The sequence below is a fragment of the Peromyscus maniculatus genome, chromosome 3 (assembly GCF_049852395.1).
Source record: "Peromyscus maniculatus bairdii isolate BWxNUB_F1_BW_parent chromosome 3, HU_Pman_BW_mat_3.1, whole genome shotgun sequence".
Classification (NCBI taxonomy): Eukaryota; Metazoa; Chordata; class Mammalia; order Rodentia; family Cricetidae; genus Peromyscus; species Peromyscus maniculatus.
This window is the reverse complement of record NC_134854.1, coordinates 69,317,182-69,388,540: the sequence shown is the minus strand read 5'-3', so window position 1 is coordinate 69,388,540 and position 71,359 is coordinate 69,317,182. Positions and strand designations below refer to the sequence as shown.

The 71,359-nt window shown below is 47.0% G+C and overlaps 1 protein-coding gene, 1 long non-coding RNA gene and 1 pseudogene across 4 annotated transcripts; 1 reads left to right on the top strand and 2 right to left on the bottom strand.

The window, feature by feature from the left end:
• Positions 1–32,149: 32,149 nt before the first annotated feature.
• On the bottom strand, positions 32,150–33,076 carry LOC107400360 (non-histone chromosomal protein HMG-14 pseudogene; annotated as a pseudogene). The gene has a single exon (XR_013049813.1). The product of XR_013049813.1 is annotated as a non-histone chromosomal protein HMG-14 pseudogene (transcript).
• Positions 33,077–40,586: 7,510 nt separating this feature from the next.
• Htr5a (5-hydroxytryptamine receptor 5A) lies at positions 40,587–60,041 on the bottom strand. 2 transcript variants are annotated; one of them, XM_006994540.4, is made up of 2 exons: positions 58,508–60,039; positions 40,587–43,784 (listed from the first exon to the last, which is right to left on the bottom strand). In XM_006994540.4, exons 1-2 carry the CDS (start codon positions 59,246–59,248, stop codon positions 43,452–43,454), a joined length of 1,074 nt encoding a protein of 357 aa, XP_006994602.1. In that variant the 5' UTR covers positions 59,249–60,039; the 3' UTR covers positions 40,587–43,451. The 2 variants fall into 2 exon arrangements, with proteins under 2 accessions (XP_006994602.1, XP_042129215.1); XM_042273281.2 differs by lacking the exon at positions 40,587–43,784 and adding an exon at positions 56,576–56,847 and having other exon boundaries at positions 58,508–60,041.
• On the top strand, positions 58,619–62,258 carry LOC143272336 (uncharacterized). The gene is made up of 2 exons (XR_013049812.1): positions 58,619–58,754; positions 62,075–62,258. It is a non-coding gene; the product is annotated as an uncharacterized LOC143272336 (long non-coding RNA).
• Positions 62,259–71,359: the final 9,101 nt, after the last annotated feature.

Below are 71,359 nucleotides of genomic sequence, written 5' to 3'. Positions count from 1 at the left end.
GTAATTGGAGCTCTTCTTCCCGGGTGACTCTAGGTTGTGTCGATTTGACAATAAAAGATCAGTGGTTAAGAGCACTTCCTGAGCTTGCAGAGGACCTGAGTTTAGTTCCAATCACCCTGGCTGGATGACCCACTACTACCTACTATTCTATCTCCAAGGGGTATCCAACATCCCTGCCCTCCATGAGACTGAAACACAAATGCACATACGTACAGACAAACATGCACACACACAATTTTAAAAAACACATCGTAATAAGTCAATATTTTTTTAAAGGAGAAAGTGAGCTGAGCTCCAGCATTCACCTCCCTGTGCTTTCTGACTGCGGATGCAGTGTGACCAGCTGCCACGAGCCCATGCTACCGTGCTCTGCCCCCAAGGACTGCACCCTTGAACAGTAAGCCAAAAGAAAGCCTTAGTGAAGTTGCCTTTGCCGGGTATTTTGTTGTAGCAACAAGAAAAGTAACTCACATAGCAGGACCGTTCCTATCAGGCAGTGTGACATCACTTTGAGAGGCTGCCTCTTGGCTGCAGTCTACAGGGCCCTCACTCAAGGGTGCACCTGCCTGGCATGTGTGGCACGAATCCTAATTGGTCTTCATAAAAACCTGGAGCCAGATATTGGGATAAATGCTGAAAGATCAGAGAGACAAAGGAACAAGCTATAGCCACCTCTCACCTCACCGGTTCCTCAGCCGAAAAGGATTGAGCTCCTGTCTCCTCCTGACTTATGTTCCTTTCTCCACTCAGCCATATCACCTCCTGTTTCCTCCTCCCTAGTACTGGGATTAAAGGTGTGTGTGCCTCCCAAGTACTGGGAGCAAAAGCATGAGGTCCCAAGTGCTGGGATTAAAGGGGTGTGCCACCACTGCCTGGCCTCTGTGGCTAACTAGTGGCTGGCTTTGCCCTCTGCTCTTCAGGCAAGCTTTATTTGTTAGAGCATACACAGAGTATCACCACAGGCATGTTTTAAATTGTGTGACTTCAGTTCCCAGCCTCCTGTGTGGCCCTGAATTTGGTCCTCTCCAGTCCCTTTTCCAGCCATCAGCTTGTTGACTTTCTTTCAAGCTACTGACTGTTCAGCTATTGTTGTTGCTGTTATTGTGGTCTCCGTCCTATTCTCATTTGTTTTTAGGAGCCCTGGGCTGTGAGTTTGGAGCTGTTCATAATATCTTCTGCTCTGTTCCTGCTCACCTTGCCCATGACTTCCTTCAACCAACAGAATGCCTTGTTTTGACTTATCAAGCACACTGTGTATGTCCATATGTGAGTGCATCTGTGTGTGTGTGTGTGTGCGCGCGCGCGTACATATGTCTCAGGGTTTTGTTGAAGTGCCTCCTCACTTGCGAGGTCACAGAGATATTCTGAAATTTCTTCTATAATCTCTGTGGTGTTAACTTCAGGTTTCAACTTTTCCTGCATCGGAGGAATCCATCCAGCTTTATTGTTCTCTAGGAGGGAAATCATATTATCTGTACTTCAATTTCTCAATTTATTTCTAGTGAGGCTTTCTTTTCCTGATTGATGTGGTTGTTTTCCTCTGTAAAAGTCTGGTATAGTTTGTGCAGAAATGAGGCAGAGCAGGCCAAGCTGGCGGCTGCACTTTCAAGGAATACACTGAGTATTTGCTGGTGACCTGGCTGTGGCAAAATAAACGAGTTAAAAATTGATTTCTAGTTCAGTGCTGGGAGGGATCATTAAACTTGACATTTTATTCTGTTTGAGGTTGGAACCTTCATGAGAACTAAAAATGATTCCAATTTACTTCCCACCCTCTTTCCTGGAAGGGAGATTTCATGGTCCAAATACGGCACATAATGAGAAGGGGGCATTGCCAGCTGTAATTGCAGAGCCGTAATTGACAACTGGGGTGCAGACTCGCCCTTTCCTTCCCAGTCTTACCTGTCTCACCCCGTCCAGTCATCCTACAGACTTCTGTTTCTCCTGTCTCCCTCTCTCCCGAGCCTCAGCGCCGGCTCCCCGTTCTCCCTGCTAATTTGCTCTCCTTTAGAACAAGCCAGTAGTATCTCTGCCAGTGGACCTTCTTTTTTTCTTTTTTATTTAGCTGAACTTAATTGAAGTCTAGCACAAACAGAAAAACATGCCAACCATAGCTTCACAACTCAGGGGATCTCCCAGGCTGAGCCAGCCCAGCCAGCCCAGGAGACAGCAGTCCTCTCAGAAGCCGTCTGTGTGCGCCCTGTCCCGTCTCTCTGAAGCGCAGATGAGTGTTACCTCCATTTGGTTTTCTCCACAACGGTTAGAGGAGATGCCTCTTTTTGTATTTGGTTCCTTTTTCAAGTAGTTTTGTGGAAATCACCAATGTGTGTATACGTGTGCGAGTATGTGCTGATAATGGCAGGTGCATGTGCACACGTGGGGGTGTGTATGCAGAAGCCGGAGGTCCACCTTGAGGGTCGTTCCTCAGGACAGCTGTCCACCTTGTTTTGTGAGACAGCATCTCTCACTGGCCTCGATCTCACTGATTCAGCCAGGCTGGCTGGCCAGTGAGCCCCGGAGATGTCCCATCTCATCTCCCCAGTGCTGAGATTGCAGATGTGTGCCTCCGCGCCAGGACAGCCAGGGCGGTTACACAGAAACCCTGCCTAAAAAAAAAAAAAAAAAAAAGAAAATTGGGAGGTTTGGTGTATTTATAACACTGAGTCTTTCCATCTCTGAACATTACAACAACTCTCTAACTTTTAGGCCTTATTTAATTACAGTAATGTTTCACAGTTTTGGGGGGAAAGTTTTTTTTTTATATTTTAGTTATAGTTATTTATAGGGGTTTGAAGTGTTTTATTCCTTCTTGTATATTTTCTTGCTACTACATAAAAATGTAATTGATTTATATGTTGTTGGTGTTCTGTGACCTTGAATCTTAGTTCAGTCTATGTTACTATAATAGAATACCCAGAAGCTGGATAACTTACATAGAAAACATATTTATTTCTCACAGTTCTGGAGATTAGGAAGTCCAAGGCTGATGACCAGCATCTGACAAGGGACTTCGAGTCATGAGAGGAAGTTAGAGAGATGGCAAGAGAGAGACAAGAAGGGACCAGCTCGGTATGGTGGGGCACACCTGTAGTCTCGGGTCTTGGACAGAGGGGGAGGATTGATTTGTCAATAGTCAGGAACAAACAAGCAAACAAAGCCATAAAAGATGTGACTGGCAAAATGGTTCAGCAAGTAAAGGTGTGTGTGTGTGTGTGTGTGTGTGTGTGTGTGTGTGTGTATGTGTGTGTGTGTGTATGTGTGTGTGTGTATGTGTGTGTGTGTATGTGTGTGTATGTGTGTGTATGTGTGTGTGTGTATGTGTGTGTGTGTTTGTGTGTGTGTGTGTGTGTGTGTGTGGTGTGTGTGTGTGTGTATGTGTGTGTGTGTGGTGTATGGTGTGTGTGTGTGTGTGTGTGTGTGTGTGTTCGACAACACAAGCCTCACCTGCGTTTTCCTCTCAGTCATCTTATGGAAAGCTCTGTTATTATTGCTGGCATTATACGGATGAAGAGCTGAGTTTCAGAGAGAGGAAATATCTTGGTCAGGGTCACCTAGAGGGCAAGCAGCAGATACAGGACCATGGGGTAGCTCTGTGCACAGCCACTGACTCAGTCCAGAGGCTCTGGCCCTCAAGGATCAGCTCTCCTAGACTCCTGGAGGTTCCGCACCTCCACCTGCTGACTCCAGTGCCTTCGGCCGGATGGTGACATCAACTTCTGTGCAGGCTCATTTTCTTCTTGGGAAGGGGCACAAAGATGCCCATTATTGAGAGCCAAAGAAGTGTGTGGTCTGGAGACACCAGAGCTACCAGCAAGGGCAGAAGTTCAGAGAGAGGGCAGATTCCGTGAGATATGTGATGTGACTTGGTAATCACACGGCTTCAAGCAGGAAAATGAAGCCCATTCACTTTTGGGGTTCTGAGGAGCCTGTGGCTTCCTAGAACTGTGATAGGCAGAATTAGGACTTTGGAAAGCCAGGTAGTCCAGCTGTGAGCCCAGGACTCCTGTCACCATATACAATGCCACTAAGTCAGAGTGGTACTCTGTGGGTCACTGTGGGTCACTGTGGCACAGAAAACCTGAGTCTGGTCTCAGCAGCCCTGGGGAGGTAGTCTTCACCTGCAGGCAGCGGGACAGCCAGCAGGCTCCCAACAGGGACAGCCAGCCAGATCTATCTAGCAGCCCAGGGCTGGGAGCCACTAGGTGATCTTAACGTTGTCCCTGTTCACTCTTCCCTCCAAAACTCCACTGGGCAGGGCAGCCTACCTGTAGTTCCAGCCTCTGTAGGCAGAGCAAGCTGGCTTACAAAACGAAACATCGGCAAGCTCTGGGTTCAACTGAGAGAGTCTACCTCAGTGACTAAGGTGGATGAGCCACAGAGGATGATTCCCGACCTCATCCTTGGGCCTCCACATACGTGAACACACACACACACACACACACACACACACACACACACACACACACACCTGGGTGTGGAAGGGGGTTGCAGAGGCTCTGCCTGAGGGGTGTGCAGAGGCTGCCATTCCAGGCTGAGGTCAGCTCCGGTCTCTCTGTCCTGTGTGCACACTCTCTCAGTATGTGATGGCTTCCACTGGGTTATGACACAGCATGCAGCTCCTCGTCAGATGCCAGCGCCAAACTCTTGGACTTTCCAGCCTACGGACCTATTAATAAACTTCTTATGACTATAAATTGCCCTGTCTCTGGTATTCTGTTACAGCAATGCAAAACAGACCAAGGCAAGCACCATCACCCTGTCTGCTTATTTCTTAACTATTAAAATTCACCTGCCTGGAGACTTCTGCTCAGGATCCAAGAGTCTGGGATTCACTTAACCTAGAAAATTACCATATTTTTAATATTGGCTTAAGCCTTATGGCACTGGTTGGATAGTGAAAATTAATTTGGTGCAAAATTAGTAAGACTATCGATTCTTCCTGCAGGACAGTCTGAAGACATGAGATGATTGACAGGAAGCTGAAAAGGTAGTGGGGTGGGGTCACCGAGCCAAAGGCATGTGGGATGTGTTCTGCAATGACTTTGGAAAATCAGCTTGGCCCTCCTTCCTCACCCTTTCCCCCACATCTTTTGGGCTAGAGTATTCCCAGTCTGACAGACTACAGGCACAGTACTGTTGACTCTTGGCTGTCTCCACACCTGGCCATGCTGAGGTCTTTCCCAGGATCCATGCCTCTTCTGTCCTGGCATATGCCTAGTCCTTACCTATACTCTCTCCTTCAGGACATGATGTAGTGGGTACCTGTTCCACCTATGACCTTGACATACCAGCCGCTAGGGTGAGGGGCACATACGCCTCACTCTCTTCTCTCCCTTGTGGGCTTAGACAGTGTGGACTGACTCAGGCGGCAGAAGCAGCATGGGACCGACCATCAGCCTTCCAGAACTCTGCAATGATTTTGCCTTATCCTGTTTAGTGAGTTGTTCCCCTCACCTTATAGTCTAGCAAACTCCCTAATACTCATTAAGCAGACTCCCTTGGATATCTCGCTATAACATGCCTCTGGGTATGTCGGCTGGCAGCCTAGGTTGTGTTCTTCTGCCTTCATTACTGGGGGCCTGGACATAGGTCAGCAGCCAGGGCCTGTGTATGGACTTTTGGGTAGGAAGGCAAGTTCCAGCAAGGCTCAAAGTGTCCACCACCTACTCTGGGTTTTGCAGGGTTGCCTAGAAATTGGCGCATTTATTGTACACTTGATTATAACCTGCAGGGGTTTAAGAGCAGCTCATGGAGATGCACCCCAGATAGCACCCAGTCCAATCCAGGCTTTTAGCTTATATTATTTCACATTGGGCTCTGGTTTGATATGACCCAAGGGCAGGACTCACCCTTCTCGGCCCCTTCACCAAAGCATGGCCCAAACTCAACAGATAATTGCTTGTATTTTATCCATTATTCCCAGTACAATGCTGTGGGAGAGCCTGAGGCTCTCCAGCCTAGACACAGTTGAGGATGTCAGGAGCACCTGAGAGCTGATGGCTTCCTTTCCTCAGAAACTGCAGCTTCATCTGTCAATGCTCAAGGAAATGAGAAGTGCAGCTCTCTGCCCACTAAGGAAGCCACTGCTAATTTGGGGAAGATGGGCCTGCCATGAACATGGATGTGGATGTGACTGGGTCAGTCCGGATCAGTGTGAGGAAAGGAGGAGACAGATCAAACAAAGAGTAAGACTGATGCTGGCTGATTCACATCCCAGTTAAGATTCTCATCAGAGCGCGGTGGGACACCAGCGCTGGCCACCTCAGTGAGAAAGAGCCCTCCTGGACCACTTGATGCTTGAAAGAGAAAATATCCATTTGCTCGCTAGTACATGCACCTCTGTGGAGCAGGGGGTGTGGGGTTTGTGGCAACAGAGGAGCAAGGAAGCATCCTCAGAAAGCGTGGTGAGAGGGATCGGAAGGGAGCTCTCTCCAGCAAGTGAGCAGAATCCTCTTCAGAGTGTCTCCTGCCTCTGAATGAAAAAAAAAGTGAGGGTGTGTCCATGACTATAGCAGAGTTTAGGGGAGCTTTCTGGTCTACCTCAAGGGGCTATGAGGAGCCAAGAGACAAGAATGCCTGATACAGGCACTGATAGCCTTCACTGAGAGAAGGATGCTGATGGAAGACATCCCAGTCTGAGACAAGCGAGCCAGAGAGCAGAATTGAGGATGTTCCTGTGAACCTAAGAGGAAGCAGGGACAGTTGGCTATTGTGGGGGAGGGGAGAGGGGCATCATCTCGTCTGTACAAAGGATGTGTAGATGCAGCCGTCTCTCACAAGAAAGTGTTTCCTGTTGAAGTGTCAGCCTTCCCACAACATCAGACATCCAGGTTGCAACTGGCAGAAAATGAACTAAAAACGTGTGGGGACTGGAGAGACGGCTCAGTGGTTAAGAGCACTGGCTGCTTTTGCAGAAGACCTGGGTTCATTTCCCAGCACCTACATGACTTCTTACAACCACCCGTAACTCCAGTTCCAGAGGATCTGAACCCCTCCTTTGGCCTCTGTGGGCATTGCATGGATATGGTGCACAGGCACATGCAGGCAAAACATCCATGCACATTAAAATGAATAGATTATTTTTGATAAGGCTAGGAATCTTTTAAAAAAAAATAGAATAATGTTTCTCCTTGGCCTGAGGGTCCAAGGATGGATCTGTCTTCACTGGCTCAGAGTCTTCGGCTTTAGTAAGGCCACAGACATCTCTCTTCCTGTGACTCTGGTGTCCTGTGTTAGCATCATCCCTGAGCAGACTGATCCCATGGGGAAGCTGAACCCTATAATGTACCTGTAATGTAAGTCAATGTGTGGGGGTGGGGAGAAGGGTAGATAGTTTGTTTACAGCTACCAGGAACACATGTTGTAAACATAAATCGCATTTAGTCTCATGCTTTATTAAGTAGCTTTATTTGAATTAATGACTATAAACTAGATTACGGAAATACCTACAGCTCACCAAATAAGGTGGAGGAGACAACTGGAGCTTAAAGCGTTAGCACTAACCAAGTTCACTGTGCCACAGGAAGCCTGTCTATCAAAGACTGGAGGTTGGGCCCTTGAGGATGGGTCTCAGGGCAGCAAGAGTGGAGAAGACCTTTCCAACCCAAAGACCACAAAGCACTTTATTCTGTTTGAAAGTCAAGTGATGTGGCTGGGATGGGGCTTACCTGCTGGTCTGTACTCACCCGAGACAGACATCCAGGTGTATCAGCTGGGATGTGAGGTCCCACCTCAAGCTTGTGCTGATGGATGACAGAGCAACAGCCGAGTCCACCCTGGAGTGTGCAACCTGCAGTCAGCCTGGGAGTTGCCAGAAGGAATAGGTGCTGGGCAGTGGCCTTGGCCCTGTAGGCAGCCTCTCATGGTGCTTTATTGGTTGCTCCCACACTGCTAAGCAACATGAGCCTGAGGGAGAGCCAGGACAAGCAAAGCTGTTTGTTCTTCACTCCATAAAAAAAAAATACACACTGTCTAGAAAGGTCAGGGCATTTGGAAAAGGTCAGGGTTCACAACTATGTACACGGAGGCAGGCAGCATTCTGCTCAGGATGGCTTCTGCACACACAGCAGGAGGCAAGAGCTCTAAGCACCCTATGCCAGGCTTTGTTCCCCTGCTTTCTCCTTGGGTCCCATTTTTCAGGTCTCCCCCTGACCCCCCAAAAAAAGCCTGTCTAAGTAGCACCCCTAAGCAGTTTTATTACAGTGATGCTGAGGTACATCAAGGCAAAGCTACATGGGATACTGATGATCTGTGCTCGCCTGGGTCAAGGCATCCATGCGTGTCTGCTGGAATGTGAGATTTCCCAGGGCCTTGTGGAGGGACTTAGCTTTCATTGCTTGGTGGCTGGTTTTCACAGGCTAACAAGGGAGCACTTTGATGTAGGTGTGCAGAAATGTCAGATAACACTGTGGTTGCCAGAGTAAAAAGAATGGGCTAGAATCTGCACACAACCCCTGGAGCATGAACACATCACCAAAAGAGGCTCAGGGCAGCAGGCAGAACTTAATGCTATCAGAACTCTGTCGAATCCATTTCTTTATAGGGGCTCCTGCACTCACTGTGGAACCACATCTCAATAAACCCACTGTAAACCTCAAACACTCATGTTCAATGCCTGTGTCTGCTGAACACAGCAGCACAGCACAGCCTACTTCCCAGGGCTCAGCCAGGCAGTGCCATCAAACACAAAGCATGTCACATGATGAAATCCATTGTTTGTTCTTAGGTGCCTTCCAAAGTCTGTGGCATTCTGGTTGTCTCCCCTGGGGGAGAATGGAGCTCAAGACTTGAAGTACAGTTTCTACAGAATGCGTAGCATTTTTACACCATTAGACAATTGGGGGGAAAATGAAAATGCAGCCATTATGCGTTGGGGATGGTTTGCAAGGTGAATGTGGTGTTTCCCACTTATAATCCCAGAGCTGGGGAGGCAGAAGCAGGCAGATCCCTGGGCCTTGCTGGCCATCCAGCTTCAACTACTACTTAGTTCCAGGGCAAAAAAAAAAAAAAAAAAAAAAAAAAAAAAAAAAAAAAAAAAGTGGATAGCATATACCTGACAATCATCTGATGTTGCTCACTGACCTCTGACCTCCATATGCAGGCACACACATGTGGACACACATATATACTTCATAAAAAGACTCAGAGGCTCATGCCCCACCATCCCTGCAGAGAAAAACCGGCCAGCCCACTCCCTCCATACAAGCACTTGTTGGGCAGAATCTGTTTCCTTCCAGAGACACCAGCAGCAGTCTGAGCACCTAGTAACCACAGGCTTCCTCAGATGGGTGCAACTGATGCTTCAAAGTGCTCACAGTTGTCTAGTCTTCAAGTCCAGGAGTTGAAAAGGTTTGACTTCAGCCATTTACACGTCACAGAATCAACGTGATGTTAGAATGGAGCCAAAGCTGGTCTATGTTCTCAGAGCTCATTTCTCTCTTTAAAACTCTAAAGGTAAAGTTCAACCCCAAAGGGCTGCGTACTCAAAGCCCTCTTTATCTCAAATTCAGTTTCTTTTGAAAAAAAAAAAAAAGCCAATATCTCAGAAGGAGAGGAAGTCAATAGCTTGGCATATGAGATGTTTGGTCTGGGCTGCAGGGAGGATGCCTCCCAAGAACAACAGAAATGTCTTCATCAGGGGGGGTCACATGCTGCAGGTTAAGGCTGCCCCCAATGACACTGCACCCTGGAATTCACAGCTTAAATCATTCTGTGTCCTTGAAGATGGCCAGGCATACAGACCTACTTGAGTCTAACAAAGAGAATAAGGCATAAATGATAGGCTGTCAGTGGTAAGAATGCAGCTCAGTTGGGAGAGTGCCTTCTGTCCTGCTGTGGGACACTGGGTCACAGACGTGCTACAGTGCCTACATTTTATGCGGATTCTGAGGACTCAAATTCAGTTCCTCACACCTGCGTGGCAAGGTCTTTGCCTACTGAGCCATCTCCCAAGTCCCAACATATCTTTTATTTAATTATTTTTCCCTTCCCCAAATTAAAAAATAATTTTAAAAATGGCTATTTTTTTATCTAGTAATTTTCTCTTCTAATCACATATCCAAGAGAAATGAATATTGCTAGACCTTTTTGTCATGAAATCTTCATTTCGGGGTTGTTTGCAGAAGAAAGCATTTCAATGTCTCCAAACAAAAGGGCTAAGAGGTGTGATTCTATCTAAATGGTACCCCAGTGTGCAAATACTTAAGACCTTTATTTCTAAAGGACATTACGAGAAAACGCTCATGCCGTGTGATGTCAGCAGAGGAGGAGGACATGGAGTGGACCTCCCTGGGTTGGGTGGATTCTTCTAGAGAGAAAATTAACAGGTGACACCTACTGATCTTTCTGAAAAGTCTTCCAAATATCTGATGGTGAAATCTGTTGCTTTTATGTTCATGAGGGAACTAACAAATCAGAATGTAAAACACTCCCTCCCCTAGCTCAAGAATTTTTGGAAGGTCTTAGTGTCTCCACGTGAAGTGCCTGGAGCCTATAGAAGCCCTTTGTGAAGGTGGGGGAGCCCTGGTATGCCACCAGGCCCCGTCACTCCATCCACATGTGTACTGAGGTGAGGACAAAGTGTTCCCAAATGGAAGCACAATCAGATAGAAGACCCAGGAGGTGAAAGCACTTCCCACTGATGACCCAAGTTCAATCCCTGAAACTCACATGGGAGGAGAGAACTCACTCCCGCACACTCTTGGACTCCCAAAAGTGTGCTGTGGTACACACATACACACAATCTAAAAAATAAATTTCAAAATAGGGACTAGAGTATGGTAGAAAATACCAGAATTCTTATAAGTTCCAGGAAAATTTGTTAATTGCCTATTATTTTCCACCCTCCCCCAAAATGTAAAAGTTACATCTCATTGTACGTAACTTCAAAAGTATGTGAAAGCCACTAGTTCCCTTACCCAGAGTGTATGTATGTAAGTAAGTAGCATGGTGACTGTCCCTTGCAAGGAAACAATGGTTTCCCTGGGCAAGCTAGATGCTGGGTCTTTCCCCTAACCTTGATTCTTCCTGGGTACTCTCAACTCCGGATGCTCAGAGGATACTACAGCCAGCATCTGCAGGGCGGGCAGAGGCTGGGAGGGGCTGTACAGCACATGGTGCCTCTGTCACGGCTGTAGCAAGGTGGTCCCTGCCCAGTGCCCTGGGATATGGCTCTTTATTATTTAGTCAAAGACTGGGCTGCTCTCCTTTGCATATGGGGTGAGCCCAGCTCTGTGCTTCTGATAGCTGGCAAAATGCTAATCCTGGGAGATTGCACTCCACTCAACTGTGGCTCCTAAGAGTAGGGTCACCCTAGCCAGACAGCCATTGATGGGAACAGCTGCCTGTGAGTGAGTGCTTTTCAGTCCTGGAATCACTCTTCTCTCTGGCACCGAAGACAGTGAGACAAAGCCCATCCAGTATCTTTTCAGCCTTTGAATTAGACTGCAGTTGGAGGGTGTTGCCAAGCTTCCGGGGAGCAGTTGGACAAACAGTGGGCTCACAATAAACACTTTACCTCTGTGCATTGCACTCAGTTGGATGCTGTTAGGGGCCTGGGGTGATGCTTGCAGGCAAGTACAGGTCTGCAGGGCTATTTCCACTTGGCTGGTTCTGTACTCTGGGCATGAGGGGTGACTTCAGCTGCTTTCAAAGCCTTGTGGATAAATTTATGTTTTATCCATTGAAAGTGTCTCACAAAGAGAGAATACAGAAATTATCAGTTCAGATTCCCAGCCTTGGTGAACCTTTCTCACACTTCAGGCTGCCTAGAATCCACACCCGTTCCGCCCCAGGGATTGGTTTATCTCCTTACAGGGCCTGAGTTGCCTTCCTTCTACTACAGGTACCAAATAGCCCTCCAGTCCCTTTCTAGTCTTCTTGCAGTCAGCACAGACATGTGGCTGACTCCCAATGGATACACAAGCCCCAAGCTTGAATCTGAATCCAGGAGGAGAAGCCACCAGGATGCTGGGGCTCAGGAATCTGAGACTCGGGGATACTGGAGCTTGGGAAGACTGGGGTTCAGTGAGATTTATACAGAGGGATAGTGGGGCTGAGAGATGCTGGAGACTGACTGCCTCTCACAGTGTTTAAAATAATGGGAGCTAACCACTCTCCCATACCCCACTCCTCTGTGATGAGAGCGTCGAGGCTCACACCCAATTCTTCTCTATCCAACAAACATTAGTAAGTTAAATAGACTAGGGGTGAGAATCCAGCTCTGTCTTTTCCAAATCCCCACACACACACTGAGATTACGGGGTACCTGGGTATCAGAAAGAATATAGGACATGATGGGGCCTACATCAAAATCCAGAGACCGTCCCTGCTGAGTGGCCACAGTCCTCTCCTCCCTTTCTCCAACCCTGTCCTTTCATGTCCATGGACCAACATGGTGACGTCATGGCCCCATAATATTAAAACAAAACACAAATCACCCTCCAGGGCTCCCTCCCGTTAGTGCTCCTTTCTCTCGTGTTCTTTCACCCAAATTATAAGTATATATCACTTTTATGTGCTTGCAGAAGTCATTAAATAAGTCATCAGAGTGGCAGTGCCCACTGGGACAACTGGCATAAATAGTTTAGGAGTGTCAAGGAGTAGTTATTACTTCTGTGTATCATATGAGCACCAGGCAGGCGTCTGGTGAGCCATACTTTCTCCTTCATAAGATAAAAACCTGTAAGCCACAGGAAGGTGAGGGACCCACCTGGGGTTAGGCCATCGGATGCGGCGCCTAGCAACCACTCAGACTCCCTGTCACTGTGTGGGTTGTCTCAAGGTCATCACTGGTGATATTACTGCAGTCCATCACAAGTCCTGAGTTCTGTGTGCTTTTAAAATTTTATGGCTGTCATTGAGATGCTGGCTCAAGGCTGAGGAAGCAGCAAAACACAACTCAGATTCATCTTGTTGCTTAGCCATCAAGGTTATCAGCATTTTGCTGTCAATTTTACTTTTTAGATTTATTTATTTTATTTTATGAGTGTTTTGTCTGCATGTATGTCTGTGCACCACACACATACCCAGTGCCCTCAGAGGTCAGATCCCCTGGAACTGGAGTTACAGACTGCTAGGAGCCACCAGGTCGGTGCTGGTTACTGGACCTGAGTCCTCTGCAAGAGCAGCAGGTATTCTTAACTGCTGAGTCATCTCTGAGCCCTCATAGGAGGTCTGTTTGTTTGTTTGTTTGTTTGTTTTTGTGGTTGTTGTTGTGGAAGTCAAACCTAGAACCTAGTGCATGCTGGGTAAGTGCTCTATCACTGAGCCATAATTCCATCACAGATATTATTTTGAATTAGCAGACTATGGGGTTGGAAAGATGACTCAGTGTTAAAGATCTTGTACTGCTTTTGCAGAGGACTCGAGTTCAGTTCCGAACATCCTCATCAGGTGACTCACAGCCACCTGTAACTCCAGCTCCGAGGGATCCAGCACCTCTGGCCTCCACGAGCACCTGCAATCATATGCACATACCTCCACAGTGAAATATACATGTAAGAAAAAAATAAAGTACAAAAGAGGTGCTTTAAAAATTAGTTAACAGATGTGCGGGCTAGTTTCATGTCAACGTGACATAAGCTAAAGTTATCTAAGAGGAGGGAACCTCAACTAGGAAAATGCTTCCATAACACCACGCTGTAGGCAAGCCTGTAGGACATTTTCTTGTTTGTTTTTCTTTTTTGTTTTTCAAGACAGGGTTTCTCTGTGTAGTCCTGGCTGTCCTGGATCTTGCTCTGAAGACCAGGCTGGCCTCTGCCTTCTGAGTGTTAGGATTAAAGGTTTGTACCACCATGCCCAGATAGTAGAACATTTTCTTAACTAGTGATTAATGTGGAAGGGCCCAGCCCATTGTAGGTAGTTGTACCCTGAGCTGGTGGTCCTAGGTTCTATAAGAAAACAGGCTGAGCAAGCTATGATGAGCAAGCTAGTAAGCAGCACCCCTCCATGGCCTCTGCGTCAGTTCCTGCCTCCAGGTTCCTGCCCTGCTTGAGTTCCTGTCCTCACTGTTTTTGATGATGAACTGTTATATGGAACTGTGAGCAAAATCAACCCTCTCCTCCCCAAGTTGCTTTTGGGCTTTTGGTGATGGTGTTTCATCACAGCACTAGTAACCCTAACTAAGACAGCAGACTATTTTTAACTCAACTCCACTGTAGCATCATGCTTAACAATACAAACTGGGTTGTTCCCACTGCAGGGCAGACAAGGAAGCCAGCTGCTGCTGCATTTGTACATGACCATCCTGGCAGTGTGAGTTGTCTTAGGCTGTGTCATGCCGCTGTAAAAAAAAAAAAAATGAGGTGACTAGTGATGAGCAGACATGTGTTGTCACAATTGTGAAAGCTGAGGAGTTGAAGACCAAGGGGACTCATGTGGCAAGGCCTTTTGGGATTGTAACGTGCCAGAAAAGCTAAGAGTTGAGAAGGTGACAGAGAAACAGAGCCTGAAGACATGCCATCGTGTGGATGCTGATGAGCCCCTCTGCGGGACATGGCTCGAGTTTCTCGGAGCTTCTGGGAGTGTTGCTCAGTGCTTCTCTCCTCAGAGCTGCCCTTAGCACGAAAGTGCTGTTTCCCCAAGATGACTTTCCAGCCATCACTCTAACCCTAAAGACAACCCCTCATCCATGTCTGGTCAACAGAAGATGCAAAGGTACTGTCTGCTTAGGTCAGTTGGGCATGCTAGTGAAGGCCTGGCCTCTCCACACTGCAGTGAGGTTTGCTTCCTGGTCCTGCTGCCCTCACAGATGTTGGTCCCAAGGGTATTCCTAATAAATTCCCACATGCAAATCTTCATCTCAGAGTCTATTTCCTGGGAAACCTGGTCATCATTCCTCGGGTTTAGTTTATAAAGTTAAAAAAATACCAATACACACAATGATGTAAGTTTTGAGACTGCATTATACAGGGAAGTAAGCATTAAAAACTTACAGCAAGGCTCCATATTTCACTCAGGCCAGTGGGAGATAAACACTTAGCAAATAGGAAGGGTGGTGTCTCAAGCCAGCAGGAAGTCAATTGCTCAGTGCATAGTTTATCTAATGCATTGACTGTCGCCACATACCAAACATCCAGTCAGGGTCTTGAGGCCTCAGGGAACACCTTAGCTCACCCTGCTTCTTGGGGTCAGGTGACATACACAGATGGCTGTGTCTCTTTTGAGGTCCAGCCGGGTCCTTGACAATGCCTTGGCTGTTGACTAGGCTGAGGGGTTTGCCTCTTCCATACTTTCCAAAACATATGCCAAATTCATCTGTGTCTGTTGGTGTCCTTACCAAGTGACCACAGGACTGCAAGGGCCCTCCCATCCTGGAGTCCATATTTCCCCTAGCGGTGACCTGAGGGAGGATGGGGCAGATGTTCCAAACACTGTGTGACCATTGCCTTAGTAGCATTTTGTTACTAAAAGGGAGTTGTGGAGAATTAGCTGACACCTTATGAAGGCAGAAATGTCGAAGATTCATGGGCCTCTGTATGTCTTTTTAATGAGACATTTTGTTAACTGGTACAGTATCACCATTTAATGTACAATCAGTACGTAGGTGTTGATGTTCTCTTTCCCATCTTCTGTTCCCAAGACTTCATTTTAGAACAGCTTGGATATAGCTAAAATGAAAGGGATGTGTAGGTTCTTATTAAAACAACAACAACAAAAAACCCTCCCCAGTATTGGTGTCCTGTCCCTGACGTGGGCACAATGGCATAGTCCCCTGAAAGCCACAGTTCACGTTGGATTCCCCCATAGTTTTGTACACTGTGTGCCCATCCCCAAGCAGAAACACATAACATGCAGCATACTTGGACATGGACCTCAACTTCATTATAGTTTCACATGATTATGATAATTCCTTATTTTTGAATGTGAATGTGTGTTGGTCCTTGGGTTATCTGCAATTATTTCTAATCCTGTGAAGTTACAGCTAGTATAATAAACACTTGACAAGTCTGGGTGATTGCGGCCCCTTTGTGGACCATGGATGGCTGTCTTGTGATTTCCATCATTATTGTTATGGATTGTTTCTTATTAGCTATTTTGATCTAGGGGCCAGGAATTCGGTGAGGTGCCCTTATGTCTGCAAGAATTCCTTGCCCTCCCCAAGCCTCACATCTTTGGATGGGCCACTGCTTCAGGACTGCTCCTCTCCTGAGATGCAGGATTCTCTGGTGAGTCCTGCCTCCCTGGGCCCCTACAGCATAGCACCCAGATGGTCCCTGGGAAGGCCATAGGTACCCACAAACTCCTCTCTTGTCTGGGTGTGATGGTTTGAATGATAAATGCCACCCCCAGTCTTGGGCATGTAAATACTTGTTTTGCAGTTGGTGGTGCCATTTGGGTAGTTTTAGGACGTGTAGTCTTGTTAGAAGAAGGATGCCACTGGGACAGGGCATTGAGCGCTTAAGGCCTTGCCTTCCCTGGACTCTCTTGGTCTCTCTCTGCTGTGTGTTTGTGGTTCAAGATGTGAACTCTCAGCGGCTGCTCCTGACATCCCACCTGCCTCCCTACTTGGACGGTGGTGGGCTTTTAGCCCCTTGGAATCATAAATCCAAGTAAACTCTTTCATAAGTTGCATTGGTCATGGGCTTTATCATAGTAATAGAAGTGTAACTAAGACACGGAAGGAGAGCCAGTCCTCTTCACTGGGCTCCCTGGTGTCTGTCACCTAGAAGATCAGCTTGTGCGCACGCTAAAGGAGAAATACAGCCAGCAGTATGCTCCTGCAGACATTCTGTCTGTGGTTTATGGCCCTTGTAGATGATATCCAGATAGTCTTGCTGAGCAGTCCAGATAATCCTGCTCAGCAAGTTGTGGTTCCCTGCCAAAAGTCCAACCCAATAGTTTCAAATATGGTTTCATGCCAAAAGTTTAGACCAATAGTTTCAAAAAATCACCTTGTCCCATATCCCTTCTACCCAATCCCAAAGCATGTAGTTCCCAGCTTGCAGTTTTTTCCTATAAAAACTCTCTACCTCTGGGCCCTCCACCACTGCCACATTTCCCTCCATCTGCCATGCAGTGGCCCAGGTTCGAACCTGACAATAAAAGGACCCTTATGTGCTTGTATCGGAAACCGGCTCCTTGGTGGTCTCTGGGGGTTTCTCGAAATGGGTACAATAATTTAAAAAATTAATTAAAAAAGAATAAAGTGTGGATGTTAGTTGGTAACAAGTCACATGAGTCCAGTAACTGGGGTAGAACACACTGATGTGAGGCACTAAGATAGGAGAAATGAGGAGCGGTGCAATCGGGAACTCTGTACTATCTCTGCAACTTTTTCCCAAAGCTAAATCTGGTCTGGAATAAAAAGGTTGTTTAAAAAAGAGGGGCTGGGGAGCAGCTCAGTAAGTGAAGCACAGGACCTGAGTTTGGGGCCCCAGTATCCACATAAAAGCTAGGCGTGACAGCACTCCTGGAACCCTCGTGCTGGGGGGCAAAGACAGGCAGATCCAAGCTTGGGGCTTGTTGGCCAGCCTAGTCAAAACAGTGGGCTCTGGGTTCAAAGAGAGACTCTGTCTCAAACAATGAGGGACTAGTGAGATGGCTCACTGGATAAAGGTGTTTGCCGTCAAACCTGAAGACCTGGGTTTGAATCCTGAATTCCACATGGTAAGAGAAAACTGATTCCTGCAAGTTGTTCTCTGACTCCTCCAGCCATGCATGTCATAAATAAATGTAATGGAAAATGTGTAAAGAATGGTAACAGGCACAAGTTTTTAAAAAATGAGTTGGGGGCTGGCGAGATGTCTCAGAGGCAAAGAGCGCTGGCTGCTCTTCCATAGGTCATGAGTTCAATTCCCAGCACCCACATGGTGGCTCACAACCATCTGTAATGAGATCTGGTGCCCTCTTCTGACCTACAGGGATACATGCAGGCAGAACACTGTATACATAGTAAATAAATACATTTTTAAAAATGAGTTGGAGAACTGATTGGGGAAGATACTCAAAAAGCTCTGACTCCCTTGCCCATCCTGGTGGGAAAGTGCACCTACACACACCTACATGCATGTGTTCATACACACACACACACACACACACACACACACACACACACATTAAATAGAAACAAAACAAAAAGAAACCATTTGTGTCCATAGACTAACCCTGCAGGCGCCAGGGGGCTCTTACTGTTTAATCCGATCTTGGTCAAATTTTGTCATTGTAACTGAATAAATTCTCAGTCAAAGAGAAGCAGAGTGAGCCCGGGCCAGGCAGCTCTGCTCTGTGAGCCGGAGACAAACCAGGCTCCGGCACTAAGGAGGGAACCGTGCAGCTTCGAGGCCCTGGGGACAGCGTATTAGAAGTCACTTATGGGAGGCTCAGGAGTCTACTTCCTCCTAGACGCACACTGGTGCGTCCCCACAGTGCCTCTGTATCAACCAACCAGACCTGAGTGGACTCTGGAGCACCGAGGGATGGAGATGTACCTGGAAGGTGGCCTTAGCATTACTTAGCCTTAGTCTTTTCTGTCTCATAGCTACTTTTGGTAATGAACCTGACCGTAAAGTCTAGATGTGACCTTCAAAGGCAAATGAGGGTGAGAATGTACCAGGCTCCCCACTGTACCAAGCTCTCCCCTCTTGACTCAGGAAGCTAGGGTCCCCAGGCAAAGCCCAAGAGGCTGTCATTCTCAGGCTGGTCCTAGTGTCCCCTACATTGATGGACACTCTTCACTGTATTGAAAATGTCTTTGCCCTGAATCCATTAGCATCTTCACACAGGAACCATGCTCGTGAAAACCAGCTACTATTGAGTGAAGACTATCCCAGACCTCCTGACAGCCCCACACCCAGATGGAAGACAATACCTTTCCCTTGCTCAGCCCCAATGGATCCCTACTGGAATTTTAATTGCTCCCTCAGGATTGAGCAGTAGCTCCTAGAAATGTCACAGTGTCCTGGACTGGCAAAGGAGTAAATGATATTGTCACTTAATGTTGTAGGGTGAGGTAAGATTCTCCAGGGAAAAGTGAAAAATAGACTGGTCTCAGGGGGCAGTCCCGGCAGCAGACACAGTTTTAAACTCAGCGGCAGCCCTGAAACTTGATGCTGGGTGAGAACTGGGGTACGGGTCCAAAGCTCACAGTGACCTCAGGACACACAGAGCAGATGCGGGCAGCATGCCCCTCTGCTGTCTTAATGAAAGTTGGGTGTAATCAGTAGACAAGGAAAAGCCACTCACTGTGGTCCAGCTGCTGTCCCTGGGGGCTTCCCTGTGCTCCCTCTGCAGGTGATGCCACCTCTGCACAGAGACAGACAGTCCACGTCTTCATCCTGATTCTCACATCCAAGCTGTTTGTCCTTCCTCGGAGCTAGTAGCAAGCAGAGGAAGGGGATCCTTGTGTCCTCCGCTCTGTCACCAGACTTCTTTTGGGTACCACCAGTCACAACATTCATAGGGTAATTCATTTTGCATTACTATAATGAAATGTCTGAGGCAAGCTAACTTTATGGAGAAAAGAGTTTTGTTTAGCTCTCAGGTGGGTCTAGGGGCTCAAAGGCATGATGCCAGCATTAGCCAGGCTCTGGTGAGGACCCTTTGGTGGGGTGGCGTCACAATGACAGGTACATGTGGAAGGAAGGGATCACATTTTGAAATAAGGAGTCAGAGAGCTTCTGGGCTCAGGCTTGCTGCTAACGACTTGCCTCATAGAGAGCTCAGGGTTCCCCAAGAATGGTATGAAAATCTATGCCCAACATGTCGGGAGACTTGGACACCACGGGTAAAGGAGGAAACTAGGCTCCTACCTCAGCACACAAACTGAACTGAAAATGAAGTGATACCCCAAATACGAAAAGTAAAGCCATGACACTCTTACAGGGAAACAAGAGGAGCTGGAGATGCAGCTTGGGTGGGTGATCCCTCCCATCGCATCCACAGAGCCCCGGGTCCAGTCTCCGGTACCACATAGACCAGGTCCTCCCAAGGAAGGGTGAAGGCAAGAGGATCATAAGTTCCAAGAAATCCTCAGCTACAGTCAAGGCCAGCCTGGGCTACATGGCTCCCTCTGAAGAAGAGGAAAGTGGAGATTATAGGGAAGGGAGGAGAGAAGCGGGGAAAGAAGAAGGGAGGAGAGGAAGGGAGAGAGGGAGGAGAAAAAAATAAAGCAGTCTCCAGAATATGTGAAGAAATGTTACAGCTTAACGGCAAACCAAACAACATGATTTAACAACGAACAAAAAGTCTGAAGAGAAGCTTCCAAAGAAGCCATGTGGGTTCGAGGAACCGAACCCAGGTCCTCTGCAAGAGCAGTAAGTGCTCCTAACTGCTGAGACATCTTTCCAGTCCCTGAGCTTTTTTTTTTTTTTTTTTTTTTTTTTTTTTTTTTTTTTCCCAGTTAAAATCAGACCAAAGAACAGAGCCAGGTACCTGTACCTCACTACAGTCCTCCAGGTCACGAGAAGTCATGGCTGGGGCTGAGCCCCACGATTGCAGCAGCAGGAAGGAGATCTCTATACCCTGAGCATGGTGCAGGAAAGGGGGCAGCTGTGCACTGTATGACAGTTCTTTTCCTGGTTGTCCGACGCCCTCCCCTAGTGGACTCTGGCGGAGGTTTGACGGGCACAGCTCATGCCCTACCCTGCACACTGGGGAGGCTCTGCTGGCGAAAGGAGCCACCATCCGAGGAAGAGGGCTTGAGATGTAAGTGCAGGGGGTGTTTGGGAAGCCCCTGAGCTGTGACCCAAGCCTCCCAAATGCTGTGCGTCCACTCGACATCCACACTTAACTTCGAACTAGCTTCCTCACTGAAGAAACTGCTCATGGTTCTCCTGAGGAGAGCAGGATCCCCACGGCTCCTGAGTATTCAGCGATGTGTGCCCAAGATCTGTTAGGAGCCCGCTGTCTCCACAGTGCCCAAGGAGAAGATAAGTCTGTCCTCAAGGCGTGGCCACTCAGCAGAATGCCTCTGGGCCTCCTTATCAGAGAAAGCAGAGAGTCATGGGAAGTCGTGGGAAGTTGGAGGGAGGTGCTTGTGCACGCGGCTGGGGGATGCCTCTCTGTGCCATGATGGCTAGTGTGAGACTGAGGGGACCCGCCATGTGGCTGAGCCCATGGTGTGCTGGCAGTGTGGGAGATGGGGCTCTGTATCGCAGCAGGCATGAGCAACACAAGACTAAGAAATTGCTCTTGGCTCTATTTTTCTGTGTTTAAAATCATTTTTAAAGCTTTGTTAGGTTTCGTGTAGAAATTCCAGCCCCATGTTGAAGTGCCATATAGGCGGATGGGGAAAGTGTGGGCCAAGCACCTCTCTCCTATCTACCGCCTTTGGCTCTTACAATCTAAGAAAAAAAAATGAAAATTAAAAATAGAAAAGGCTGGTGGGAAGGGTTCACAAGGCCCTACCCTTCCCTGAGGATCTATGTGCTGTTAATGGTTGCCAGGGAAACAGTTCCTTAGTGGTGTACCCACTGGTAAGATGCCCATGCTCCTGACAATAACCCTTCAACTATGTTCCTGTGAGCAACCCTAATGGAGCGCATTGGGTCACATACAAAAAAGGCATCAAAGTGGAAGGGGAGCTAGCTGGGAAGAGAAGGGGTGCAGCAGGAGTGGGAGGGGGGCTTAAGAGGGTGGTGGGGTGAATATTATGAAAATACATTACATACATTTATGGAAATGGCATAAACAAAACCCATTATTATACATAATTAATGCTAATAAAGCATTTTACAAAGGTTTGAAGGCAGCTAGATCACCATGATTTAAATATTGCTTCTTATCAAGTGCATATGGCACGTGTCATGGAGTGCATGTGGAATCCAGAGGACAACTTTGGGGAGTTGGTCCTCTCCTTCCACCTTGCTGAAGCAGAGTCTCTGTTGTTTTTGCTGCTCTGTGGGCCCTAGCCTGGCTGGCCCGAAAGCTTATCATTCTGGCTCTGCTTCCATGTGAGTGCTGGGGACAGAACCTGGATCCTCTGCAAAAGCAGCAAGTACTCTTAACCTTGGAGTCGTCTTTCCAGTGCCCACTTTCTTGTTTTCTTAAGAGCATTGCAGTGTTTGAGTGAGCTTCAGCCAAGTACAGTGTGTAAATAACTACAGTTAAATAGCTGTTGGGCTTTCTCTGCGATGGATCCCTGGGAACTGTGCCGTTCCTGCAGGGCAGTACTGCTCGGCTCATCCTCCCTGTGGTCCAGACTCCTCTGCCCACTCCTGTGCCAAAAGGGATGCTCTCACCCTCCTCCTGTGACTGAATCCACAATACAGCACACTTCCTCTTTATTCAGCCCCCTTCCCACTGCAGTCCCCCACTTCCATGGCTGTCCCTTGTTTGAGGGTGTGGGCTGAACTTGGCTGTAGAACTGTTGCTGTAACATGCCATCTTCTAGGGACTAACTAGGGTTTTATAACACACAGGCAAAATGGCTGGTTTAAGAAGTATTGTGCACCTTGGATCCTAGCACTACGGAGGCAGAGGCAGGCAGATCTCTTAGTTCAAGGCCAGTTTGAGATACAGAGTGAGTTCCAGGACAGCCAGAGCTACACTGAGAAACCCTGTCTTGAAAAAACAAGAAGAAGAAGAAGAAGAAGAAGAAGAAGAAGAAGAAGAAGAAGAAGAAGAAGAAGAAGAAGAAGAAGAAGAAGAAGAAGAATTCTGCAAAGCCCAGTTAAGACCCACCCCCCACAGATTTATCTTACATACAAAGGAAGGAAGAAAGGAAGGAAGGAAAGGAGGGAGGGAGGGAGGAGGGAGGGAGGGAGGAGGGAGGGAGGAAGGACTACTCCCTCTTGGGGAAAGGCCTTGGCAAGGACACAGAAATGGAAGGCCATTGTGAGTTTGTGCGTTGGAAGAATCAGCAGTGTCACAGGCCCGTGTGCCCCACAGCAGTCTGCAGCACCCACCAAAGCAGCAAGCCTGCTGCTCGGTGTCAGGGTCAGAAAGAGGACCAGGATATCATCTGCACCCCCAAGTTCATTTCAAGATTGTCTGCAATAGCCAGGCTCTGGAGTGAACCCAGAATTCACTGGTAGATGAGTGGATAAGGAAAACACAACATGTATGTACAAAGAAATGCTACTCGGCTGTGGAGAATGAAAGAAATTCTGTCGTTAGCAGCAACATGAGTGGAACTGGAGGGCATCATGTTAAGTCCAAGAAGCCAGACACAAAGCTGGGCATGACATTGCCTGCCTTTAATCCCAGCACTTTGGAGGCAGAGGAAGGCAGAACTCCGTGAGTTCAAGGCCAGCCTGGTCTCCATAGTGAGTTCCAGGGTAGCCAGATCTATGTAGAGAGACTCTGTCTCAAAACAAACAAACAGAAGAACCCAAATACAGAAACATAAACACCACATATTCCCACCCACAGGCTGGAAATGTAATCTCCCGTGTCCATAGCAAATGTGTGAGATGCCTGGGGTTCATGTTCATGTGGATTTTTCAAAGCAGTCAGAAAAGGACATTTTGAATGTTCTTAACACAAAGAGTCAATTTTTGAGATGACAGTTATGCTAATTACCCTGAAGACATCACTGCACAGCTTATATTTAGCTATGTGTATTCATACATTTTGAAAGAGCACATTGTAACCCCAAATACGTACAGTTCTGTATCTGTTAACAATAAAAAGACCCAAGGGGATCAAATGCCCTCTTCTGGCTTCTGCAGGCCCTGTATACATTCATTGGGCATATATACCTAGGCAAAACAGTCATGCATATAAAATAGAAGTAAGTAAATCTTTTCTTGAAATTATCTGTCGGCTCAGTGGTTGAGAGCACTTGCTGCTCTTGCAGGGGACCCAGTTTCAATTCCCAGCACCCAAATCAGTTGGCTCACAAGTGCCTGTAACGTTCCTAGTTCCAGGGCATCTAATGCCCTCTTCTGGCCCATGGAGCACCTGCACACACACACACACACACACACACACACACACACACACACACACACACACACCACATTGTTTTAAGACCTACAGATAGCAATGGGCTTCCTAGCACCAGAAGAAATGTTGTCTGCTCCATCTTTGGGTCATGGTGGGAGGTGATGGGCAGAAGCACAGTACTGTGACTTTGCCAATGTCGTGGAGGCCCCCAATCCCTGCCTGCTCCTCATGCTGAAACTCCCCTGGGGGCTGCCCTTCTCTATCTCTTCTCCAGTTTCACACAAATGTTCTTAAATGTCATACTGCACCTGTGTGAACAAGCTGCTCACAGGGGAGGGAAGACTGCCCCCCTGTTGAGCCCCTGCAGACAGTCTCGCATCCCCTGGGGGACGCGGTGACATTGCCGGCTCATGTCTCTCCAGACCGAATCCTGTTCTCCCTCCCACACCCGTGTGTCTCAGCTGGACATTTATGGGATGTGTCAGAGATTCTTTTTTTTCTCCTTGTAGTGTTTGGGCCCAGGCAAGTGAGAGATTTGGGGTTGACAAGTTGTTTGCCTCAATGAAAATGTGTGTTTTCTGCCTTACATAAGGCATTGGGGAAACCAGATGTACCCCTTTGAATATTTATGGCCTCACAGCTTCTTCTATTAATAATTCATGGTGCATCGTCATGTCTACCCATCAAGAGGGCTACATATCAAGAAGGGACAGAGAGAGTCCCCTCCTCCCCTCGCCCTGGAAGTCCCTGCACCCGGAGCAGACAGATGGGCACGGCATGCCTTGTTTGGTTCACCCTGTGAAAGATAATAAAACACACTTTGCTGGAATTTTCTATAACAAGCCTTGATTACTTTAATAAACCACGGGGGGACTCATCAGGAAGCACGCAGCACTTTCCCAGCCAGACTTCAAAGAGAAACATTTGGCTGCCTTTGTCATTAGTGGGCCAAAAATTTGTGGCTAAACTAGTCTATTTGAAATACATTTAAAAGGGCCCTTTGCCACTCAAAGCTTGGTCTCCAGCTCGGGTGGCTTTCAAGGTTACAAGCATTTTTGTTTCTGATTGAAATTCGGTTCTTGACAAGAGCGTCAGTAAATATCTTAAAAGTGAAACTGGCCAGTCACCTGGAATGTATGTAACCCAGAGAGGTAAGCTCCAGTTGTGTGGCCTGAAGCTTTCTGAGTAGAAGAGGCCACGTAGGTCATCGGATCCTCATTAAATTGGCACCAGGTGGCGTTGCGGGGGTGGTCCTGTGAGGGTGACATCTCTAGAGGTGTAGTGTGAGGGTGGCATTTGAGGGTGACATCATGGGAGGAGCACTGTGAGGGTGGCATCATGAGGTAGCATTGAGGGGTGGCATTTCGAGGTGTAGCATCATGTGACTAGCATCATGAAGGTAACATCTCTATAGTGATAGTGTGAGGGTGATATCATGAGGTCGACATCATAGGGTAGCATCATGCTCTGTTTCCTTCTTTCATCAATTCCTTAAAAGGAAGATGTGTTATAATCTCCTTTTCTCATAGTTTATACAAGCACCTGGGCTTCACTGGAGCTTAGTGATGCTCCATGCTCTCGCCTGGTTGATAGTAAAGTTGCGTCTCCATTTTTCTCATACTGAAAACAGTTAAAACACATCCCAGCTTCATTTGGTAGAGCACATAACTGGCATGCAAAAGCCCTGAATTCAATCCCCAACATCTTGTAAACCATATAAAGCACACACCTGCAATTCCAGCACTCTGGACATATAAGGAGGAGGATCAGTTCAAGGTCATCCTTGACTACATAGTGAGTTTAATCCTGTCAAAGGAAGGAGGGAGGTAGGAAGGAAGTCTCTGGCATGCTGGGCAAGCTTGCTAGTGACCAGCATCTTCTCTTCCCTGTCTTCATCCCCCATCCTGGTAGCAGCGTCTGTCCCCTGACCTATCCTCATTCTGGTCAGCTGACCAGTGACCGTGACCTTGACTATCCCTCCCACCGGTCCCGTTTGTCCTTCTCTGTTGAGTTGCAAGAGCAGAAGCAGCAAGAATGGGTGACAGGATGGCCAGGCCTAGACCCATTCCCTGTGGGATTGGCATCCTTCTAAAAAAAACCAACTAATTAGAACATCGGTCACGCTCCCCAGCAGGCATGCAGAAAGCCTCTGGGAAGGGCTTAGGGAGCTGGACAGCCCCACCCATCTGGATGTTGTAATCAAAGAAAGAGTTTCCTGAACCAGGAAGTGACTAGGGAAGGCCTCCTCTGGGACTTACAACCAGGGGGAGCCATGGAGCACCAACCATACAGCAAGCAGCCACACCAGCCCAGAAGGGCCTCCAAGGTTGCACCCCAGCACCTTCTCAGCCTGCCTGGTGCCTCACCGTGGCCCCTGAGTCCTCCAGGCCACTCTGCCCACTAAGAGGCTCTGTGGCCACCTGCTGTCTGCTCAGGGTACTCTTTGCCCGACTGCTGTCCCTTGGGGATACTACGTTACCCCCGATTTCTTAGATTATGACTAACTCCAGGCTTAGGTTCACCAACACTTTTTGAAAGCTTTACTTTGCTACAACTGAGTTCCCTTCAAATTGGATTCTCTCTCCCCGGGCAGAGACCATGGGTCATGCTCTCCACACAACTCCTAGTAAGACAAAACCCACCAGCATCTCTGTCAGGAGCTTGACCTTATCTTTGTAAAGTGGGGGCCCCGTCCCTGAGACATGCCTGCTTTTTCCATTCTTTTTCTTCCTGGAACCAAAACAATTATCATCTTAGGACTGGGAGACAGCCTAGTTAGTAAGAATGTTTTCTGTGCAAGTATGAAGATCTGAGTTCGAATCCCCAGAAACCAAGTAAAACGTCAGAGACTGGCTTGTGTAACTGTAACCCTAGGCTTGAGGGGCAGAGATGGGTAGATCCTAGGAGTTTGTTGGCAAGCCAATCTAGCCAAAACAGTGAGCCTTCGGCTCAGTGAGCAGGCATTCTCAGGGCAGTAAGGGAGGGGTGGCAGATGGCACCAGGTGTTCTCCTCTGACCTTTCATGTGCACACATCCATGTGCTTGTATGTGCCACACACACATATGCGAGACACATGCACACACCACATCTCTCTCTCTCTTCCTCTCTTCCTCTCTCTTTCTCTCTCTCTCTCTCTCTCTCTCTCTCTCTCTCTCTCTCTCTCACACACACACACACACACACACACCCCTTACTCTCTGCTTCTTAGGCTCATCTCTCACTATGATACAATTATCACTTAGGGCCTCAGAATCAGCGTCACTTCAGAATGTAGTCTTATCTTTTGCTGCACAGCCTGAGTCTCCTTTGAAAGAGAAAGTCCCTTCCCTCAGGGTAACATCCAGCCTTTACCTTCAGCAGTACAGAAATCAAACAAGAAAACCGAGAGAGAGGAGGCTTCCTAGAGACGTCAATCATCTCAGGTTGGCTTCTTAGCTGGCATGCGAGCAAAGTCTTCAAACACAGCTGTGATCATCGCAGGCATTTCCAAGCCTGGGGGCTCCCCGCTGCGGAGGAAGGAGTCCCAGACAGGAGCTTTCTGTGCGATCCACTCATTCAAGGCTCTGTTGAAATAGAATCGAGTAACTGGCTGTGACACCCAGCACTTTGGGAGGTAGAGGCAAGAAGATCGAGTTCAAGGCAACTTCGACCTCACAGTAAGTTTGTGACCAGCCTGGGCTACAGGAGACCTAAGAGAGAAGGAGGGTGGTGGGGTCTGAAGGGCAGAGGAGCTTAGGAAGTCCTTTCAGATCAGATCTCTCAGGACTTACCTTGTCTTTTCAAAGCCCCTGCCATGATGCCTCGCCAATTGAGTTGGAATTTTGGCAGGCAGACAGATGCCCTGGTGACCAGGAAGGAGACAGCATTTGCTTTGAAAAGTGTGTGCCCAATTTGTGCTGTGGGTAAGCAGCGCTGGTATTGGTCAGCGCAAGAGGTCATGGTTTGTGCAGACAGCCATGGTCAGCACCATGGAGAGGGCAGATGAAGCCACTGAGAACCAGGTGCTGTGGAGGGGCCCCGAAACAGCTTGACCACTGCCGGGCGGTGGTGGCGCACGCCTTTAATCCCAGCACTCGGGAGGCAGAGCCAGGCGGATCTCTGTGAGTTCGAGGCCAGCCTGGGCTACCAAGTGAGTTCCAGGAAAGTAGCAAAGGTACACAGAGAAACCCTGTCTCAAAAAACCAAAACAAACAAGCAAACAACAGCTTGACCACACCCCAGTCATGACAAGCTTAGTTAGAAGCCTAGGCACAGCTTCTGTGACAGGCTTACTGGCAGGCAACACCTAGATCCAGGAAAAGCCTTAAGCTGATACCACACAGGGATCCACCCAGGGGTGAGGAAGTACCTGACATCCCAAACATTCCAACCATTAGATAAGGTGGCCAGATGCTTGAGTCTAGCATACACCTATTTTTGTTTTAAAAATACCCCTAGACAATTGTCAGCCAATCAAGGTCCTGAACCCTGAAAACCCCCTCACCTCAACCTCTGCTATGATAAAAACTCTGCCCCGCCTGGGCTCAGGGCTCTCTGCTCTCACCACTGTGTCAGACAGACAGAGGGACCAAGCTCTGGAGCTTGAAATAAAGGCTCTTTGCTTTTACATGCGGGATTCGGTCTCAGTGGTGGTCTTCTGAGGGTCCCCTCGATCTGGGCATAACAGTGCCAAGGATCAAAATTGTGGAGGCTTTGCTTCCTGATGAGGGCTGCCTGCCTCACTCACAACCAGACCCAGATTAAGGAAGGCCTAGCACATTAGGGAGCCATATCTCTGGAAGTGTCCATAAGGCCATTTCCAGACAAGATTGGCAGAGGGTGGAGCCCAGGCTGGCCTTGCACTTGGATCCCCTTATCTCAGACTCCTAAGTGCTGGGATTTACAAGTGTGTGCCACTATGCTCTGCTTGGGGACGCGGGGGAGGCAGGGAACAAATTACATATAGCCTGGAGGGGTCAATTTTTCTCCCTTCTTGAACCCCTGGAGGAAGTATTCTTTATTTTATTTTTATTTATTTATTTGTTTATTTATTTTTATTTTTTGAAGACAGGGTTTCTCTGCCTAGCCCTTGCTGTCCTGGAACTCACTCTGTAGACCAGGCTGGCCTCAGAGATCTGCCTACCTCTGCCTCCGGAGTGCTGGGATTAAAGGTGTGTGCCATCATGCCCTGCTGGAAGTGTTTTTCTATTAGTCCCTGAACCTTAAAAATCAAGGGCCTTTCATAACGTTTTTTAAAAAGATTTATTTATTATGTATAGTGTTCTGCCTGCATGTATGCCTGCACACCAGAAGAGGGCACCAGATCTCATTACAGATGGTTGTGAGCCACCATGTGGTTAATGGGAATTGAACTCAGGACCTCTGGAAGAGCAGCCAGTGCTCTTAACCTCTGAGCCATCCCTCCATCCAGCCCAACTTTTTTTTTTTTTTAAAGACAATTTCTTCCCCCACATATATTTGTATTGATTCTTTGAGGATTTCACATCATACACCCCCTACCACATTCCCTTCCCTTTCCTGTCCCACCCCCACCCTCGTGACCCCACCCCCAGCAAAACACAACAGCAGCAACAACCAACTTGTGTCCTCTGTATACTCACTGGAGCATGGTCCAACTCTCGGTAGCCTGCCCCTTACGCAGAGCTGAGTCCTTCCCCTCCCTCCCTCTGCAGAGAGCCACACTTCAGCATCCTATCTCAGTTTTTAAGAGTTCCCTTCCATGGCTTCCTGTTTAGGCTGTTACTATTTGGGGCAGGGGGGGGGGGATGGTTGGGGTGCAGGTAGGTGTTGCCACAAAAGTCCTCCATCAGTTGCATCTGTAATCATTTATATCACTGCCAAATTAGCTTATTTGCTCTTTAAGGACTGTGGATCAGAGGCTTCCATATGGTTTCTGGCATCAGCACAGAACAGGAGCAGGGCTCCAAGTTGCAGTAGGGCCATAGACCCAGACAAGGCTCTCCAATGCAGCAGAGACCATGGACACCAACATGGCTTTAGGCTACTGCAAAGACCACAGACGTCTGCCTGGCCTTTGGTGGTAACATGGGCCACCAATATCAACACAGACTGGGCCTCAGTAAGGCCACTGATCCAGACATGGCCCTCTGCAGCAGCACAGACTCACCGTGGCCTTAGGTGGCTGCACAGGTCCCCAGTGGCAGCCTGGCCCAAGAACATCAACATGGCTCCAGGCTGTAGCACATTTGTGTGACCTTCAGTGGTAACATGAGCCACAGATAACAACTCAGACTCTGACTGTAGCAGGACCTCGGACCCAGACATGGCCTTTAGTGGCAGCCCAGACCCAGACAACACCATGGCCTCAAGTGACAGGGCAGGCAACTCACATCAGTATGGTCCCCATGGAAAAACATCCCATGGATCATCAACATGGATTCAGGCCATGAATATCCAAATGTCATCAGGTCCTCGGATATCAACATGGTCCTCGGATATCAACCTGGACCCCAGTCACATCAGGGCCACTGACCCACACACGGCTATCAGCAGCATAACAGGACATAATGGTCCTTTGAGAATGTTTAATCTAGAAAGTGGACTGTTCCTTATCTCAGGCCTCTGTCATTGCCCAGAGCTAGGGTGATCCTGAGGCCAGGCAGCTTGTTTGGAAGCTAAGACTGCATCTATATAAGCTCTGGGCTGCTGGACACCATCCAGTCAATGACATGATCCACCATTGACCTCAGTCCTCTCTCATGCTCATCACTGCTCTCATGTCACCAGTTCTGCCTCTGCACAGCACATGCGCCGCTCTGCTCCCCCATCCCTCCCATCTCTCCATCACCCTTTATCTCCTTGCAGTGGTATCTGTCAGGCCCACCATACCCACATGAGCACTGCTCATAACGTTTTTTAAAGTCAGTTTTTATTGTTTTAAAGACTCATAGGAAAACATGATTGTTTAGAAAACAAATAAGCAAAAACCAAACAAACAAAAAACAAAACCTGGCACTCAGGAGGCAGAGGCAGGTGGATCTGTGTGAGTTCAAGGCCAAGCTGGTCTATGGAGTTCCAGACCAGCCAAGAGGACATAGTGAGACCCATCTCAAAAGAACAAACAAACAAACAAACAAATATCTTGAGTGTGCTAAAGCCTTGGCTAGTATTAAGAATTCTGACAAATGTGAGTAGAATGGCTGGCAAGGATTAGCACAATAGACCTTTGATCTCTAGCTGGGACCTCAACCAGCAGGCATGTGTATGGCCTAAGGTCCTGTGAATTGGCCATAAACATGACCCTACCATGCTGGTTGCACCTTGGTGCCAAGGAAGAAACTTGGCAAGTAGCTCCAGCAGTAACCAGGAAGTAGGGGCTTGGATTCTACTGTTACCTGGAGGGAAGACTGGGTCCCACCGTCACAGTGAGGCAGGTGAGCATCACGATGGCTGAGCAACTGGGACCCACTTTTGGATGCAGTTATATACATATCTCTTTCCTAACAGTATATCTGGTGACCTGGTGATGCAGGAACCTCACCTGTATCAAACTGTCTGTACATCCCACCTCAAATGATGGAGTAAGCCAGTGGTGGCGTACACCTTTAATCCCAGCATTTGAGAGACAGAGGCAGGCAGATCTCTGTGAGTAAAAGGCCAGCCTGGTCTACAGAGTGAGTTCCAGGACAGCCAGAGAAACCCTGTCTCAGAAAACAAAACAAAAATATGGAGTAAATTGTTCCTACCTAGCATCTGTGATAACTTTTTTTCCTGGTTAGTTTCCACTCAAACCTGCTCCATAACATATCCTGCAGCCAGAGGCAGAGGGTTGACAAAGCCTAAATTGACTTGGGGTCCATGCACAATAAGGCAAACTATGTCCTTTGAATGAGCTTTTAGGGGAAAAATAAACAACCATGTCACCATCTTATCCCTATGCATGATTAAAATCAGATGCATCATGAGAAGGAACAAACTTATTCAATAAAAGCTTATATAGCACAAGCTTGTCAGTCAAAACAGAAGATCTCCCATATCCCACCCTTAGCAACCAACTCCTCTTCCTTCTCCTGGTACCCATAAAAGGAGAGAGGCCTCTCTAGCTCAGGTAGCCTGCTGCTCTCTTTTTTTTTTTTTTTTTTTTTTTTTTTTCTCTTTCACAACTGAGACTTTATTGGTTGAGTACACAGACATTTCAATTCTTAAAACATGGACCCAAATTCTAAGAGTCATACATTGTGTTCACGTACCCAAAAGAGCCATGTATTATTGTTTCTCTTTGAACTTATTCCAGTGATGTTCCATCCTAAGCTTGGCAAGTTTTCCCTAAGACCTCACATAACAATCAAATGCTCACAATCCTTAATTCCACTGACTCACAATTTTATGCCACATACAGTACATATTCAAAATTTCAATCTTTCACAGCACATTATCACAACTGTTAGGAAAATGGACTGCCATGACCAGAGACAGTTCTGACAGGGCAAGGACCGAGGAGTGGTTTTTTAGGATACAGTTCTACTAGAAACACGAGACCAGAAATAACTGAAAATATTCCAGACACAAATGCACGACCAAGACTCCAAGTATGCTTTGTGTTGTAGGATATAAAACTAGCCCCCTCTACGGAATGTTATGGTGACCCCCGAGACAGTCACAGCCTCTCCTGATTCAGTATCCTGCTATTTTCTGGTTGTACCAAAAAATAAACAACCAGCAAGTGATTTAACCTCTTAAAAAAATCATTTACACTTAAAAAATGGGATGAGGCGGGACTTCCCCCCACCTTTTAAAAATGTTTCTAGAGCTACTAAAAAACTCGCATTTACAAAATAGTTGATAAAAATATTCCTCTGGATTGTACAAGAAGGGAGGCGGGGACACTGACAGACACGATGGATGGTTAGTCGGACTTGGCTTCTTTCTCTTCGACTTCAGAGGCAGGACTCTGGTTCTCAGCCTCTCCATTTTCTGCAGGCACATCTGTGGTTTGTTGGTCAGCCACCTCCGCCTGTTTGCCCTTTGCAACCCTCTTCCCTTTTGTTTGCACTTTTTTGTCTGATGGTTTATCCTTCCCTGCGGCCTTCTTCGGCTTCGCGTCCACCTTGGCAGGGGCGGGCTTGGCCGACAGCCTCGCCGAGCGCCGCTTGGGCTCCGCCTTGGCCGCTCCGTCCGCGCTAACCTTCCTCTTGGGCATCGTGGCGGCGCTGGGTGGGAGGCGCGTGCGAGGCCTAACCCGTCACGGAGCTACACCGCCTCGGCCGCCACCGCACGAACTGCTGCGACCCGCCGCCGCCTGCTGCTCTCTTGAGGTAAATCAGGCCTGGACTTTCATTTTGCTACAAAAATTCCCCGGGCTACTTTGCTATTTTTGTGTGATTCTTTTTTTTTTTTTTTTTTTTTTTTTCCGAGACAGGGTTTCTCTGTGTAGCTTTGTGCCTTTCCTGGCTACTTACTTGGTAGCCCAGGCTGGCCTCGAACTCACAGAGATCCGCCTGCCTCTGCCTCCTCAGTGCTGGGATTAAAGGCGGGCACCACCACCGCCCAGCTTTTGTGTGATTCTTTATTTCTCCAAAAAAGATGCCAAGGACTTGGAAACACCTAGTCTAGACAAGACCACCAGCACCAAAAGACGTACAAAACCAAAGCTTTCTGGGAACAAACTGGAGTCACAAAGTCCATCAAGCAGGTGTTGGTTCCGACTGAGTGCCAGAACTTCCCCCTCAGCAGCACTGACATCAGCTTTCCCCAGAAGTGTGGCCTGTGAGTGGTTTCTAGGATCTGTCCTCCTGTCCCCCGTTCTGTCCACTATGTACTTCCAAACATAGAGAAAAGTCGTGGGGCTCCTTGGAGCCCAAGAAGGGAAGTAGCTGTAGCGGTCAGAGAAGTAGTCATTACTCACGAACTCTGAGGCTCGCTGCAGTTCTGTTGTTAAGCTTTCTGGGCAAGAATAAGATCACTACCATTTTGAGCCAAAATTGAAGCAAGATTGATTTTATTGGGGTGCACTCAAGAACTGGCCAGCGATGCCTCCTAAGTTGGGTTGAAGAGAGCAGCCCCAAGTCTATTTCTTGGCCCCCTTGAAGGAGTAAGATTACAAGTAGTTGCCAACAGGTTTATAGAAGATAGAGTGTAATAGGACAATAAGGAAGTACAGAAAAATCTCAAACAATAACAACAACACCATACAGTCACTGTGTGATTAAGGAGGGTCAGGGTGTTCTAAAAAACCAGTCAAGATCATGGGCTGGGCAGGTCAGGCTCTGGGGAACAGACTTAGAACCAGCAACTCAGGGCCCTCTGGATAGGTTCCCACAAAGGATGTGATCTGAAGTCCGAAGAGACGTGTACTGTGTTCGAACATCCCTGCGGCTCAACTTGAAAGTAATTCCTGAAGTGTCCATCTTCTTTCCAACACTTTTGGCTCTGCCAATGTTCTTTTCTACGTGTGACAGCAGAAGTCATTCCAGGGATTTAAGGCACCAAACACTTGATTAAGAAAATAAGCCATTAAGAATACAGCAAGTTTTGTGCCAAATGCAGTTCAGAAAATCAGTTTGGGTGACTATGTTTTACTGATATTTTTTAAACTTTAAAACTAAATATTAAAATGAAATTTTTTTTTCTATGGACCTTATTTTAAATTTGGGATTTCATTACATTTTCCTCCAAGGAGCCAGAAAAGAAAAAAAGCACCCAGCAACTCTGTTCTTACAGTAATAACTTATTTTTCCCCCACAATACGTCCCGTCCCCTGCCTTCCCCGTGGAGTCGGATGGGTCCCTCACTGTCCCCACAGCAGCTGTGCTGTTGTCCTGCTGCTCTGCTAAGCCAGGAAGGGAAACCGTGATGTTGGTGTGACGTTAGCTCAGCCAACAACCAGAGCCGAGTGACCAGGGAGGAGCTGGGCAAGGACAGAGGCCATCATTGCTTCAAGTGGTCAAGTCACAGCCGGCGAAAAGCCCGTCTCTGGAGAATTCTTCCTTCCCACAGTATTTATGTCAGAAAGCCTCTTTGTTCACAGAGAAGGGAGCCCGGCTTCCGGAGCTTCTTCACTTCATGGAGTCTCCTCTGGGAGTCTGGATGCTCCAGCAGAAAACAATGAATATTCACGAGGTGGTAACGAAGCTGGGGTACTTCCAGATTCCCTGCTATCCAAGGAAAACCAGTTTTGAACTGGCAGGCTTTTGTTGCTCAAGCCTCCAGAGAACAGGAAGAAGCCCCCAGAGAGGGTCCTGCTGCTCTGTAGGAGGAAAGCGGCCCCTGAGCTTCATCAGAGGCCATCCCAGATCTGCCCTGGGAGCGCAGAGCCTAGTTAATTGCTCTACAGTTCACACAGCCAGACTGCAGGTGGGTGAGTGGAGGGGGTGAGGGCAGGGCCTGTGGGTCAGCTAGGACCCTTTCCTGAATGTGCCCCTCGCCTGTACTCTTGAGGCTGGTAGGCACCAGACTTCAGGGTGAAAGTGTGGTCGATGGTCTTGCAAATGGCTCTTGTTTGTCTCTCTGGGTAAAGAAGTAGAACTGGGCCTCCTGGTCTAGGCCACACCTTTCCAGAAAGTTCTCCCTCCGTACAAGACTTCAACACCTCCCAAGCCAGAGCCAAGCCCTCTCAGACAACAAGAAGAGTGACTTCCCAAACCTGTTGACTCCTCCCCTAAGAAGGATGGACCTCAGCCATTACCAAGTCTACCAGAGTGGAGGCACAGCCGGGTGTGGTGTGAAGAGTGGAAGACGCTGACGACTTCCTGTCCTCGCTTCATTTCTGTGAGCTTCCGTGAGTGTGATACGTCCTGACAAAAATCGGGTTTATTCGGCCTCCAGTTCCAGGTTACAGTCCACCATCTCAGGAGGTCAAGGCAGGAACCTCAGGCACCACAGACACAGTGGAGAGCAGAGAGAGAAGCAGGATGTCTGCTTGCCTACGCTGTGCTCAGCTTTCTTCACTCGTAAGCAGTCGGGGACCCAGCCCATAAAATGGAGCCGCCTCCATTCAGGGTGGGTCATTACCTCCACTGACAATCAGAACGCTCCCCCACGGGCCACCTTGATCTAGATAACTCCTCCACTGGAACTCTTGCAATGCCTGGGGCACAGTGGCACATGCTTTTAGACCTGCGATCAGGAGGGAAGGGTAGGTGGATGCATCTCTCTGAGTTTGAGGACAGCCTTGTCTACATAGCGAGGTTCAGGCCCACTAGGAAGTGAGAACCTGTCTAAAAATGAAAAAAGGAGAGAGAAACTGTCTGCTCAGGTGTTTCTAGGTTGTCAATTAATAGTTGGAATTATCCAGCACACCCCCCAAAGTAGCCAGTTCTCACCAGAAGAAAAACAAAACAACAAAAAAACCACCTCAGTTCCTGTTCATTGCTCCTCTTTCCTGTGGGGTCTATACCAGAAAGCAGGAACATTTACCACAGAGAAGCTGAAAGTACTTTCTGTAAGTGGTTCTAGTGTGGGAGTCAACAGTGTTTTAATTTTAATTAATTTAATTTTAATTACTGTGCCTAAGAGATCCATGAAACAAAATGCCTCTAACCCGTAAGCCCCTTGCTCCAGGACAGATAGTTATTGAAATACTGGAGGCTATTGTTTATGGGAGATAACAAGCCGCATGTTTTCACTCCCCTAAACAAGTTTGGTTGACCCAACTACACCTGATATTCTTGATCACCTGTAGGGGTGACATATGCAGACAGGAAATATATCAGGATATATGCTCACTCCTGATTGGACCTGATGGGAAATACAGTGACCTTATGGGGCTGCCTTTTTAAGCCTCTGCAAAATGTGACTCATTGCCATTTTCTGGGAACCCAGGAAAGGACCTGGCTACAGTTCCATCATCCTGGCCTGTTGTGGAATAATCCTTTTGTACACTGTGAATATGTGTCACTCTGATTGGTTTAATAAAAATCTGACCAGCCAATAGCTAGGCAGGATTCTCAGGGTAGAGAGAACACTGGGAAGAAGAAGGGTGGAGTCATGAGGAGACAGCACCAGACACAGTGAGAAGGATGGGCAATACATAGATGAGGTAAACGAGCCTCAGGGCAGCACATAGATTAATAGAAATGGGTTAATTTAACTTGTAATAGCTAGCTAGAAATGAACCTAAGCTATCGGCCAAGGTTTCATAATTAATAAGCAGTCTCTCTGTAATTATTTGGGAGCTGGCTGGCAGGACAGAAAAGTCAGCCTACACTGGCCAGTGGTTAATTAAAGCTCGCTTCATATTTGGCTTAAAATTATGGCAGTGGTCTTCCTCTTGCCCTGCGGAGTTAACACTAGGAGTTGGCAAAAGTCCTGCACAAGCTTGTTTGAATGGAGACAAACTGTCCTATGGCCTCCAGGAAGCAGTAGTGAGAGGTCCCAGGGTTGGATGGACCATCTCCCCACCCACACCCCTTGGCTTATTGAGTGGATAGCCCATTTCCACCCAATGGCCTCTGTAAGTGAGTTCTGCGTCTTTCACCACACTAGGGGAGGGAACCTTTTGGCCTGTTCTGGACATGTCAAAAGTTAAACACTCCGGAGGGCATCAGCAGATTCCTGTACAGTTATCCCAAATCCCTTGTCCCCGATGAGTCACTGCTGAGGTCCCCAGAAGTCTGCAGTTCTTTCCTGGGGCCTGCTGGAGTACACCACCACAGGCTGGCCTCCCTCCCCTTTTGTGCTTTCTGGGATCAGTTCCCAAATACAGAACACCTGGCCCTGGCGTGGAACTGGTACCCAAGGAAGCAGCCACCACCTCCCCGTGGAGGGAAACCAGGAAGCTTAGAAATCACTGAACTATATGAGCTCAAAGCTTTACGGCCACGAGGGGAGCTCAGCTAGTGTCCTGAAGGAGCCAGGGGTGAAACCTTCCAAAAGGCAGCTGCTCACACACGCCATGAGAACAGCCCCCCTCCCTCTTTCTTCTGCAGCCTTGGGGCTTCTCCGGCAGAAAGTGTGTCTTCTGGTCTGAGCTGCAGCCACACCCGAGCCATGCATGGGAGAGCAGCAAGTGCCCTTTTGACTCTGGTCTCTAGAGTGAGCATCATGTGCAGAAGGTGAGGGGGAATCTTAGGCCAAGGCTTCAAAAATGATGGGAAGGGGGCACGGTGCCATTGGTACACTAGAGGCACCCAACCAAGTGTATCCCGAGGATCTTCATCCACCTTGGGAAGGGAGCCATTTTCTCCTCAGGAGGATGGCTGGAAACAGGAGCTGAGATCCACGTTTCTTAGGGGATTCACTCGACCTACCCATCATGGCTGTGCCCTCAGCTCTGGTGCCTCATGTGTACAGTGAAGACAGGAGGTTGCAGGTCCTGAGTCGGTGCCCTGTAGATGTAGGAAGACAGACAAACATCACAGGAACTGCCCTGTGCATCAGGCAGAGGCCGGTAAGGAAGAACAGCAGGGACTCCGCTGTCTAGTATGAGACAGACTTCGGGACAACAACTCATCTCCCCCCACATTCCCGCCTGGCTGCCAGTCCCATGTTGTCTCTGTGTGGCTGGTCCGGTGTGGTACTCACGCTCCCTTGTGTGAGGACAGTATCTCAACAGAATCCACACAGAAACTAAAGTGCTCCTCTAGGAATAAATGACAGATCCCAAGTTCATCTCAAGGGTAAGTCTGGAGCCTGGATAAGTGGCCCAGAAGGTAAGAGCACATACTGTTCTGTCGATAGACCTGAGTTTAGATCCCAGCACTCGAATCAGTTGGCTCAGAACCACCCCTAACTCAGCTCCAGGAGATCCAATGCCTTCTTCTTCTGGCCTTCCTGGGTACTGTACATCTCTCTCTCTCTCTCTCTCTCTCTCTCTCTCTCTCTCTCTCTCTCTCTCTCTCTCTCTCTCTCTCTCTCACACACACACACACACACACACACACACACACACACACACACACAAATAAAAACAAATAGTTTTAAAGTCCACTGAATGATCCCAGTGCTGATAGACCCAGAAATATCTTCTCACTTGTCACTACTGTACCTGGAAAATACAAGCCTTCAGATGACCCCGAAAGACTCAGGTCATCCATCACAGGAGAGCATCCCCTTAGTGTGTTGTCTGTAATGGGACAGCAGAGCTGGGACTTCTTTCTTGGTTCTCTAAGCATGCTCCTACTCACCCTCAAGAGGACCTACAGGGAATCTTGAGCCTCCTCAAGCATGTCTGAGAAAAGTGGTCCTGACAGTATGGGCCCAAGGAATGGGCACTGGTTTCCTAGTGACTGACTTCAGCTGTGACTTTCATGGACCACTAACCCTACCACACACTAGCCTTCAAGAGCAATGGAAACAGGGTGGAGAGATGCTCAGTGGTTAAGAGCACTTGCAGAGGACCTGAGTTCAGTTTCCAGCACTCACATCAGTCTGCTCACCATTGCCTGTAACTCCAGCCTCAAGGGGTCTGTTGCCTCTGGTCATCATAGGCACCTGAACTCATGCACAAGCCCACACACATACACACATAATTTAAAAAATATTTTATAAGAGTAATGGGAAGCACTCCACAAATATTTGAATTGCATACTAGAGACACAAATCAACATATGTACCTTGTGATGTGTTTGTCAATACATCCTTGCATTGAGATGAAAGCACAATAATTAATTGCTATTTACTTCTTGTGTATTATGGGCTCCATGCCCTAGGTAACATTTGTAGATTTAAGTGTTGTCTGGGAGATGATAAGTATGTCTAAATGATAATGTACAAGTTCATCTTATGAAGAGACTAATAATAGCCTCAGTTAGAGATTCAGTTAATTTGATCATATCATCTTCTAACTAGAGTGTATAGAATCATGGGGCAGTGAGGGGCACTCAGATCTCACCTCTTCCTCAGTCTTAATGAAAGGTTTAAAAGAAATGAACCTTAAAAAAAAATGTTGGGGCTGGAGATGGCTCAGTGGTTAAGAGTACTAGCTCCTCTTCCAGAGGACCTGAGTTCAGTTCCTAATACCCACATGGTGGCTTACAACCATCTGTAACTCTGGTCCCAGGAGATTTGGTCCCCTCTTCTGGCTTACTTAGGCACTTCATCCACATAGTAGACAATCATACAAATAAAATAAAAATGAAGGTAAAAAATCATTATAGTTATTATTTTGAAAATTAGGTATGCCTAAGTGTAAGTTTGCACATGTGTGTATGTGCACAGGTGCCTGCTCAGGCTGGAGGTATCAGATCCCATAGAGATGGAGTTACATGTGGCTGTGAGTCACCTGCTGTAGGTGCTGGGAATAGAATTCAGGTGATTTGCAAGTGAGGTATGTGCTCTTAACCACTGAGCCATCTCTCCAGGCTCAAATAAACCTTTAAGAAAAAACGGTAAGATAAATACTGAAATTTGGGACTGGATGAGAAATCCCACCAGGAATCTCAAATAGACAGACACGGTACAGTTTGCACTGGATTCCATATGCTGTGTCCATTCCTTTCCTTGTGGGTACTCAACAAACACATCCCCCATTATAACAATGAAAAGCAATAATGCCCAGTGATCCCTCTGGTTCCAGGTGATCTTGGGGACAGAGAAAATAAGGAAGTAAGTAAGTCTGTAATTTAAAGTATTTATGGGTCTAGTATGCCAAGTAAGACATACACAGAAGTAAGGAAAAATCCAAGGAGATCCCAGTTAAGTTCTCCATTCCATTGCTTTCATACAGACACGAGTCCACATTCAGCATGTCTACAGTCACGCTGCTGGCTGTCTAACACCCTAGATCCGTTCACCCTCTTGTATAAAGGTTGTCTTTGCAGGACATCCAAGATAACTTCATGTCAAAGCCACAAAGAAATTACCACAAATTTTCTATTTTGGAATGTTGATGGGTAAAATTTATTATATACAGTATAATATGCCTGGACGTTCACGTTACAATACACAGTTTTCATTTGTGCACTTGAGGAGTCAGGGACATGGAATGTAATGGAGTTTTATTGCCCAAGAGTTTGTAGACGTTTTGAACGATGAGTAAGAGGTTTGTCTTAAATTGAGGCGCTATGGGCAACGCTGCCCTGTGTGGTGATAAAAGTGGTGGCAGTCAGAAGCCTCCGGGTGGTAAGGATGGGCTAAAGTGACTGTCGGGATCTCAGCATGCAGCTGAGTGGGCGGTCGCTAGTGGCTAGATATCTTTACACATGCAGCTACAGAAAAGTGGAGAGAGACTAGCACACTCCTCCTTTCCTCCTATCTAAGGCTGAGGGGGGAGAGTGAAGGACGACACAGTGCAGAATTTGCACAGTTTAGAACATTCTATGTAAATTGTTTTCGTAGGACTGACTCAAAAAAACAAACAAAAACAAAACACTTCTTATGTCTGACTAAAGCCAGAAAACAAAAACAAAAACAACAAAAAGCAAAGCTTTTGTTCAGACACTTAGCAAACCCTGGTTATGAGAACAGTCATGGATATGTGAGCCATTCTGTTCGATTTCCAGCCTGGATTAGACCCTGTCCCTAAGTGTAGGATGTGTGACTGGTTCAGGCCGCTGCTCCCAGAAAAAGGGCCCCAGAGTATTGGAAATTTTTGTACTTAAAAAATTCTTGGTCCAGGTATGGTAGTACATACCTTTTCAGCAAAGGCAGAAGCAGGCAGCTCTCTGTGGGTTTAAGATCAGTCTGGTCTATACAGTAGGTTCCAGGACAGCCAAGACTACTTAATGAGGCCCTGTCTTAAACACAAATGAATACTTAAAAACTCTTAGCCAGGCGGTGGTGGTGCACGCCTTTAATCCCAGCACTCAGGAGGCAGAGGCAGGTGGATTTCTTCTAGGACAGCCAGAGCTGTTACACAGAGAAACCCTATCTCAAAAAAAAAACCGAAAACCAAACAAACCCCCAAAAGTCTTAAGGATGGAGCTGTTGCACTTCCAATCAACTGAAGAAACACACCAGCTCTCCGCACCGGCATCATCATCTGGCTAGCTCTGAGAGCCCACGCCCTGGATGAGGATTCGTGAGGAAACAGCCCCTCCACGGCTGTAAAAGCAGCATGATATTTCTCACGGGTGCTTTTGCTCACTCAGGATTTTGCTGAGAACCAAGTGCTGAGAGGGGTCCACAGCTCTGTGGGGTTCTGATGCCTCCACCCTCGGTTTGCAGGAAAAGTCAGCACACACGGGGTTCCGTTTATCACTTTAGCTGTTTTGATAATGCTCTCAGAGCTCCCTGGGGCTGCCTTTGGAGGTGTGGGTGCAGCCAAGGTTTTCTGTGACCATGTAAACACTCTGTCTTTACCAGACTCTCCAGACTCATCAGTTACATTGCCAACTTGAGAGAGGCCATAAGTGACCCTTGTTTGCCAATCTTACAGCCTATTGGTCAGGTTCATATACCAACAAAACCACAACAACAAAGTGACCACCAGCACTCCTATTACTGAGTGTTACTGATGGACAAACAGACCCTTGTAGTCACCAACTGTGAAACTGTATTGAGAAGTCAACAGTTCATAGCTATCACTAACCTGGAGCCTTATTTATCCAGGGATGAAACACTAAGGCCAGAAACATTTGAAGGAATTACACAAAGAAAAACCCACAGCAGCTAGGCGTTGGTGCTACATGCCTTTAATCCCAGCACTCGGGAGGCAGAGCCAGGCGGATCTCTGTGAGTTCGAGGCCAGCCTGGGCTACAGAGTGAGTTCCAGGAAAGGCACCAAAAACTACCCAGAGAAACCCTGTCTCTAAAAAACAAAACAAAACAAAACAAAAATACAACCCACAGCAAATAATTTTGACAAAATCTGTGACATTAGTGGATTTTTTTTCCTATTTTTCCATGAACAGTTGTTTCAGAATGAAAGGAAATATTTCATTTTTCCAGTTCCAAGGTGACTAAGTTGATTTTAACTGGAAACTGTCCTTTTCTGCAGTGTGTGTGTGTGTGTGTGTGTGTGTGTGTGTGTGTGTGTGTGTGTGTGTGTGTGTGTGTGTTTACCATGAACAAAACAGTAAAGACAACAATCACTGTCCTCACAAGTGGGACTGTGCTTTGCTATGTTTAGGGACAGAATTTTGTGGTCGGATATCAGGAAGGACCCAGGAAGTATTAGGGCATACACTCTAGAACCACAGAGCAGAACTCTGACGTGATGACTAGCTATTCTGGGAAGTTAGGACGGATCTGCTGCTCTGCAATATTTTGTTGTTGTCGTTAGATAGCCCAGGCTGGTTTTGAACCCATTATGTAGCCCAAGCTGGCTTGAAATTTGAGATCGCCCTGCCTTAGGCTCCCGAGTGCTGGGTTTACAGGTGTGTGTGATTGCCGGCAGCTCTAGGTCTTGTCATTGTTTCTGCCTCTCTAACTGCCCGAGTTGGTTCACTCCCTCTCTCCTCCCTCCTGTCTGCTCTGGTCAGCTTTTCTCATGGCCACGCTAGAGTGAATTTAGAGGAGGATTGGGTGGGCACTTTGTGGGCCAAGTCCGTGGCTGCTGGTACAGAGTGAGGGAGAGCCCCCAGACTGGGGACATAAGCCACCAGAGCCTTCAGGAGAAGACAACTCCCAACCTATGAGCACAGACGTGAAGTGAGCTGAGCTCTGATGTGACCCTGGTGCCCTTGGCAGACAGATCTTGTCCTCAGCACTGCTGGGCAGACTGCAAAGGTTCATGGGACGGGACAGTCCACTGAGCTACGGGAAGAAGGCACTCCCAGACGGCCCCTCACTGTTGCTTAGAGAAGAAGACCTTGAAAGCACTGCTGTAGCTCCTGTTGAAGGCTGTGTAGATGAGCGGGTTGAAGAAGGAGTTGGAATAGCCCAACCACAGGAAGATGCTCTTCCAGATGGCAGGGATGTCCCAGGAGCACAGGGGACCGATGAGCTCTGTGACAAAGAAAGGAAACCAGCAGAGCACAAACACCCCGATGAGGATGCCCACCATGAGGGCTGCCCTCTGCTCCTTCTGCTCCCGCCACGTGTCCCCTTCTGTCTGGAAGGTCACGGTGGCGTGGCGGACAGTGAACACCATCTCGGGCTGTTGTGTAGCATCCTTCACCTGCAAAGTACAAACAGACACTTTGTAAGGGACAGACTCTTCACGCCTGCCAGGTGGTGGCCAAGCTGAACCCAGGTACGGGTGGGCCTGAGCCCCACAAGCTGCTCCAAAGGAAGTGTTGGAGTTTAGGTGGGGGATCCCATAAACTAGGGGCAGAGTAGTGCAATGGCTGCGCCAGGGGGTCTGCATCTTAGAAAAGGGAGGATGCTGCAACACCAGAGTTCAACACAAGTGAGTTTGTGGCTATCTCATCAGCTAAAGGGGCAGCAAAAATAAGCAGAACGTGGGGTGTCCTGGTTAGCTTTAGCTGTCAACTTGGCATAAGGCAGAATCATCTGAGAGGAAAGCCTTAATTGAGAAATTGCCTAGATCAGATTGGCCTGTGGGGTGTGTGTGTGTGTGTGTGTGTGTGTGTGTGTGTGTGTGTGTGTGTGTGTGTGTGTTTGCCCAGCCTACTATGGGCAATATCATCCCTAGGCAAGTCATCCTGAATTGTATAATAATAAAACTAGCTGAGTTTCAGCCAGTAGTTCTCAACCTGTGGGTTGTGACCCCTCTGGCAAACCTCTGTCTCCAAAAACATTTACATTATGATTCATAACAATAGTAAAATTACAGTTATGAAGTAACAATGAAATAATTTTATGGTGGGGGTCACCACAACATGAGGAACTGTCCTAAAGGGTCGCAGCACTAGGAAGGTTGAGGACCACTGGACTAAGCCATCTGCCAAGCCAGCCAGCAAGAAGCATCCTCCATGTTTCCTGCTGTCCTTCTTGGGCTGTGAAGTGAATTCCTCAGTTAGAGGTGAGGTGAGGCTGTGTGGGCTAGGAAGCAGGCCTGCCTTCAAGCTCCTGCCTTGACTTCCCTTAATGATGGACTGTGGTCTGGCATTATAGGCTCAAATAGACACTCCCCTCTCCCAAGTCCGAGTTTCTCACAGCAACGTAACAGAAACTAGAGCATGAGGCATGTGGATTTGGTGGCAAAGAGACAGAAGACGGGTTCACAAACTGGGTGGAGTCCAAATCAACCTGGAGGCTAACTTCTAGGCTTGTCTGTGAGGGAAGACACACCCTCAGTGTGGGTAGCACCATCCCATAGGCTGGGGTCCCAGACTAAATAAAAGGACAGAGTGAGCGGAGCACCATCATCAGCCTCGTTCTGCTTCCCAGCTGCACAGACAGTGTGAGCTGCACAGACCTCAGGCTCCTGCCACTATGACCTCCCTGCCCTGATAGATTGCACCCCAGACCATAAGCCAATGCAAAGCCTTTCTCCCTTGAGTTGTTTCTGCCAGGTAATTTAACAGAAAAAAAGTATATACATATACATATATATTATATATTATACTATATATGTATATCCTAATGAGCTTATTATAAACAAAATAGTGAAGACTGAAAATTCATTTACCATATCTCTCACACCAGGTACCCTAACTCAACCAGCTACATGGCACCATGTGGAGGTCAGTGATTTTCCTTTGCCATCTGGAGGCTAACTGGCTGTGGCTTACTGCTACTGTCTAGCCTCAGAGAGGGCCCACTGTCGAGGTAGACTTTGAGGTCTCCTTTGCTCAAGCTTCACTCAGTGTGACACTCAGAGCACTTCCTGTTACCTACAGGATCGAGATGTAGCTCCTCATCTACTCTCAGCTTCTTCTCCAGCACCATGTCTGCCTGCACACCTCCATGTCCCGCCATGATGATAATGGACTAAACCTCTGAAACTATAAGCCACCCAATTCAGTGTTTCCTTTATAGGAGGTGCTGTGGTCATGGTGTCTCTTCACAGCAATAGAAACCCTCACTAAGACAGCAGGTGCGGGGCTCAGTGGGTAAAGGTGCTTGCCACCAAGCCTGATGACCTGAGTTCTATCACCTTAGACTTCATGATAGGAGGAGAGAACAGACTCCATCAGGACTCCCAGGAGGTCCTCCCTCTGACTCTTCCTCCCTCAGGAAGTCTTCATCACTCTTTTTTATTTTCATGGGCCAAACTGGGCATTGCTGGTGGCCGTAGGACTGCTGGCAACCTGAGGGTAACAGCAACAGTGAGGACACTGAAAACATGGGGTGCAACCTAAGACAGAGCGCCTGTGTGGCCTGGTGCAACCTAAGACAGAGCGCCTGTGTGGCCTGTGCAGGTGTCTCCATGATGGGTAAGGTGACCTGCTGACGTCCCACTCAACCTAAGTCAGAAGCTCATTTTTTAGTAAAAGGGGGGCCTGTAGGGCCCTGGCCCCTGTTTGGGTAACTGTTGCCTTGCTTTCTGACCTTGACCTTGATATCCTCCCTATGCTAATTCCCTGCTGGGTTCCACCCTCCTGAATGCTAAGGGAAGTTCCTTGTCTGTGTATCCTGAATAATGGGCTTTAACAGCTTAGATGCAAGATTGTAAAACATCTGTATCGAACTTCTGCCCTCCAGGGTTCTCCCATTGTGCTGTAAGCCTGTATTTAAGACCTCCTCCCTCCTTCAATAAATGGCATTTGGCATTAAAAAAATGAATCATAACCAAGTAGGGTTAATCATAGGAAAAATAATAATAATAATACTGAAAATTAAATTAAAAAGAATACAAAGTAACTGATTAAAAAAAAAGAAATAATTTCGTAAGGTCATATAATACCTCTTTTGTTCTGCATAAAGAAGGTCAAGTATCTTATTGCGGAACCATTTTAATTAATAAATATCAATTGACAATAAAGAAAAAAAGAAAACATGGAGTGCTGTGATACTAGGGGTGCTGGAGACATGGAAACACTGGGGCATGTTTTTGCATCAGGAATTCTTCAGAGTTTAGTAACAGAGCTCCATATTTCCCAGAAAAGCACACCCCCCACCCCAAATTCTGTTTTCATTCTGTTGCTGTGATAAACACCACGACCCAAAGCAACTCGGAGAGGAAAGGGTTGATTTTAGTTTACACTTCCAGGTCACTCTTCATCAGTGAGAAAGTCAAGGCAGGACCTAAGCAGGCGTTAAAGCAGAAACCACAGAGGAGTGCTGATTGCTGACTCACAGGCTCATGCTCAGCTAGCTTTCCCATACAGCCCATGCTCACCTTCCTAGGCATGGTGCTGCCCACAGTGGGCTGGACCCTCCCACATCACTCATCAGTCAAGATCTTCTCTCACAGACATGGCCACAGGACAATCTGATTTGGGCAGTGTCTCAATTGAGGTTCCACCTCTTCCCAGTTCACTCCAGGTGATGTCAACTAACCAGGACACACTTCCATGTGAAACATGGATCCTTCTCCCAGGCCATGTTCTGGTGCTGTGTTCAACAACAGTACCTCCCCAGACTCCCACAAGTGAGCTCAATGATTGAAATCACTGTCCATGGAGCTGTCAGGTCCATTGGTAGGAGATCCTGGCTATTTAAAGAGTTTCCACTTTCTCTCGTTTTCGCGTTTGGGTGCTCACCCTGCCTTCCAGACCTTGGCTGTCTGCTCTCTTCCAATCAATGGCTACAGTAAAGCACCTAACTGGGTCTGTAGAATGACCTGTACCAATTGCCATAAGAGTTTAGCATACTCATTAGCAGATCTCAGGAAGAGAGAATAAGGCTAACACAGAGTGAGCAGCCAGACCAAGCCAGATCCTCTCAACTCTGACACACACTTAGAACAGGTGTTGCACAATTTCAGACTCACAGAACATTTCCACCTTTACCAGCCTTTTGTCTTTCAAAACTGAGTTATTTGGGGACAGGTACCACTTGCCAAAGCTCTTGGGTTTTGTTTGTTTTGTTTTGTTTTTAAAAATATTGATATGCGAGCCGGGCGTTGGTGGCGCACGCCTTTAATCCCAGCACTCGGGAGGCAGAGCCAGGCGAATCTCTGTGAGTTCGAGGCCAGCCTGGGCTACCAAGTGAGCTCCAGGAAAGGCGCAAAGCTACACAGAGAAACCCTGTCTCGAAAAACCAAAAAAAAAAAAAAAAAATATTGATATGCTAAATAATGGTTTATGATTTTACTAAAAATCTAGCATGCTCTTTCCCCTGCTTTGTGGTACCAAAGTTGGGGGACAGAGACTCTCAGATCTAAAGGGTGGGTTCAGATGATTTGCAAGACAGGTCACCCGGACCTGCCAGAACACTCAAGAAACAGATTCCCAGATTCGAAGAAGGCTCTCCGTGGTGGTGACTCAGGGACAGACTGCTTGTGCTGTAGCTATGGTAACAAGGAGGCTTGCTGGTTGTCTAAATCTCTTCCTCTGATCAAGGACAATGCAGTTCCCAGAGCACATGCTTATAAACAAGCCAGTAATCATCAGCCTTCACTCAGGAGCCAGCCAATCAAGTCAGAGTCACCCTAGAAACCTGACTCTGAGCACCAATCATTTTGAGCACTCACACTCTACAGATGACATTGGCCTCTGCCTCACAGAATGACCACCCACCCTGAGCCCGATCATTCTGAATTCATAGAGATAATCATGATTTCCCTTCTCCTAAGAACAGTTAGGGATGATGGGATTTCTCTGTGGTGATGTATTGTGTGCTCTAATAAAATTTGCCTTAAGATCAGAGAATAGAAAAAGCCACTAGATTAAACATAGAAGCCAGGCAGTGGTGGCACACACCTTTTAATCCTCGGGAGGCAGAGATCCATCTGGATCTCTGCAAGTTGAAAGCCACCCTGGACTACATGTGATTGACTCAGTCTAGGAGAGCAACAGAGCCAGGCAGTGGTGGCACACACCTTTAATCCCAGTACTGGGAAGTAAGTAATGCAGCTGGGAGGAGGAAGGTATATAAGGCGTGCGGAGACAGGAACTAAAGGCTTTTCAGCTGGAGAGCTTCAGAGACATTCAGAGGGTTCGTGGAGTTGGCGAGGTGAGATGTGGCTGTGGCTTGTTCCTTTGTCTCTGATCGTTCAACATTTACGCCAATATCTGGCTCTGGGTTGTTTTTTTTTTTTTAATTAAAAGACCTATTTTAGACTTCATCTTACATTTTTCTTACTGCCTAGGCCATAGATTCACTAGTTCTTTTCATCTCAGCCTCTGGGTCACAGCTGTGCCACCCTTGGGCAGTTTTAAAGGTAACACTGAGACCATTTCTAGGACCTGCCATGATATCTCCCCACCAAAAGGCATTCACTGGACCCCAGCTCCAAGTACCTTTTGTTCAGGCACTCCTGGTTTTTTGGGTTCCTGCTGGCCCCCTGGGCTCCTATTGCTATCCCAGAATTTGCAAATAAGGATGTCTTTGTGCCAGATCACCATATTGAGGTATTTGATTCAAGTAACTAGAGCCTCAGCTAGAAGTCTGCTGCTGGGTCTTGGATTAGATCTTGGGATAAGGTGTAGTTGGTGTCAAAGTGCATTACCGGCAAACACCACCATGCTGTGCAATTAACTTGCAGCATCTACAGTTGCATGCTTTTTTGTTTTAAAGATTCGTTGTGTGTGTGCGAATGTGCATCTACATGCAGGTGCTCTCAGAGTCTATTAGAAGGTATTAGGTCACCTGGAGCTGGAGTTGTAAGCTGCCAGATATGAGTGCCAGGAGTGAACTCAGGTCCTCTATAAGAACAGCAAGTACTCTTGGTTTTTCGAGACAGGGTTTCTCTGTGTAGCTTTGTGCCTTTCCTGGAACTCGCTTTGGAGACCAGGCTGGCCTCGAACTCACAGAGATCCGCCTGCCTCTGCCTCCCGAGTGCTGGGATTAAAGGCGTGCGCCACCACCGCCCGGCTAACAGCAAGTACTCTTAATCACAGAGCCATCTCTGTCTAGCCCCAGTTGGCTTGTTTAATTGATATGCAGAGGCCTTACAACACTGCCCACTTGGGGTCTCTCTCTAGCACGTTCTGAGAGCTCATCAACTTCCTAAATGAACTGCCCTTTCTTCAAGATTTTTTTGTTCACGAAAAATTGAAGCATTCTGTAAACTCACTAGATATAAAGTCAGATCTATAAACTGTAAATTCAAAGCCTACACCAGAGTCAGGGGCATAAGGGAATTTTTTCCCTAAACTTCAGAGAAAAGGGCAGAAATGTGTTGTGGAATTCAGAATTTAATTAGACTATCAAACAAACGATATTACCAGGATCTGTCACAGCCTGAGTTGGCATCTCTTCCGATTTGGAAATATTTAAAAGGAGGACAGAGAGGAAAAGAGTTATCTAAGCCAATTGTGGAAATTTAAACATAAAGATAAAGATAGAATATGGATTACATAAGGTGCTTTCAGAAGCTTCCCTTGCATGGGATGACTGAACAAAGGTGCAAAATTGCAAAGCAAACAAAGACAGAGAATAGATTTAGCATCCATGCAGCATTTGTGTGGAACGGAAGCCCACAGCTGATGGAATGAAGCCTTAGCTGAAGCCCAGTCGTCGTCTTCTTCTTCTTCTTCTTCTTCTTCTTCTTCTTCTTCTTCTTCTTCTTCTTCTTCTTCTTCTTCTTCTTCTTCTTCTTCTTCTTCTTCTTCTTCTTCCTCTTCCTCTTCCTCTTCCTCTTCCTCTTCCTCTTCCTCTTCCTCTTCTCTCTCTCTCTCTCTCTCTCTCTCTCTCTCTCTCTCTCTCTCTCTCTCTCTTCCTTTTTTTGTTTGTCTTTTTGCAAATGGGTTCTCTGTGTAGCCTTGGCTGTCCTGGAACTCACTATGCAGACCAGTCTGGCCTCGAACTCACAGTCATCTTCCTGCCTCTGCCTCCCAAGCACTGGAATTAAAGGCATTCCCACCATGCCTAGCTCAGTCTTTTCTTTCAATTTAGAGGGACTAAAAAATTAGAAGTAAATGGAACAATGAACCTAGCAACTTAGAAAACACTCGATATGAGGCTAGACATTTCCAAATAGCCTTAAAAAGTAAAGGCTAGCGATCTGTGTGAGATGAGGTTTTCTGGATACACCTGACTAAGCCTCTATACCCAGAGATGTGGGAGACTAGATAAGACCCATGTACTAACAGATTATCTATCAGTTGTCTATCTGTCTTTCATCTCTTCATATCTATCATGTATTAATTATCTGTTATCTATCATCTACCACTGTCATCTATCACTTATCTATATCTTTAATAATCTATTAGTAGAAATCACCTTAAAAGAATCAATATCTCAAGCTAGAAACTGAGTGCAGTGGAAACTCCCAGTAATCTATGAGGGTGACCCTAGCTAAGACTCTGAGTAATGGGAAATATGGAGCCTGAACTGGTCATCTCCTGTAACCAGACAAGACTTCCAGTGGAAAGATTGGGACCCCAACCCAGGCATATAATCTCTGACCTACAATTTGTCCTGCCTATAAGATATGGTGGGACAAAGGTGGTGCAGAAATTATGGGAGTGGCCAACCAATGACTGGTCCAACTCGAGACCCACACTGTCAGAGGGAGCCCACCTCTGACAATGTCTGGAGGGCCAGAACCAAGAGACTGGACAGCCCAGAGTCCTAGGATAGAACCAAACATGACTGGCAAAAAAGAAGTCAATGAAATGATTCCTAATGATGCTCTGCTATATTCATAGACTGCTGCCTAGCCCAACTGTCAGTAGAGAAGCTTCACCCAGCAACTGATGGAAACAGGTGCCGAGACCCAAAGCCAAACATTAGACAGACCTTAGGAAACCCTGTGGAAGAGTGGGAGGAAGGATTATGCAAGCTAGAGGGGCCAAGGATACCATGGGAAAACACAGAGTCAACTAACCTGGCCTCTTGAGGGCTCACGGAAACTGAACCACCAACCAGAGAAATTACATGGGCCCTCTGCACGTGTGTTGCAATTGTGTGGCTTGGTCTTCTCATGGGATGCTGCAAGCTGCAGGAAAATATAATGGAATTCAGCTACTATCACAAAAGCTACTACTTGGGAAAAGTCAAGGACTTTTCCAAAGGTCAAGCTGTGGCTTAAGAAGTCTTGGTCACACTCGGGAGGCAGAGCCAGGAGGATCTCTGTGAGTTCGAGGCCAGCCTGGACTACCAAGTGAGCTCCAGGAAAGGCACAAAGCTACGCAGAGAAACCCTGTCTTGAAAAACCAAAAAAAAAAAAAAAAAAAAAAAAAGAAGTCTTGGTGATATTTTAGATTTTGTATATATATTAGCTGGTTCCTATAGTGATTTTCTTGTAATGCTATGCATGCTTCCAAGAACTCCTAACTGTATTTATCTAAATTACCTATCAAGCATCCAAGGCCAAACAATCTTCTGAACTAAGGTAACACCCTTGTGGAAACATGAATGTTCCCTAGGTCAGGTGGATAGCTTTATTTCTTGTGCAACCTGAGACCCTCCTTTTCTTTTTTCTTTTTCTTTCTTTCTTTTTTTTTTTTTTGGTTTTTTTTTTTTTTGGTTTTTTTTTTTTTTTGGTTTTTCAAGACAGGGTTTCTCTGTGTAGCTTTGCGCCTTTGCTGGAACTCACTCTCACTTGGTAGCCGAGGCTGGCCTCGAACTCATAGAGATCCGCCTGGCTCTGCCTCCCGAGTGCTGGGATTAAAGGCATGCACCACCATTGCCTAGCGACTCTCCTTTTCTATTACTAACATCAAAGACTCCTAACTTCTTACCTAACCACTTCTAGGAATGTAGATTGAGCACATAAATTCCCTTTTTGATATACTAACCGATCATTAGTTCTTAGTTGGCCTCCTCCTTTACTACTCTGATTTTGGGTTGTAAAAGAAAGCCTGGTAGTCACTGTCTGGGGAAAATTCTTATCTGCCTTTATGACCCTGTAAGAATTCAAGCCTGGTGACCTTGCTCTGCCAGAGGATTGCTATTGCTTGGGTTTATAACTGGATTTCTGAGAGACTCAGGGAGAACTGAGAGAATAAGGAGACTGAGAGGAAGAGAGAGATGGGAAAAAAGAGAATGGAAGAACTAGATGGGTAAGAACTGGAGAGGAACAAACTGAGATGGGGAAGAACTAGACTGAAGGGCTAGAAGAGAGTACCAGAGGAACAAGATGGAAGGTGAGGAAGAGCCAGATGGGGAAGAACAAGATGAGAGAGAAGGAGATGGGAGAGGAGCTAAGATGGGAAAGAACTAGATGGATGAGAACCCTGATGGGGCAGAACTAAGATGAGAGAATTAAGTTAGAACTTAGAGGGGACAGCAGATAAATGTAGAGAGAAATCAGGCAAGAAAGGAGCTAGGCACGAGAGCAGAATAGAAGCTGTGTAGAGAGAGAACTGGCACAGAATAATAAAGTGTATGGACCAAGGAGTTTCATGTACCTAGATTCATTTTATATCATCAAAGATTAATTATCAGCTGGTTGTAGATTCTTTCTGGACCCTGGGAGGGGATTATTGAGGGGCTGGACCCCCATAGTCCCAGATAGTGGGACTCCTGGCAGAAGGAGCAGAGACTGTCTCTGACTCTTTTTCCTGCTATTAAGACCCTTTCCTCCTGCTGGGTTGCTCCATCCAGCCTTACTAGGAAAGGAGGTGTGTAGTCTTGCTGCAACTGGATATGGCAGGGATGGCTGGTATCCATGGGAGGCCTGTCTTTTTCTGAAGGGAAGAGAGAGGGAGTGGATTGGGGAGCTTGGGAGAGGGACTGGGAGGGGAGGAGGGAGGGAAGGAGGAGAAACTGTGATTGGGCTGGGAAAATTTAATTGATTAATTAATAAAACATTAAAAATAAAAATAATTGCCAGGTGGTGGTGGTGTATGTCTTTAATACCAGCACTTGGGAAGTAAAGGCAGGTGAATCTCTGTGAGTTCAAGGCCAGCCTGGTCTACAAAGAAAGTTCCAGGACAGCTAGGACTGTTACACAAAGAAACCCTGTCTCAAAAAATAAATGAATAAATGAATAAATAAATAAATAAATAAATAAATAAAATCAATATCTCATATTAACTGATAAACAAAGTCACTATCCAAAATCTGCTCACTAAAGTCATTCCAAAGGGGACATAATCACCCACTAAGTTCCCATCCTTCTAACTTCAGAGGACATCTACCTACACTGTGGATGCCCTGCTTGTACTGAGTTAAAGCTACCTTTAACCCTCACACTATAGAAAGTTAACTCATTTGGTATATAATTTAAAAGTTACTTGGGGGTGGGCTGGAGAGCCGGCTCAGCAGTTAAGAGCATTAGCTGCTCAGCTAGGTGTGGTGGCTCCGCCCCTTTTATCCCAGCCCTGAGGAGGCAGAGGCAGGCAGGTCTCCAAATTTGAGGCCTGCCTGGTCTACACAGTGAGTTCCAGGACAGCCAGGGATACATAGAGAGACCCTGTCTCAAAAACAAAATAAAACATACATATATTATAAAACCACTGCTCAACTGCTCAACCAAATGACCTGGGTTTGATTCCAGCCCATATAGCAGACCAATACTATTTGTAACTCCAATTCCAGGGAATTCAACACTCTCTTCTGGACTTTGCATGTACTGGGAACACACATAGTATACATACATATATGCAGGCAAAACACCTATAACACATAAAATAAAATAATTAAAAATAAATGAAATAAAAATTACCTGAGAATGGCTGGTTGGCTCAACAGATAAAGACATTTCCCGCCAACCTTGATGACCTAAGTCTGAGCCCTGGAATGCACTGGTTGGAAACAGAGAACCAACTCCAACCATTTGTCTTCTGATTTACATGTGTGCATGGAGGCACACACACACAAAATGTAAAACAATGAAAAAACAAGACATCTGAAAGGCAAAGGTAACCTGGTTTGCAGTAAATTTAAAATAGTAAAGCTAAGGAAATTTTTCTTTAACAAAATACTTTGTTGCTGGGCATAGCAGGTGCTGTAATCTATTTTGGAGGCTAAGGAAGAAAGATTTTCAAGGTTAAGGCCAACCTGGGCTACATAAGGAATTCCAAGCCGGGCGGTGGTGGCGCACGCCTTTAATCCCAGCACTCGGGAGGCAGAGCCAGGCGGATCTCTGTGAGTTCGAGGCCAGCCTGGGCTACCAAGTGAGCTCCAGGAAAGGCGCAAAGCTACACAGAGAAACCCTGTCTCGAAAAACCAAAAAAAAAAAAAAAAAGGAATTCCAGGCTAGCCTGTGTTATATAGGAAGACCCTACCATAAACAAATAACAGATAGACAAAATGATTCGTTTGTGCCGGGTGATAAAGAGCAAATGAAAGACCAATCTGTGGCTGTGCAGCACATTTCTCAAAGGTCTGAGAGAACATGGATTCCGGTGGTGAGAAGACAGCCCCTTCCATCTGTGACTCTCCTAGAGTTCAGTGAGCATTGGCTGTTTCCAAAGGAACTGTGCTGCCACTGGTGATGAGACTGTAGCTAAGAACGCTTACACTAGAGACCAGAGCATTACTGAAAAGACAGTGAGGGGCCTGGAGTCCCTGGAGACGCCCCACAAGCAGGAGGAACTGCAGCCCAATGCACTCTCACAGCTGCATCCGAGTCCCCAGAAACCTGTCCTTTTACACTGATAACAGTGTGCCAAGGGGGCTGGAGAGATAGCTCAGTGGTTAAAAGCACTGGATCCTTTTCCAGAGGACCCAGGTTAAATCTCAGTGTCCACAAAGCAGCTCGCAACCATTTCCACCTTCAGTTCTAGGGGATCCAACACCCTTTTCTAGCCTCCGCACACACCAGGCACACATGTGGTGCACAGATACACATATAGACAAACACCTGTACATATAAAATTTTAAAAAATGTACTGAGGCTAGGGATTTAGTTCAGTTGGTAGCATGCTTACAGCATGCGCAAGCCCCAGATACAATCTTGAGCACCAAATAAACTGGGTATGGTGAGTTACACCTCTAGTCCCTGCACTAGGAAGGAGAAGAGAAGATCAGTCCACAGAGAGCTGGAGGGGACCCGGCACCCTCCTCTGGCCTCCACGGGCACTTGCAAAATGCTTGTTTTTAATTATTTTAATATCTGAGTGTTTTGCCTCCGTCTATGTCTGTGTACCATGTGCATGCAGTGCCCCCAGAGGCCAGAAGAGGGCATTTGATCCCCTGGAACTGGAGTTACAGATGCGGGTGCTGAAAATCCCACCGAGGTTGAAGAACTGTGGATGCTCTTAACAACTGAGCCATCCCTCCAGTTCCCCAAGACATGTTTTTAAATAAAAAAAAAAAAGTACATACTGACTGAGCCATGCTCCTCAGCCTCAGTTCAGTAATCAAAGCTTTGTTCCTTTGACTGGTAGTCTTCTGTCACTACTTGTCATGAGCCCCAACCCCCAATCACTAATGGACCTACCCAGCATCTCCCTGTTGTTAGAGTAGGGGGAAAAAAGTGATCAAGAGACTGGAGTCTCTGGCCTGAATGGAGACCTAACATTCAGTTGAGCAGGATCATTCACTTGGCCAAGAAACCACCCCTAGGAACTGAGGCTTCCTTAAGCCATGCTGCAGAGGTAGGTGAAATAATCAGTCCTTTAATGAGGTACTGAGATTTTCTTCCCCGAGTCCCACACAGCAGCTTACCAGGCTGCAACCACATTGTTTTGCCTGCTCCTTTCCTAAGTGTACCTTCTTCTCTTCTCCCTTCTGTCTCTTTTCTAAGCGTGCTTTCCTTAAGACGTTGGGCTCCCTCCCCCAACATTTTGGACTTCCTTACTCTTCCTAAAGCCTCCTCCCCACCCCACGGCCTCCTGTCCACCTTTCGTCCGACCTCTACAACAGGCTTAAACTGAGTGGCTTTCCCCTTCCTCTCCTCTGTCTCTGGGCAGCAGCTGGGTTTTAAGGCGAGACTTGTCTTGTGTTTCCATTTGAGTCTATTCCTAAGTTATTTTATTAACGAGACCAAGAACGCCCAAAGGGGTTTGTAATTGGTGTCTGGGTGTGTTCCTGGGGAAACTGAGGCTCACCTTTTAGACTGTCAGTCTCATCACTCATTCATAAAAGAATTTAGAAGCAGACTAGAAAGGAAGTTGGGGACAATTTTATTGGAGTTTAAGAGAAAAACAACAGGGCGGGGAAGCTGTGAGTCTCCGCAGCTGCCAATGGATGGGAAATGGGGAAGAGGGAGAGAGAGCGTCATGCTGTTCGCAATGGCGGTCAGCAGGCGGCCCCAGGGAGAAGAGAGGGAGTTCAGAGAGGACGCGGGACAGCCCGGAGAACCAGGGAAAGCACCCTGGGCCTTGGGCCAGTGTCTGAAAGAAAGAGAAATAGATAAAAAGAAGAAAACGGGGCAAGTTACAGCAGGCGGATTCTGAAAGGGACTGCGCCAGAGAAGAGGCCTCTGGAAAGGAAAAGTACACTGTCTCATTAGGGGCAATTTATCCCTTCCACCTCCTTTTTGGCTGCTTGAAATGCCAGGTCTCCACTCAGGCTAGAGACAGAACAACCTTCACCTTTTTTTTTAAAATGGTAATTTAAATTCCAAGGAAGAGCAAAGCATTCTGTTACCAGGGGAACAGAGGTGGAACCCAAGCTTTAGTTGCCTAAGGCTCTTTAGAACCTAGCTCTGGGCTCTCTGGTGGATGGATACAGTAGAGTTTCCAAAATTCAGTTCAGTGAATTCTGGTCCTCAAAATTCTTTGTTGTGGGGCCATCCTGTGCTATTAGGAATCACCAGGCCGTCCAGACATCGTCCTTGGTGGAGGACCACTGCTCTAGATGGAGGACCAGGGAGCCATGTCTCCCTTTGCCCCTTCCCCTGCCTCCTCCACCTATTGAGCCCTAAGCTTGGATGACTAGGAATGCAGCCACGCTGACAAGGTCTTCACAAAGAACCACCATTTACTTAGGCTTACCTTTACATCAAGCCAGTACAACACTCTCAGTACATTCAGTTAAAGTATTCTGCTGTCCCAGAGCCCGGCAACAGAAAACCGGGACTGTATTCTTGTCTGATCTAACTTCAGTCCGTAAGTGAGGCCCTCAGCAATGGGTAGGGAGCTGGCTCCTTTTCCTGGAGCTTGAGAACACTGAATCACCAAGTCAGATTTCCAGGAGTTAAGGAGAGGCAGACAGGGAATTGTGGGTGGCAGAGGATGGAAACTGGACTTCCTTGTAGAGATTGTCTGCTTCAGATGTCAGCCATAGGTAGCTGGGGGAGCTATCTGTTCTGAAACTTGAATTTCTTCCTGCATATTACTCAAAGGGAAGGCAGCTTGGCCAGGTGATCCTCAGTGGTGCCCATGGTCTGATGGGGCTGCAGTAAATAGGCCCAGAAGGCAGTGGTCCAAACCATAAGCAAGGAAAGCAGACACCGAACGCAGGGACCAAGATGACAGTAAACAGTTGTCTTTAATCTTGGGGGGGGGGTGATTAGACAGGACACTGAAGAATGATAAATGACAACCTAGAAATAATAATTTGCAAAATAGCCTAGAACACAACCGATGTGCCTGCTATGTGGCAATCATCCTGTCAATCATTCTAATCTTCCCTCCTCGGACCCTCCCTCACTACTAATGCAGAAAAAGGCAGGTTTTTTTTTTTTTTCATTTCGTTCCCCTCCCCTCCCGGGGTACTGAGCCAGTGTCCCCCAGACACCAGCTTCACCAGATGTTCTATAAGGGATGCTGCCCACCCACAGAGCTTTAGTGCCAAAGTGGACCCGATAGGATATGATCACAAACCCTACATTTCCCACATAAGAAAACAACCCACCAGACACTCAGCATGGGAGGGACTCTGTAATTCAGAGCTTAAAGCAAAGGTAGTCTCTGGCGCTTGCGCCCTCCCTTGCCTACGTCTTCCTAAACTGGAGAGTTTCACCTTCCATAGACTTCGGGGGAGGTCTGCTGAGAAGAAAGCCTTTGCAGATGCAAGTGAAGTATTTTTAGTGATCCTTGTAGCACCCACCTCCACAGCTTCGGGAACGGGGGAGACGCTGTTGGTCTTCCTGGAGCCCACGCGGAACTTCGCGGCCTTGTAAATCTTCCAGTACACGAAGAGCACCACGCACAGCGGCAGGTAGAAGGCGCCCACGGTAGAGAACACGGTGTAGGAAGGCTCGCGACTGACCTGGCACTCCTCGCTGAGCTCAGAGTACGTCTCCCCCCAGCCGAAGAGTAGCGGGGTCAGAGAGATGACCGCAGAGAGTGCCCAGGTGAGCACGATCATCACGTTGGAGACGCGCTTGCGGGCACGGAGTGTGTACTCCAGGTGGCGTGTGATCGACCAGTAGCGGTCCAGGGCTATGGCTGTCACATTCCAGATGCTGGCTGTGCAGCAGAGCACGTCACACGCTATCCACAGCTGGCACAGCCGCCGGCCCAGCTGCCAGCGGCGCCCGGACAGTTCGTGCACCAGACTCAGTGGCATGACCAGCGCAGCCACCAGCACATCCGAGATGGCCATAGACGCCACCAGGTTGTGTGGGACGCGGTGGAAGGTGCGTACCCTGAGGATGGTGGCCAGCACCAGCAGGTTCCAAGCAAATGTGGCCGCGGCTAAAAAACCTAGCAAGGTCAGAACTAGCACTCGGAAAACTGAGAGAAAGGGCCGACTAGGGCGCAGGTCTTCCGCACCCAGGCTGCGATTGGGTTCCAAAGAAGAGGGAGTGGAGAGGGAAAAGGAGGTCAAGTTTACAGGCAGATCCATCGCTGGTCCAGGACACCTGCGTTCAGATTCAGTGTAGCCACCGAGCCCACGGGAGTCAATCTAGAGATGTTTGCGACCACTGACTAGTGGAGAGGTTTCTGCCAAGGGCTGTGGACCCTGGCCCCAATCTCCAAACAGTGAGAGTCTGGAGGAGACCGTGGCAGAGAGGAGCTAGGCTGCAAACCGCGCAGTCTCGGTATCCTTAGGGATTTGGAAAGCCGACTCAAGGGGCTGAGTCTGGAAGCCAGGGCCCGCCTAATCTATCACATGCCTGCGTTTCCTCACCTCGGCGGAGACCGCTGTCTGGTCGCCCGCAGCAGAGCATCCTTGGGATCGTCTCTGCCGGTGGATTCCTGGAACCCAGCTGGTGCGTCAGAACAGTCGCTGGTCCAGGATTGCTCCCTGCCCGCTCCCCCACCCCTCTTCTCCGGGCAGTGGCGCCCTGGGGAACAGCCGGAACCTGAAGAAGCCACGCAGGTACCTGCTTTCTAGAGATGGTCTTCTGCCCTGCGCTGGCCTCTCTCCACCATGCCTGGGGTAGCTACTCCGAAAACGCACGCTGGCGCGCCCACCCGGACCTGCCTTAGCAAAGTGGGGATCCAGCGCTACGTAAGGCATCAGCTGATGAAGCCGCCTCTCTCCCCGCCCCTGGCTCCCGGAGCGGCGGTGCTTGGCGCTGTCCACGGTGCTGCCGCCTACACCAGCACGCAGCTTGGTGGCTGTCCAAGGTCCAGTCGCTCTTTACCAATTGGTCAGTGGCCGGGATCCAGGTTACTAGTCAACTTTCCTAAAGCCTTCCTCCAGTACCCATGCCCCCACCTGGAGGTGATTTTGAAGCCCCGAGCGGCATCTCGGTTTCCAATGGGTGTTGTGCACAAGTGTCCCAAGCGAGGCACTTATCTAACAGTCTAGCCTCCTGTTTTCCCCCTCCAGATTTCAGTACGCGATTGCCTCCTAGGTCGGTAAGCTCAGTGTCCTCGCTTAAAGAGTTGTTTGCCTTAGAGAAGGAGACAGATTGCTGTTTGTCCTGTTCTCAGAGAAGGCTGAGGTGTAGAGCTAGGGTGCCTGTTTCCTGACACCTAGAAAGAGGCTTGCAGTCGTCTCTCCAGCTGGAGAGATGGCTCAGCCATTAAGAGCACTGGCCGCCCTTGCAGAGAACCTGCTTTGGTTCCCAGGATTCAGGTAGTGCCTCACAGGGCTGCAACTCCATTTTCAAGCAATAAGACACCCCCTTCTGGCCTCCATAGGCACCAGGTACACATGTGATGCACATACATACAAGCAGGCAAACACTAATATACATAAAATAAAAATAAATAAATCCTTAAGAAAAAGAAAAGGCCCATGACACTTAAAAAGCAGGGGCACTGAGTCAAGTGTGATGGTGCAGCCTTTAATCTTGAGGAAGGTGGAGCTTTGTGAGTTCAAGGCAGCCAGAGCTACACAGTGAGACCCTTTCTCAAATATATATATATAATATATATATATATATCCAAGCAAATTAAAAGAAAGCCATGGGGACATTAATTCTTCACCCCAATGCACATGTAAACAAATTGACACAAGTGTGCTCAAACACACACACACAAACACACACACACACACAAATACATATACACACACAGAGTTCTGCACCTGTGTACACATGAATGAGTTCGTGTACACACGTAACACATATGCACACACACAAATGGCCATTGACCCTTAGTAGGCCTAGCCCCTTTCAGCGAATTTCCTTGGGGTCAAAGTCTTTCTGCAACAATATTAAGGTAATACTTGTTTTTTACACTGTTAACACTCATGTTGGAGGTACACATTTGCACCCACATTTGCACCGTCCTTCTGATAATAAGGGAAGATGCTTATGTTGAGGAATTCTATTTACATAATCATAATTATGTCTATGTTAACTAGAACTGGAAGGTTTTCAGTTTTGATTTTCGTTTAGTTTGCTTTTTTTCTAGACAAGGATTCTCTGTGTAGCCTTGGCTGTCCTGGAACTTGCTCTGCCGACCAGGCTGGCCTTGAACTCACAGAGATCTGCCTACCTCTGCCTCCCAAATCCTGGTATTAAAGGCAGGCACCACCACCCAGCAAGAACTGGAAATATATTAAATGAATAACAATTTTTTCTTGAAAGAATTATGGACAGATAAACTACCATTCTTCGCCTTGCATGTAAAGCAGATATTTTCTTTCAAATGAGTGAAGCAAACCTTCTAGGAAAACAGCTGCCAATATTTTTCATCCATAGCAAAATTCTGGAACATTCGAATCCACCATTGGAAACCTGGCAGCTCACAGGCACTAGAGACCTGTGAGCTGAGCTTGATGATAAGGTTAATGAATGCAATTCTTTCTTTAAAGATTTACTCAACTATTTAAAATATTGTGTATGTGGTGGGGGTATGTACTCATGTGTGCAGGAGGGTAGAGGCATCAGATCTTCTGGAGCTGGAGTTCCAGGTGGTTGTGAGATGCCTGAAGTGGGTGCTGGGAACAAAACTCAGGTTTTCTGGAAGAGCAGTACAGGTTCCTAATCATTTAACTATCACTCCAGCTGCATGATACTGCATTGTTAATGTGTCACCATCTGGAAAGTTTGGACAACTCAATACCCAAGGTACCCGGGCATGGCATGACAATATCCTGAATGGAATTTGACTCAGTTCAAAAGGCAAAGTACACAATAGGATTTTTTTAATTGTTTGTTTGTGTGCTACAAACAGTTCAGAAATTAGCATTTACTGAGTTTTGATATAACACCACAGGAAAAATAGCCGTAATTATCTGAAAAGAGTATTTAAATCCTCCTCCATTTTCCAGTTACAGCTATGTATGAGACTGAATTGGCTTTACCAACTTAAAAGGAAGTAACATCTCCCAGAAGATGGGTTGAAGGGACAGATACAAGATTCCAGCTGTCTGAAGAGAGTCACAAAAAGTTTAAGCAATGTAATTTCAAGTTTTGGAAAATATTTTTTACAAAGACATATCGTTTATGTGAATATGTAATGGGGTCATTGTTTTATTTTTAAAAATAATAGGTGTGGTAGTTTGAAATAAAATGGCCCCTAAAGGGAGTGACACTATTAGGAGGTGTAACTTTGTTGGCATAGGTATGGCCTTGTTGGAGGAAGTGAGTCATTGTGGGGGTGGGCTTTGAGGTCTCCTAAGATCAAGCTATGCCCAGTGACACAGTTCACTTCCTGTTGCCTGTGGATCGAGATGTAGAATTCTTAGCTCCTTCTCCAGAAACATGTTTACCTGTATGCTACCATGTCCCTCCATGATGATAATGGACTAAACCTCTGAACTGTAGACAAGCTTCAATGAAATATTTTCCTTTATAAGAGTTGCTGTAGTCATAGTGTCTCTTCGCAGCAACAGAACCCCTAACTAAGACAATAGATAAGTGTGTTCTGAATTGCCCCACTTAAATTTATAGCCCAAAGCTAGGTATATTGGCGCACGCCTATAGTCCTAGCACTCAGGAGGCAGAGGCAGGAGGATTAGGAATTCAAGATCTGTAGCCAGATTATCCACTGAGCTCTTCTAGGCTCTCCAGATTTAAGTGTACCGTGTAGCAGCCTTGACGGTAGCTGTAAGTTTCTCCGATCCCACCCAGCCCATGGTCCTGTGTTTCTCTGGTCTGGCCTGGCCCCACAGTCCTGCAGCCATTTATAAAATAATTACACGGAGGGTTATATTAATTACTAATTCTATGGCCTATTGGCTCAGGCTTCTTGCTAGCTAGCTCTTAAAACTTAACTCAGCCCATTTTTATTAACCTATGTATTGCTACATGGCTTCATGGCTTGCTGGTACTTTCACATCTTGCTTCTCCTGGTGGTGGCTTTTAGCCTCTTCCCAGACTCCACCCTTCTTTGTCTCATCCTCAGGTCAAATGTCCTGTCTAAACTTATCGTGCCCTGCCATAGGCTAGTGCAGCTTTATATATATCAACCAATCAGAGAAACACATATTCACAGCATACAGAAAGACATCCCCTTTACTATCTAATCAAAAAGGAAGGCTTTAACTTTAAAATAGTAAAATTACATAAAATAGAACAGTTATCAAGTGAGAATTACAGTTAAAATATCTAGTCTATTTGTATTTGACAAAATTAAAGAAAATATTCTATCATCTATCCTATATTTGTGGGTCTAAAGTTTCATGTCTAATTTATCTTTTATCATAACCAAGGAAAATTATAACTATCTAGTCTTTAACTACATCGAAGACCCCAGAAGGATATAATAGTACCTAAGTAAACAGGAAGTGCATTGCAAGCAACTTCCATAATTCCAGAAATGACAGAGATAGATGGCTGACTGGACAGTCATCCTCTGTAACATTGGGGCATCTATCTTCAGCCTACAGGTCTAAAGTCTCTGGCAGACATTTTAGTGAAGTAGGAAATTTGAAGGATTGTCTCACTTATTGGAAAAGTTCATCTGAGACTGGCTACAGACTCTACAACTAGTCCTATTGAGACCCAACTATCTTAGCTTTCTTATAGGACCCTAAAGAGATACCATCACCCCTAAACAGCAGGACGCAATTCTTAAAAAATGATGCTCCTCTCCCAAAGTTTTCATTTTTCTCAGGGTTATGGATGGATAGTTATAGGGTTGGGTGGAGGACAATAAAACTTAGACTCAGGATTCTTTTTTGGAAAAGAAAAAAGGGGAATGGATAGGTATAGTATATTAAGGTAAATTATTGTATCTACTAGTAAACTAATTTAGCAATCAGTCTTAAATAATTTGCACAGATATAGATTGTTGTATATTGATTCAAATATAAACTATTTTTATATTCCTACTTAAGATAATTTGTATAGTGATACATATACAAAACTAATTGTATTGTACACATATTTCTACTTCTGTTTGAAATATTTTGTCTATTGATAAAATGCAAAATTATATTTGTCATACTATATGTACATTCTACCTCTGTTTAGGATATTTTGTATATTGATACATATTAAGGATATTGCTGTCATATTGCATATTGCACTATACATTTCTACTTCTGTTTAAGATATTTTGTGTATTGTCACAATTTTGAGATCATTGTCCTTATAGAGTACATCTGCTTATAGACCTTGTTAATGTGTAGCCTTAATCTTTAGATTATTTAGGTAGATAAGACTTGCAGAACTATCGTCACCCATGCTTGTCATTTCTATAGTTATGTTAGTTAGATTGTCCAGATTTACAGAAACATATGTCAGATGGATAGGTAATCTTCAAACACTTCATAGGCCTAGAGAATATGGCATTTAAATGTTTTGATAACTTAGAATTCTATTGATGTGAGACACGATTGCTCCTGGCAGCACCGATCTGATTCTGAGAGAATGTTGGGATTCTAAGACATTTCCGTTTGGAAGTTTGTTTTCTTCTTGGCACAAAATGGCCTACTGGACAAAGAACTGCCTTTGCCTCAACTGCTGACAGAATGAACGCTGTCCTTTCTGAATGAACAGGACACAAGGAAAAGTGACTACTGAACTCTGCCAAGACAGGGTAAGATGGTCTTTCAAAATTCCTGCTTCTGAAAATGGTCTGTCAGATACTCTAGGCCTGTAGCCAAATTGGATGCCCCAACAATGCTGAGAAACTTTAGGTGACTGTCTAGGCTGCCAGCTGTCTCTGCCTATTCTCAGAAGAATTTCAGAAATCGCTTGCTTGCATTTTCTGTTTTCTTAGGTATTATTATGTTCCTTCTCAGGTCTTCGATGGAGTTACAGTTTGATGGAGATAGTTACAATTATAGTCCTCTCATATCTTAGCTAAGAACATTTTAGATATTAAAGTTAGAATCTTCAGGATAGGACAGCTATTGGACCAGTCTCGGTAATTTGCCATTTACCTACAATCTGGACATTTCTGGACATTTAGCATGTCTTTCTTATTTGATGTTGTTCTAGTTGGTTGTAGTTGCGTTTTTGTTTATGTTATTGCCCTTTGTTGTTCTTGTACAATACTTCACAATCATTCTTATTATACGTAGTTTGCATTAAGTTTAAAACCTTCTTATTGGCTGGGCAGTGGTGGCGCACGCCTTTAATCCCAGCACTCGGGAGGTAGAGCCAGGCGGATCTCAGTGAGTTCGATGCCAGCCTGGTCTACAGAGTGAATTCCAGGACAGGCTCCAAAGCTACACAGAGAAACCTTGCCTCAAAAAACCAAAGATAGATAGATAGATAGATAGATAGATAGATAGATAGATAGATAGATAGATAGATAGATAGATAGATAGAGAAAACCTTCTTATTTACACAAAAAGGGAAATGGGCTGTAGGACCTGAAGGAGGCTATGCTTCTTGCCATTGTATGTGATCTCTTAAAAGGAAAAGGAGAAGGGGCTCCCTTCTCCCTGCTGCCTGCTTCCTGGTCTGGTCAAACTTCCAGGTGGCTTCACTCCTGGTCAGAACAGAGCTGTTTACTCGGTTCTGTATTCGTGAGTGTATTTCCTCAATTTATATCTTAATAAATCCCCGTTACCCGTTAAATAGACTCACGTGGATTGATCATGTAGATTGATCTTAACACTAGACTTATGCTTGCAGACAGTGGGATGCATGTCTAACCCAGTGAGTATCCCTGGCAGAAGTACCGTCGCCCTTGATGGACAGAACACTGTAAGCTGCAGTAGGTTTGGGGTGTAATGAATGAGCGTCCAGACCCCTTCCTCTGCCCTTGTATGGTCTCCTCTAGGAGGCTAGGTGTGATGGTTAGTGTGAATTGTCAGATTACCTATGAGGCAAGCCTCCGGAAACACGTGTATGGGAGTCTCTATATTAAGGTGCTGAGAATATGTGATGGATTACCCTGATTGTACTAATCGTGTGCAGAGACACCCCTTGACTGTGGGTGGGACCGTTTCCTTGATAGGGACCCTGGGCTGTACGAAGCACAGCAACAGCTGGGGTGAGCACTGGCATGTGCTGCTCCCTTCTTCCTGGCTGAGGATGCCGTGTGACCAGCTGTGTCAAGCTCCTGCTGCTGTGACTTCCTGCTGATGGACTGTTCCTGGAACTGTGAACCAGAATAAGCCCTCCCTTCTTTAAGTTGCCTTCTCCAGGGTATCTTTTGAACATAACTTCTTTATTGATTCTTTGGGAATTTCACATTATGCATCCTAATTCTGCTCACCTCCCAGTCCCCATATCCTCCCCTCACCCCTTAGAAAAATTAAAAAAAATAATCAAACCAAAACAAAAACAAAGCAAGCAAACAAACAAACAAAAAGGAACCTCTTCGCTTCTCCATCTTTTCAGCCTCTCCAACACCTCTTCATCCATCCTGGTGGCATTGGGAATGGTGTGTCATATAGTACATATACCCTTTCGTCCAGTCAGCTTTACTAACAAATGTTCATTGCAATGAGTCATTGATCTGATTCAAGGCCTCTGGTTTCTGGTATACCATCATAACTGGATCCTCACTGAAACTCCTCTGGGAAGTCCTTCGGCCATTCCTAGTCATGGAGAGCCTGCAGGAATCTTCCACAGGACCAGTCCCTTCACAAGCTCTAGCAAGTCCTAGATGGGGTAGATATTAGGGTAGACCAACCCAAGGCCTGGCTGTGGGTATGGGTGGTAGTTGAGTTAGTCAGTCCAGGCTACTGGGGTTACCTGACTCAGGTGAGGGGGTGGAGCCAGTTCCCCTATGTCCTTGCAGTCAGGGTCAGTTCTCCCTCATGGTGAAGGTAGGTCCATCTCTTCCAAATGCAGGGGCCAGGTCTCCTGTGAGGTTAGGGGCCAGCTTTCCCCGGTAGAGCAAAGGTGGGGCTGGCTCAGCCTGACCCTCTGATTTCATCATATATGGTTCTACAGCCCCTGAGGTGGCATAGGCCACAAGCATCAACACAGACCCCAGCTGAAGCAGTATCACAGACCCAGACACAGTCCTCAGCAGCAGCTGGGTATGGATGTCACCATCGCCCCAGCTGGCAATGCAGGCCACTTAGATGAGCACAGGCCCCAGCCGCAGCATGGCTCTCAGACACTAACATGGCCTTTGATGGTGACAGGAGCCTTGGACATCAACACAGACCCTGACTGCAATAGGGCCATGGACTCAGACATGACCCTCAGCTTCCGCTCTGGCCCGGATGTCACCATGGCATTGGGTAGCAGCACAAGCCACTCAGGTCTGCATGGCCTTAGTTGCAGCATGGCCCTTGAACACCAACATGGACTCAAGTGGCTGACCTGACCCAGGGCATCCACGGGGCCCTTGGTGCAGAAGCCACAGATGTCAACCCAGACCCTGGCTGCTATAGAGCCACAGACCCAGACATGGCCTTTAGCAGCAGCCCGGGCCTTTTCCAGGGTATTTTTAATCACAGCAGCAGAAAAGTAACTAAGACACAGAACTTCAGCTGGCCAAAGCTCACAGACTTCTTGGGAAGTGAGTATCCCCCTAGCAAACTATCTGCTGTCCCAATGGGTAGCCTGTCCGAGTTCTATAGAGTCCCACTCCCTTTACCTGAATGTGGGATAACTCTGACAGGTCATTATTGCTGGAAGGTACCTGCAGGATTGGCTGAGGCCCAATTACATGCACACGGTGACCAGCCTGCCCCTGGTATCTAACTCTCCCTATCTCCTTGTGGGTTTTTCTCCCAGGTGGGATTCCCAGCAGAAGCTGCTCATGATTCTCTACCCCAGAGAATACAATCTAAGGCAGCAAGTGAAGCTCCTCTATGGAAAAAGGTGTTATGCTGTTAAAAGAGGGGTCCTGGATTGGAATGTAGCTTTCATGTGTGAGGCTCTGTATTCAATGTTTGGTATTGCAATAACAAAACAGGGTTGATGAGATGGCTCAGTGGGTAAAGACACTTGCCACCAAGCCTAATGGACCTGCGTTCAATCCCCCAGGCCCACATTAGAAGACTAACTTCTGCAAATTGTCCTCTAGCCTACAGACTTTCACACACTCCAGGGCATGCACCCTGCCCCCCATACAAAACAAAAATAAGTGTTACCATAAAAAATTAAGATGGGGACCAAGATTCTGCTAACATTCCTCAGAGTATTTGGTAAGTGTGCACATTAAGACTGGCATAAATGCAAAACTCAGGGTAGCTAATTTTCTAGGGAAGATCCCACTATGTGGTTAATTTCTATTGAACAAAGTCACCCCAGTAGAATTCGGGGAAGAGACTGTTTCACACACATGCTGGAAGTACAGGGTAATTCTCAATGGTTTTGGTTTGGAATTTTCTGGAGTGTGAGGGAGCCAACATGAATCCTTAAACTGCTGTGACCTTTGTAATATTAAATCATCAACTTAGAAGGCAGCTAATGAAGAACAAGGACCATGTCCCCCAATACGCAAACTTCTTTCTGTCCTGGAACAGGTATAGGATCTGCCATTAATCTTAGTTTTCTATTTCCTGGCATCTCTACTTCATCTGCACATGGCAGTGTCAGGGGGAGAGGAATGGAGATAACCAGGTCCTTTCCCACGGTTTGTGTGTGTGTGAGGGGAGAGGGCAGAGACAGAGAGTCACTCTGTAGCACGAGCCATCCTCACACTGGTGGCCATCTTTGTGTCTCAGCCGCCCAAGTGCTCAATTACAGCCATGCTCCAATATACTGAGCTTCCATGGACGACTATCTTCACAAGTCCATAAGTTAATTCGGTCGTTTACCAGGTATAACTCAGAAAGCTACCTTTAAAAAAAACATGCATTTATTTGTTTGGTTTTGTGAGACCAAGTCTCATGGCTGGCCTCAAATGTGGTTTGTAATGAAGCTGGCTTTGAACTCCTGATCTCCCTGCCTCCACCTCTCAGGAGTTGGACTACAGGTGTGCATCCATGCCTTGCTAGAAAACTACTTAGAAATAGCACTTGTCTTCTGTGACCGTGGAGGAAAGCTATAGTGAGTATGACGTTTTGTAGGCTCAAGCCTGTTTGCAGTTACTGAAGCCATCTGGCTTCTTGGGGGACAGCTTAAACGCAGTGTCTAAATGTGCTCTTGTCCCCTCACCATACACAGAAGCACATTCCTCAGTCCAGCTCATCCCTGGGCAGCCAGGACATGGGGTCTTGAGAAGTCCCTGAAGTCCACAGCAGCAGAGGTCCTCTCCTTTGTGCTGGCAGCCACCTCAGAGGTCTCTTGTCCCTGTCCCCTCAGTATCTGCTCTTCCTCTTCTGATTTCTGCACCAAAACAAGTGTTTGGAGCCAGAGGGACAGTTAGAGGTGGAACGTTCACTTAGTGTGTGTGAGGCCCTGGGTCCCTGCACCACCACTGAGCAAAGTCTCAGACACTGACCTTACCTGGCTGAAGGGTCGGGGAAACAAACAGACCATGGCCTGCGGTGCTGTCTTGTTTATCCAGCAGACTGCAGCAGGAATGGAGGGAGGGCTCCAAGTGTTTGATTTTTCACAAGCTGAATGAAGGATTCCAGAATATACAGCCAGCCAAAGATGAACCCACGGATTTGGGGCACTGTCAGGGCACAGGACTCACTTCCCTGGCAAGGGAGCCAGAGGACCCATGGATGGGGCAAACTCACCGGGAACGTGTCAGTGGGTTGTTTGGGGGGAAAGCCTGAGCTGTGTTTGCAGATGGCAGAGGAAGGGATCTAGAGACTGCATTACAGAGCAGATGGGGTGTCCCCAAAGCTGAGGAGGTGAAAACCTGTTCCTTCTACTCTATGCTGATGGCCCATGGGTGCGTGGCCTTTGGGAGGTGACTAGGCTTAGATGAGGTCATGAGGGTGAGATCTTCTTGATGGCAGAAGTGTCAGAGAAAAGGAGACTGGAGAGATGACTCACTGATTAAAGGCACTTGCTACTTTCCCAGAGGACCTGCGTGTGTTTCTCAGCATCTATATCAGGTGGCTCAAAACCTCCTGTAGCTTCAGCTCCAGGACATCTGATTCCTGCCTCCACAGGTACCTGCACTCATTTCTACATACTCCACACACACAACATACACATATTCAAAATAGTGTTTTAAGAAGAAGATGATCTCATCCATTGCTCTGTCATTGGGTGATCCCTGTGTCTTTCTGAGGGTAGCCTCCCTTTATGGATGAGATCTACATGAGCAAACTGTGGGTAATTGGGGATAATGGAGGACAAGGGTTGGGGAAAGAGAGCTTAGGGGAGCGGGAGGTCCCAGCTGGATCAGGAACAGAGTGGGAGAACAAGGAAAGAGATACCATGATAAATGAAGACCCCATGGGAATAGGAAGAAACAAAGTGCTAGAGAGGTCCCCAGAAATCCACAAAGATACCTCCACAATAGACTACTGGCAATGGTCAAGAGAGTGCCTGAGCTGACCTACTCTGGTGATTGGATGACCGACCACCCTAACTGTCGTAATAGAACTCTCATCCAGTGACTGATGGAAGTAGATGCAGCGATCCACGGCCAAGCCCCAGGTTGAACTCCAGGAGTCCAATCAGAGAGAGAGGGGGGATTCTATGAGCAAGAGATATTGAGACCATGATTGGAAAAAGCACAGGGACAAATAGCCAAACTAGTGGAAACTCATGAATTGTGAACCAATAGCTAAGGAGCCCCCATGGAACTGGACCAGGACCTCTGGATAAGTGAGACAGTTGATTAGCTTGAACTGTTTAGGAGGCCCCCAGGAAGTGGGACCAGGACCTGTCCTTGGTGCATGAACTGGCTCTTTGGAGCCTGGGGCCTATGCTGAGACACTTTGCTCAGCCTTGGTGTAGGAAGTAGGGGCCTGGACCTGCCTTAACTGAATCTACCAGGCTGGGCTGACTCCCCAGGGGAGACCTTGCCCTGGAGGAGGTGGGAATGCGGGGTGGATTGGGGAGGAAGGCTGGGGGTGGGAGGAGGAGGACAGGGGAATCTGTGGCTGATATGTAAAATTAAATTAATTATAAAATAAAAATATATATATAAAAGAAGAAGAGGATGATTATTTGGGATGTAGCTCAATGGTAGCATGCTTGCCTAGCATGTGCAGTGCCCTGGGTTCAACCCCATTTCCTCAGAGAGACCACTGGGAAAGAACTGGCTGCCATCTGAGTGGTGGATGGGAGCCTAGGAGCAAAAGAGTGGAGATGCCTTAGTGTGCCTGTGTCCTCCAGGACCG

Coding starts and splice junctions, on each gene's coding strand:
- Htr5a (XM_006994540.4), bottom strand. CDS start 59,248: ATGGATCTGCCTGTAAACTTGACCTCCTTTTCCCTCTCCACTCCCTCT. Junction 43,785..58,507: donor CCGTTCCCGAAGCTGTGGAG/GTGGGTGCTACA, acceptor TGTACTTTGCAG/GTGAAGGATGCTACACAACA.